Here is a 60,948-nt window from a genome sequence, read left to right on the forward strand (position 1 = left end):
CTTGAGGCGAGGGTGCGAAGGAGAGCCGTAAGAGAAAAAGGGAGGTCGCCCAGAAAATGCGAGAAATGAAGATTGTTACTGTATCCCAGATGCCAGAGCGAGACTCAGTAGAAGTGCCAGGCTCTTCGTCCTGACTTTCGAGACAGCCAACCCCAGAGATAGAGATCGCCTCTTTTCCTCCTCGATAAGATGAACCACCACCTCCTCCAGTTTCTTCAACTGCGGAAGGAGGGTCTTCCCAACCTGCCGTGAGGACCCTCTCTCGTGGTGCCCAAGTCCTCATCCACTCGCTAGAGAAGAATCGCTCAGTTCGGGGGAATCTTGGCCTGGCCAAGGTTTTGGGTGCCACCATCTGCTTCCAGGATGACCGGAATAGGCTGACTTTGAATAGCATTGACGACCTCCTGGCTCAAACGATGAGCTTGAGCATAGAAAGCCTTGTAAATCAACATATAATCAGAGAAAATGCTCATCTCTTAAGACAAGAAATTCTGAAGGCAGTCCAGGACACTGCTTCCACCAAAATCCAACTTTCGTCTGCTCAGGACTGCATCGCCGAGATTGAGGGTCGAGCGAAATCTTATGGGGATAGGATAGCTAAACTAGAGCGGGAACTCGAAGAAGCTCGGGCCTGCCGAACTACCGATTTCACTAGCCTTACCAAGGAGATCAAAGTGAAAGAAGAAGAGGCCGTGACGAGGAAAGTTGGTGCTTATGTGAATGCTCACGGTAATCTTCTGGCCGAGCTTGAATGGCGCTATCCTAAGGAAGACTTCTTCTAGATAGTGAATCTTATCCCTAGAGGTAAAGAGGAGAGCAAGGAGGAGCCTGAGAGAGAGAGAGAGGATGATAGAACTAATAATGTACCCGGAGAGCAGGCTGGGGGAGACCCTCCTGCCGAATGACTTGTACATTTTTTATTTTGAAATGAATTGGAGTCTTTTATGTTCAATTTCTTAATAAGATAGGAAAGCATTAAAACCAAATTGTTTGAGTACTAATTGATTGAATGCAGATGAACATTAAACCTAAGAGCGACTATTAATCAAAAGATATCAAATTACTCCAAGAGATTGGAAAAACATTATACACAGACATAAGATCGAACGGAGCCATGACCAAATACTGAATGGAACTTTAGAATATTAGAATTGCAAAGATTTGACACTGACTTGAACTTTTAAGATCAGAACTATTATTAGACCGGATAAAAACCTTAACTTTATTTTAAGGAATATCTGAGCAATTCAAGCGAGAAGCCTGATCACAACATTAGTCAAATGGAATTCTGTGATATTTGTACATAAAGAGATCGAAGAACAATAGCAGGCAAGATTGGATGGTCCAGAGATTCAATATTGACTCGAACTCATCTAATAAAGATCAAGAGATCAAAAAGCAATCTAACTTGAGCATGAGATCGATTTGTTCCAGGGACGAGCGATCGGTGAGTTCGAAAAGCTACCTGTGATTGAGACATCGGTCAAGAATGGATAATAAAGTTTCAATTTTAAAAGATCCTCGCCTTTGAAGGTCGGCCAAAATATGGTGTCTACAATTACCATTATTCTCTTTAACAATGCCAATATCTCTCAACATCTTGAAATAACACTTTACTAATCAAAACCTGTGACAACGTAAACCCAGTTAAATTAATAAAATAAGAAATAAAGAGATTTGCAATTGATTCCAGAATCTTTGGCATTTTTTTATTTGAGAAAGCTTCAAAATTTCTTTCTCATTTTATGTAGCACTCCTAAGTTTGGTAGTGCGTTCTACTGTTCCTGTGACCAGTGTTGTCCGGACAGCTAGGATGCCTAGAACTACACTTTGATATGAGGGAGGAGACATAAAATAATGAAATACAAGAAAAGAAAATACAAGAAAAACAAAGGAAAAATAATAGCAAAGAAATGTAACCAAGTTAAGCGAGCCGAGAATCCTTGCGATGGGTGACTGCACAGGGAAGTCACGGCGTGGACCGTTGACTAGCCCTGGACCGCGGGGAACCCTGGAAAATATTTTTAGGACTCCAATAAATATTTATTGAAGTATAAATATCATTAGAAATATCAAAGAAAAATTAAATAATTAGTACAAAGAAAAGTGAGAAATCGAAAAATGGACAAAACCCGGTGTTACAGAAAAATCGGAAATGCAACCCGAACAGGGGCATTGTGGTCATTTGACATCCCGAGTTGTCTTTTGACCTAAATGTCCATTAAAAATAAATAATATTACACTTGGAAAATATAATGAAAAATTAATTTAGGGGTACCTAATGTAAATAGCCAAAAGTGGAGAGTAAATGGAGTAATTAACACATTTAACATATAAAATGGTTTAATTAATTTGAGTGGACCACTAAGAATTATAAAATGTATTAAGTGGGCAGATTGCTCCACTAAAACATCATCTTCAACCTTTGAAGACCATCCATGCCGAAATGAGAAGCTTGAAATCCTCCATGGCCGTTTTGCTTTAAGCTTCATCTACCTCTTCATTTCACCTCCAAACACCTAGGTTGCTTCATTAAAATTTGTCCCCACATCACAAGGAAGAGTTTGATAACTATTTCAAGAAGTTTTGGTGAAGATTTAAGAAGTCTCATCCATAGGTAAGTTTGAGTTTTTGAATATTGCTTTGTTAAAGTTTGTAAGCATGTTATGGGTGTGTGAATTATGAAGAAATTTTTAAGGTTTGATATTGAATGGGAATGTGTAATTTTGGCAGCCATGGAAATACCTTGAAGGCAGGTTATTTGTGCTTGTAAATGGTGAATTAAATGATTGATTAAATGTATATTGTGTAGGAAATTGTTTAGGTGATGTATACTTAGTATATGTAAATGTAAAATGAAATTTAAAGCTTGGAAAGTAATGGAATGTAAGTGTACCATTGTGGCAGTTTGCTAACCCTTGAAGAATGCTGGAATTCATGCTTGGGTTATGGAATAATGATGTTAAAATGTGTTGGTTGTTATGGCAGTTTGAATGTATGTATAGTGGTGTGAAGGTTGGACATATGAATGAGCTTGGTTATGGAGTTAAATTGTTGTAAATTGAGTTGGGCAAATTCTGCACTTGTTGGTGCACATTGAATGTAATTGTAAGCTACCAAAATGACCTATAATGTGTTGTGAATTATGTTTAGGTCATGGTACAACCAGAATTGGCTTGAATGTTAAGTTGGTGAGTGTTAAAAGTGGTGCTTGATGTGTATGCAAGAATTTCAATAAGGCAGTCTGAGTTTTAGGCCTATAACTTTAAGTGTGTGGCTCCAATTGGTATGAGACCAATTGGAGGTGAAACTAGGCACAAAATGTGCCAACTTTCATGAAGGAAGCATACCAAAATTCTGCTTGCAAGGTAGCTTGAAAAATGACTAAATCTGGATTAAGTGCAATTGAGGCCTGAAAATTGACCATTTTGGCAGCAGTTAGTGTTTAGGCCATAACTCACTCAAAACAGGTCCAATTGACCTAAAATTTTAACCATGAGTAGTTAAGACCCATATCTACAAGTCTTATGAAGACACCAAAACCTAGAAATGACCATAAGCAAGTCAAACAGCTTGCACAAATTCGGGTCCAAAAACTGGCCGAACCAAAGTTGACCAAAATTGACCTAAAATGACCAAATTTGATGCCATTTGACCAGCAATAGTACAATAACCATGACTTGGTCTACATAACTCAGAATGACCTGAAATTTTGCCCCGCGTTCCATAAGACATAGATCTACAAGTTTGTAGTTTTGACCGAAACCCGAAAACCGAGGGAACTAGGTCGTCCGGCTAGGTCAAACTAGTATCCCAGAATCCAGCAAGTTGCAATAAAATGCACTAAACAAGGAAATGAAATTGGTAACATGTACCAACCCTAAAAGACTATCGAATGTGACATATTAGTAACACTAAAACCTAATTTACCTAGAACGCATCGAGGGTCGATATATTAGGTTGATTAAGCAAATAATAGCTTTCAGTGAATTACTTATCAAGCATTATCGATAGAGACAGTTTAATTTAGTACTGAAACACTTCAAATTGTGTTTCTCAGTTAGTAAAGAATGAGGGAAAGGGAAGGAAACACTGAGTCCAGACTAGGAGAAAATTATCAAAGGTTTGTGCACAACAACTATTTCTTTTGAATTTTTCAATTGAAATAAATTATGACTATTTGTACATTATTGTTTTAAATTGTGAAAATGTGTTTGAATGGATATTTATCACTTGAAAAGCACTGTAAATGGTTTGAAATTGTTTGAATGATATTGATGGATACTTATTGATTGAAAAGTATTGGAAATGGTTTGAAACCACGGCTATCATGTATATTGATTGTATTCCTCGCTAGCTTGTCTAGTGGGACGAATTGAATTCCCTCTCTGGCTGAAGTGTTGAGGTGTGTGCCTGTTGAGGATGAATTGGATGAGTACTCATATTTTTGCTAGCTAGCTATGTTATTCCTCATTAGTCATCGACTTTTGGGACGAATTGAACTTTGGAACATGATTAAGCTGTGTGTGTGATTTATTGATTTATATTATGAGATTGTGAAATAGAGTTAAATTCTTATTGACATTCACTGTCTTTTGAATTTAATTATGATTTGATTTATTGAAATTATTGTGATATTGAGAAATGGGGTTTAAATTCTTGTTGACATTATTGTCTTGAATTTAACTATTGTTTTAAGTATCCACTATTTATTTAACTTATGAATTGTGATTTAAAGTTGTATTTGGTTATTGTTGTGCACCACTGAGACATTGTCTCAGCGATAGCTTTTTATTGCTGTCGCAGGTAGACAGACAGACAGGCAGCAGACTAAGCTGCTAGTACCTCCAGCGAGAGATTTTCGGGTATAATGAGTTTACCATATTTTGCATTTTGTACTGTAATGTATGACCACTGTATGTATATATTGTTTTTGGTTTTGAGCAGTTGTAAATTAAAATTGTACATTGAAGTTGTAAAGTAAATTATGAGTTATTTTGACTTGTAAAAAAAAAAATTGTATTATATTTCTTGTATTTTAGTCTTTGAAAAATTTATGTGGATTTGAGTTGAGAAATATGTTGTGTTGAGAAATATGTTGGAGTTGAGATTTGGAAATATATTGAAGTGTTTTTTATAGGCTTTCTGAAGAACTGTTTTATCCAAAATATAGATGGCACTCTGCTAAAATTTTTACAGAAAATTTCTAATAGTCCAAATGAGTTAGCCGTTTCACTTCAGTTCACAAAAGTTTTTAACACCTGTAAATAGTGCTCACCATTGTAAAAGAAGCAAGAAAAGTTTTTAAAATCCCTTGTAGTGTATTTAATGGGTTATTAGTAGACGGAGTTGGTAATTCATTAGGTATACTATGGGATCATGTTATGCCTTACAGAGGGGTAGGGTGTGACATGTTTTAGTGGTATCAGAGCTAGGTTTTTAAATTCTATTTTCACATGTTATTTGAATATTCTTTCTTCATAGTACAACTGCTCAATATCATTGTTTGATACATACAGTACATTACATTATAAATATGCACTAACGAGAGGAAATCTCCTTGTGTTGTTTGTTCAGGAGATCTAAAATCCTCGCATTGACTATGGAAGAGGGTGATCGTTCAGTCGATCAATCTATTGAGGCTGAGGTACAAGGGGATGCCCCAGCCCTCCAAAATGTCAGTGGTTCGGACACCGGCTCTGCAGATCTGCGATTTCTGCTCGGTTGCTCGTGAGAGATGCGCAATGTTCCAACAAATGGCTAGTAATGTGCCTACTCAAGTCCCAATACAGACACCAGTGGTACAACCACAGTCTCTTACTAGGCAGTATGACAAATTGATGAAGTATGGGGCTACAGAGTTTAAGGGGACAGTAGATCCTCTAGAAGCTGAATAATGGTTAGAGAGGATGGATAGGGTTTTCAAGAAATTGCATTGCACGGAAGAGCTCAGATTTGAATACTCAGTATCTTTGCTACAGGGGGATACTTATGACTGGTGGAAAACCATTCCCCACAGTCTAGTAGAACCTGCAGTGCTAACATGGAATGACTTTCTCAGGGAATTCAGACAGAAATATGTCCCCGATGCTTATGTAGACCAGAAGCTACAAGAGTTCCTAAGTCTGAAACAGGGGAGCAGATCAGTGGCTGAGTATGAAAGGAAATTTTCCCGCCTAAGCCATTATGCAGTAAGTTTACTTTCTACTAGCAGGGAGAGATGCAAGAGGTTTGAAACCGGCTTGAAGCCCAGTATCAGACTACAAGTAGTCGGATTCAAACACACTAACTTCTCTGAACTTGTTTCTCAAGCCCTAAAGTTGGAAAGAATTGAGTTTGAAGCTGCTCCTGAGAAAAAGAAATCAGAGAAGACAGAGAAAGAGGGAAAATCTGTAGAACAGAGTTCTAGTGGTCCAACTGGAAAGAGGAAGAACTATGGAGGACATAGCAGAGGTGGCAAGAAGTCTGGTAGGGGAAGATATTCAAGACAGAAACCTCCCTTATCTGGTCAGCAGAGTACCAGAGGTTCCTACCCTCCCCGCTAATGTGAAACTTATGGAAGAAATCATGGTGAGATATGCTATAAGGCTATTGGAGCCTGTTATAACTGTGGAGGCACAGAACACTTTGCCAAGGACTGCACCAGTAGTCGCAGAGTTAGACCACCTCCTACTACTGCAGAGGGTCGATTCGAGCCACTGTCACGAAGTTCACAACCACCCAACAGAGGTAGAGGCAGGGGTAGAGGTAGCCCAGCAGGCAACCAAGGCACAGTGAAACATTCAGAGCAAGACAGTGCTCCGGTCAGAGTCTATGCAATGAAACAGAGGGAAGAGGCCGAGACATCTGATGTTGTGGCTGGTACCTTCTCAACTTTTAACCAAGATGTGTTTGTGTTATTTGATCCGGGTTTTACCCATTCTTATGTGAGTGCTAGCATCATTGATTGCATTGTTGTTCCATGTACAAAAATGGACTTTGATGTGCTAGTAACAAGTCCACTAGGACAGGAGATTAGGGTTAATAGAATATATAGAGATTGTCCTTTGGTGATCCAAGGATACACTTTTCTGTCTGATTTTATTGAAATGCCCTTCAGAGATTATGATATCATCTTGGGTATGGATTGGTTAGCTAGACATCACGCCATGATTGACTGTAGGCTGAAGACAGTCACTTTTGGTCTCCCTCAGTACAATGATGTGGTAATACATGGGGAGAGGCAGTTATTGCCATCAAATGTCATTTCGGCTGCACTAGCCAGAAAAATGATCAGAAAGGGGTGTGAAGCATACTTGGCACATGTGGTAGACACCCAAGTGGGGAGTCCAGCATTGAAAGACATCCCTACAGTATGTGACTTTCCAGATGTATTTCCTAATGAATTGCCAGGATTACCTCCGAAAAGAGAAGTGCAGTTTGAAATTAATGTTATGCCTGGTGTGGATCCAATCTCCATAACGCCATACAGAATGGCACCAGCAGAGTTGAAGGAGTTGAAGATACAATTGCAAGAATTACTTGAAAAGGGCTTCATCCGCCCTAGTGTGTCACCTTGGGGAGCACCAGTGTTCTTTGTTAAGAAGAATGATGGTACTCTCCGCTTATGCATTGACTACCAGCAGTTGAATAAGGTGACAATAAAGAACAGATATCCATTGCCTCGCATTGATGATCTGTTTGATCAGTTGAAGGGTGCAGTTGTATTCTCCAAAATTGATTTGCGATCTGGTTATTATTAGTTGAAGGTGCAAGAGCAAAGTATTCCAAAAACTGCTTTCAGAACTCGGTATGGCCACTACGAGTTTCTAGTAATGCCATTCGGGTTAACAAATGCTCCAGCTGCTTTTATGGATCTGATGAACACTATCTTCAGACCATATCTTGATCAATTTGTGGTGGTGCTTATTGATGACATTTTGATATATTCGAGGAATGCAGAGGAGCATGACAGACATCTGCGGATTGTACTGCAGACTTTAAGGGAGAAACAACTATACGCCAAATTATCGAAATGTGAATTTTGGCTGAAAGAAATCTCCTTTTTAGGACATGTTGTGTCAGCTGAAGGGATCAAGGTAGAAGCTATCCTTAATTGGAAGCCACCCAGGAATATCACAGAAGTTCGCAATTTTCTGGGTTTAGCTGGATATTACCGTCGGTTTGTGAAGGGGTTTTCTATGTTATCTTCTCCACTGACCAAACTGCTTCGGAAAGATGTAAAATTTCAGTGGACTGATAAATGCCAGCAAAGTTTTGATGAGTTGAAAAGGTGTTTGACTGAAGCTCCAGTCCTCACTTTACCTACTCCAGGTAAATAATATACAGTTTATAGTGATGCTTCTCACAATGGGTTAGGCTGTGTACTGATGCAAGATCAGAATGTCATTGCTTATGCATCACGCCAGCTGAAACCGCATGAGAGGAACTACCCAACACATGATCTGGAGCTAGCAGCTATTGTTTTTGCTCTGAATATCTGGAGACACTATTTGTATGGAGAGAAATGCTACATTTACACAGATCACAAGAGCTTGAAGTATTTGGGCACCCAGAAGGAATTGAATTTGAGGCAGAGGAGATGGTTAGAACTCATTAAAGACTATGATTGCTTAATAGACTATCAGCCAGGGAAAGCAAATGTGGTGGCTGACGCCTTAAGTCGCAAGACTATGGCAAGTCTTAGAGTTTCTCCTTTATCCATGGTATATGAATTGAAAACACAGCATGCCAGTTTAGAGATTGATGATGAGGGACAGACAGTAGTTGCATGGCATGTACAGCCAGTGTTGATTGATCAGATCAGAATGGCTGCTCAGAGTGATGAAAAATATCAGAAGCTACTGAAAGAAGTCCAGCAGGGCAAGAAACCTGAATTTTCTGTGAGAGAGGATGGTTTATTGCTACATCGAGCGTAATGTGCGTTCTAGTGATGTGGAATTGAGGCAGATCATTATGAAGGAAGCACATGAGTCTCCATTTGCTATGCACCTAGTGGAACTAAAATGTACAGAGGGTTGAAAGAGCATTCTTGGTGGATGGGTATGAAGAGAGATATAGTGAATTTGTTTCCAAATGCCTAACTTGTCGCAAGTAAAGGCGAACATCAAGTTCCAGTGGTTTGTTACATCCTTTATCGCATGCAGTGGAAATGGGAGCGGATAACTATGGATTTTGTTACAGGACTACCAAGGACACGAGTAGTCATGATGCGGTATGGGTTATAGTTGTGATTGACCAAGTCTGCTCACTTTTTGCCAGTTCGGATGGACTATAGCCTGGAAAGATTGGCCAAATTGTACATATATGAGATTGTAAAACTGCATGGAGTGCCAGTATCAATTGTGTCTGACAGAGATCTTAGGTTCACTTCTAGATTCTGGGGCAGTCTTCAGAGAGCCCTAGGAACTAGATTGAACTTCAAAGACAAAGATTCCACCCACGCATGATGGCGATCTTAGAGGGTTATTCAGATATTGGAGGATATGCTACGGGCTTGTGTGATTGAGTTTGAAGGTAGTTGGGATACACACTTGCCTTTGATTGAGTTTGCTTATAACAACAGCTACCAATCAAGCATTGGAATGCCTCCATATGAAGCTTTGTATGGCAGGAAGTGCAGAACTCCCTTATGTTGGGATGAAGTAGGTGAAAGGAAGATGATTGGGCCAGAAATTGTTCAGCAGATAGAGAAAAAGATCAGATTGATCAGAGATAGACTCAAGACTGCATCAGACCGTCAAAAGTCCTATGTTGATCTGAAGAGAAGAGATATTGAGTATGCAGTGGGTGATAAAGTGTTTCTCAAAGTTTCTCCTTGGAAGAGAATTGTGAGATTTGGCAGAAAGGGGAAACTGAGTCCTCGTTTCATCGGACCATATGAGGTTCTGGAAAGAGTGGGTCCTTTGGCATATCGGTTGGCATTACCTCCAGAGTTAGCAAGGATACACAATGTCTTCCATGTGTCCATGTTAAGGAGGTACAGATCTGACCCATCTCATGTACTATCAGTTGAAGAGATTGAGGTAAATCCAGACCTCTCATATGAGGAAGAACCCATAAAAATTCTAGCTTATGAGGTGAAGCAACTGAGGAATAAACAGATACACCTGGTTAAAGTGCTGTGGAACCATCATTCAGGCCAGGAAGCTACTTGGGAACGTGAAGAGGATATGAGGAGACAGCACCCACAGCTGTTCAGAGACTAATACCAGGTAAAATTTCAAGACGAAATTTATTTAAGGGGGGGAGAATTGTAACACCCCTAAGTTCAGTAGTGCGTTCTACTGTTCGTGTGACCAGTGTTGTCCGGACAGCTAGGATGCCTAGAACTACACTTTGATATGAGGGAGGAGACATAAAATAATGAAATACAAGAAAAGAAAATACAAGAAAAACAAAGAAAAAATAATAGCAAAGAAATGTAACCAAGTTAAGCGAGCCGAGAATCCTTGCGATGGGTGACCGCACCGGGAAGTCATGGCGTGGACCGTTGACTAGCCCTGGACCGCGGGGAACCCTGGAAAATATTTTTAGGACTCCAATAAATATTTATTGAAGTATAAATATCATTAGAAATATCAAAGAAAAATTAAATAATTAGTACAAAGAAAAGTGAGAAATCGAAAAACGGACAAAACCCGGTGTTACAGAAAAATTGAGAATGCAACTCGAACAAGGGCATTGTGGTCATTTGACACCCCGAGTTGTCTTTTGACCTAAATGTCCATTAAAAATAAATAATATTACACTTGGAAAATATAATGAAAAATTAATTTAGGGGGTACCTAATGTAAATAGCCAAAAGTGGAGAGTAAATGGAGTAATTAACACATTTAACATATAAAATGGTTTAATTAATGTGAGTGGACCACTAAGAATTATAAAATGTATTAAGTGGGCAGATTGCTCCACTAAAACATCATCTTCAACCTTTGAAGACCATCCATGCCGAAATGAGAAGCTTGAAATCCTCCATGGCCGTTTTGCTTTAAGCTTCATCTACCTCTTCATTTCACCTCCAAACGCCTAGGTTGCTTCATTAAAATTTGTCCCCACATCACAAGGAAGAGTTTGATAACAATTTCAAGAAGTTTTGGTAAAGATTTAAGAAGTCTCATCCATAGGTAAGTTTGAGTTTTTGAATATTGCTTTGTTAAAGTTTGTAAGCATGTTATGGGTGTGTGAATTATGAAGAAATTTTTAAGGTTTGATGTTGAATGGGAATGTGTAATTTTGGCAGCCATGGAAATACCTTGAAGGCAGGTTATTTGTGCTTGTAAATGGTGAATTAAATGATTGATTAAATGTATATTGTGTAGGAAATTGTTTAGGTGATGTATACTTAGTATATGTAAATGTAAAATGAAATTTAAAGCTTGGAAAGTAATGGAATGTAAGTGTACTATTGTGGCAGTTTGCTAACCCTTGAAGAATGCTGGAATTCATGCTTGGGTTATGGAATAATGATGTTAAAATGTGTTGGTTGTTATGGCAGTTTGAATGTATGTATAGTGGTGTGAAGGTTGGACATGTGAATGAGCTTGGTTATGGAGTTAAATTGTTGTAAATTGAGTTGGGCAAATTCTGCACTTGTTGGTGCACATTGAATGTAATTGTAAGCTGCCAAAATGACCTATAATGTGTTGTGAATTATGTTTAGGTCATGGTACAACCAGAATTGGCTTGAATGTTAAGTTGGTGAGTGTTAAAAGTGGTGCTTGATGTGTATGCAAGAATTTCAATAAGGCAGTCTGAGTTTTAGGCCTATAACTTTAAGTGTGTGGCTCCAATTGGTATGAGACCAATTGGAGGTGAAACTAGGCACAAAATGTGCTAACTTTCATGAAGGAAGCATACCAAAATTCTGCTTGCAAGGTAGCTTGAAAAATGACCAAATCCGGATTAAGTGCAATTAAGGCCTGAAAATTGACCATTTGGGCAGCAGTTAGTGTTTAGGTCATAACTCACTCAAAACAGGTCCAATTGACCTGAAATTTTAACCAAGAGTAGTTAAGACCCATATCTACAAGTCTTATGAAGACACCAAAGCCTAGAAATGACCATAAGCAAGTCAAACAGCTTGCACAATTTTGGGTCCAAAAATTGGCCGAACCAAAGTTGACCAAAATTGAGCTAAAATGACCAAATTTAATGCCATTTGACCAGCAATAGTAAAATGACCATGACTTGGTCTACATAACTCAGAATGACCTAAAATTTTTCCCCGCGTTCCATAAGATATAGATCTACAAATTTTTAGTTTTGACCGAAACACGAAAATCGAGGGAACTAGGCCGTCCGTCTAGGTCAAACTAGTATCCCGGAATCCAGCAAGTTGCAATAAAATGCACTAAACAAGGAAATGAAATTGGTAACATGTACCAACCCTAAAAGACTATCGAATGTGACATATTAGTAACACTAAAACCTAATTTACCTAGAACGCATCGAGGGTCGATATATTAGGTTGATTAAGCAAATAATAGCTTTTAGTGAATTACTTATCAAGCATTATCGATAGAGACAGTTTAATTTAGTACTGAAACACTTCAAATTGTGTTTCTCAGTTAGTAAAGACTGAGGGAAAGGGAAGGAAACACTGAGTCCAGACTAGGAGACAATTATCAGAGGTTTGTGCATAACAACTATTTCTTTTGAATTTTTCAATTGAAATAAATTATGACTACTTGTACATTATTATTTTAAATTGTGGAAATGTGTTTGAATGGATATTTATCGCTTGAAAAGCACTGTAAATGGTTTGAAATTATTTGAATGATATTGATGGATACTTATTGATTGAAAAGCATTGGAAATGGTTTGAAACCACAGCTATCATATATATTGATTGTATTCCTCGCTAGCTTGTCTAGTGGGACGAATTAAATTCCCTCTTTGGCTGAAGTGTTGAGGTGTGTGCCTGTTGAGGACGAATTGAATGAGTACTCATATTTTTGCTAGCTAGCTATGTTATTCCTCATTAGTCATCGACTTTTGAGACGAATTGAACTTTGGAACATGATTAAGCTGTGTGTGTGATTTATTGATTTGTATTATGAGATTGTGAAATGGAGTTAAATTCTTATTGACATTCACTGTCTTTTGAATTTAATCATGATTTGATTTATTAAAATTATTGTGATATTGAGAAATGGGGTTTAAATTCTTGTTGATATTATTGTCTTGAATTTAACTATTGTTTTAAGTATCCACTATTTATTTAACTTATGAATTGTGATTTAAAGTTGTATTTGGTTATTGTTGTGCACCACTGAGACATTGTCTCAGCTATAGCTTTTTATTGCTGTCGCAGGTAGACAGACAGACAGGGGAGCAGACTAGGCTGCTAGTACCTCCAGCGAGAGATTTTCGGGTACAATGAGTATACCACATTTTGCATTTTGTACCGTAATGTATGACCACTGTATGTATATATTGTTTTTGGTTTTGAGCAGTTGTAAATTAAAATTGTACATTGAAGTTGTAAAGTAAATTATGAGTTATTTTGACTTGTAAAAAAAAAAAAATTGTATTATATTTCTTGTATCTCAGTCTTTGAAAAATTTCTGTGGATTTGAGTTGAGAAATATGTTGTGTTGAGAAATATGTTGGAGTTGAGATTTGGAAATATATTGAAGTGCTTTTTACAGGTTTTCTGAAGAACTGTTTTATCCAAAATACAGATGGTACTCTGCCAAAATTTTTACAGAAAATTTCTAATAGTCCAAATGAGTTAGTCGTTTCACTTCAGTTCACAAAAGTTTTTAACACCTGTAAATAGTGCTCACCACTGTAAAAGAAGCAGGAAAAGTTTTTAAAATCCCTTGTAGTGTATTTAATGGGTTATCAGTAGACGGAGTTGGTAATTCCTTAGGTATACTACGGGATCATGTTATGCCTTATAGAGGGGTAGGGTGTGACATTTTCAGTCTTAAACATGACAGTCAATTGTGTAACAGATGTCTCTTTTCATTAAATTATCAAAGAAGGATCATGTTCAATTATACAGAAATTCAGATGGTTTTCGGAAGTTACATTAGTTTAGCAGTAACTTTAAATAGAAAAAAAAAACATTCTTTTTATCCAAGATTATTCGAACATGGTTAAGGGATCATTTTTCCCATTTTATCATATATTAAGATCTAAATATCATATAATTCTCATATATTATTCTGTTTAACATGAGTCGTAGTGTAGTCCTTGCATAATTTATTCCACAAATAAATCTAATGGACACTTGAAAAGTCTTAATTCTTATCTTAATGAAATCGAGTCTTTAATCAATATCATTTATCCTCTTGTTTAAACTAAGATGCCCAAAATATATAATTTAAAGTACTCAGTAGTAGCAAAGCTACTAGAGTTATTAGAGTTGGGGTTGAGCCATTAGTGTTATGGTATAGCCACCAGAGTTATCAAATGTAATAGCCCAGTCTGAGTCTGCTATCGACACTAAGGGAAAGTGTAAGTGAGAAGCCATTAAAACCGATAGCAAGCCTCAACATTACCTCTATAAATATTGGTGGAGCCCATTTCCATTATAAAATGCATTTAAATAAATAAAACAATTTATTTATATCATAAAACTCTTAGGTAGAAGCATAGTAAACCTTTATATATTTACTTATTATCAAGAGCTCCATAACCTTTACATATACCTTTACCACAATATGAGGCAATAGCCTTTGGAACTCGCAACCCAAATATGTTGAATGTATCTTCAACTCATATCCCTAAAAGGGCAAGACAGAGAAAAGGAGTGAGCTTGGGGGTTCAGTAAGTAAAAGCCTACTTTAGGGAAAGAAACATATATTAAAGCATTTTCATACATACATATGCAACACAATAGCTTCATGATATGTTCACAACATAGACAATTCACACCAAGGTAATTCATATCACTAGTGGATACCCCAGCCATCATATAAATCAAATGTGTCCAGCCCATTAAAAGAGTTCCTTAGGATTTTCTCTTAGTCATAATACATAATGGATGCCAATAGTGCAGAAGTCATGATTTATCTAAGGTGGATCCTATTGGAGAAAAAGAGGAGAGAGGGAATGGCTGGCTAAAATGGGTTGAAGAAGATGTGTTAATTTTTTTTTTTTTTAGTTTTTATGTATTTATCTTCATTTTTTACTTAGTCAAAAATTAAAAAATTAGAATAATTAAATTTTCTTTTTGACATCATGGGTGATGTCACAAGGGTGAGGTAATAATTCAATTTTCATTTACTTTTCTTTTTCCTTTATTTTTCCATAATTCTTTAATTTAATTTTTTTATTCTGAAATTTTTATCTCTCCAATTTTATTGCACAGTTAGGTCAGGAGTCACCTCTAGGTGTGAATTGACCAATTTGCCCCTCGCCGAATTGATCCGGTTTGCAAATAATCCAGTATTTCTTTCAGAGTTCTGACATAATTATTTGACCTACTTATTAACTCTTTGCTGTGATTTTCTCTTTTCCACTAGATTCGCAATAGTCCTTAGGACTATTGCGGTGTCATAATTTTCTATTCAAAATTTGAGTTGGGACTGACCTCGCTTTCACTTCTCGGTAAGGTCACCCATCGCTGTGACCCCCGGCTCATTTAATCTTTTATACTTTGTTTTTCTTATTTATACTTTACCATCTGGTAATTACTATTTATTTTCATTCAGGGCTTTTCTAGGTGACTTAATTGTGATTCTAATCCTCTTAATTGTCTAGACCAACACCGATTACCGAAACAGTAAATTACACATAGCTATGCATATGGAGGCGTTACAATTCTCCCCCCTTAAAAGAAATTTCGTTCATGAAATTTTACTCAATATCCGTCCTAAAATAGTTATACATTTGTTTTCTCATGTCTTTCATATATTTTCATGTAGCTTCATAATCTGAATAATTGTCCATAATACCTTAACCAAATGTATACATTTATTTCTCAGCTGTTTCACCTCATGTGCTAAGATCTTTATAAGTTCCCTCATCATACATTGAATTTAAATTCATTTCACCTTTTTAGAGGTAAGCAATTTTGTGTGCTAACGAATCCACTCTTTCTAGGACCTTGTGTGGTCCTATGGAGTGAGAACTTAGTTTTTCTCCTTTCTATATAATCGTATAATCTTCTTTCCTTTAAGTTTATGTAAGACTTTTAACAATCTAATACAATGTTTAATTTATTCGTATACACTAATCTTCTCTTAATATCGTTCTGTCTAATATTTCGATTCATGTTTCCCTATTGAATGACCATTGTGGTCCTGTTAGAATTATTTATCTAATCATTGGTCCTCTGACCATTCTAGTCAATAATCTCATATTCGTAACATTTCTTTGTTACATCTGAACCAACTGTTCAAATTTTTTACTTCCACAACTCTTCTATCTATCGATATATAATAATTTATCATATTCTAGGAGACATCTCTCATTAGTAAATTCTTCCAAAATTAATTCTAAAAAGACTAGTCATTAATATATCAAAATTTATTTTTATACAAGGGACAGCAGGAAGGCAAGCAATGATGGTACTAACATAAAAGTGTGCAGACCCCAGGTCATACAATACATATATATATATATGTATATATATATACATATATATATATATATATATATATATATATATATATATATATCTTAGTTAAAAACTGAGAAAGTACCAGCAACAATGTTAAAAGTCTCATCCTCTTTCCTCTGCCGCATAGTGTATACTCTAGCTGGAACATCACCTTGTTCTAGTTGATTCACAATACTTTGACTTCCAGGTGTACTACTCCTTCCTCTGCCTCTGCCTCTACTAACTGATGGTGAACTCTTTGAGGTAAAAACTTGGGCTGATCCTTCTGACATAGTAAATGATCCAGAACGGCATGGACTTATACAATCCTTAGCAAAATGACCAGTCCCTCCACAATTAAAACATGCTCCTATGGCTTTATAACATACCCCACTACGTGGTTTACCATAAGTTTCACAAAGTCGATCCAACAGCGTATTTTTGGGTGTCTGCTGAGTTTGCTGACTAGATTGGGGTGGTTTCTATCCAGAAGATCTACCTCTACCCAATTCGCGTGAGCTAGATCCTCCAGAATGTTTTCTCTTCCTCGAACTACTTTCTGTAGCTTGACCAGTAGCTTTTTCTGTTTTCTCTTTCTTTGTGTGCTCTTTTTAACTGACCCTTCCAATTCAATCCTTTCAAGTTCCAAAGCTTGTGAAATCAATTCAGAAAAATTCTGGTGTTGGAACCCCACCACTTGCATTCTCAAGGTAGGCCTCAACTCGGCCTCAAACCTCTTGCACCGATCTCTAGGGGTGGTAACCAAGCTTCTGGCATAGTGGCTTAGTCAAGAGAAATCCCGCTCATACTCTACTATAGTTCTGTTCCCTTGTTTCAGACTCAAAAACTCTTGCAGCTTTATATCTACATAGGTGTCGGGGACCCATTTCTGCCTGAACTCTCTCAGGAAGTTTGCCCAAGTGAGGATTGGTGGCTCAACCAGGCTATGGGGAATGGTTTTCCACCATTCATAAGCATCCCTTTGTAGAAGTAAAACTAAATATTCAAATTTTAATTCTTCAGCACATTGCAATTTTCTGAAAACCCGTTCTATTCTCCCTAACCACTGCTCTGCTTCTAGTGGATCTACTGTGCCCTTAATATCAGTAGCCCCAAATTTCATTAATTTTTCATATTGCCAAGCTGGGGGTTGTGGTTGTGCTATTGGGGCTTGCATCTGAGCTTGTGTTGGCAAGTTTCTCGCCATTTGTTGAAACAGCGAAGCCATCTACTGTGCAAACTGAGTAAGAAACTGCGATGCTTGAGGAGGAGCTAGAGTGGCTGACCCACTCACATTATGGGGTGCTGGGGCTTCTCCTTGTACCTCAGCCTCAACAGACTGTTCTAAGGAATGATCTCCTTCTTCCATTCCGTTTTCAGAAATTTTCTACTCTCTGATAACAAACACAAGGAGGTTAACCTCCGTTAGTGCATATTCATGATGTAAATATGTCATATGTATCAAATATTTGAGCAGTTGTATTTACCAACAAAATATTTAAAATTCACAGTTCAAAATTTATTTTAAAACTATTGTTCTGATACTACTAAACATGTCACACCTTACTCCTCTGTAAGGCATAATATGATCCCGTAATATACTTAATGAATTACAGAACTTCGCCTACCGATAACCCATTAAATATACTATAAGGGATTTTAAAATAATTTTCTTACTTTTTGAAGGTGGTAAGCATTTTTAGTAGGAATTAAAATATTTTAATTAACGTTTAAAGGCTAGGTAAAATTTTGATAAATTCTATTGTTACACAAATTTTGTAAAAATTTCGGCAGAGTGCAGGTTGTAATTAAGAAAAACAAAAAATTTAACCTGAAAAAAAAAAACACATCCAAAATAATGCACTTCACTAATTTCGACCTCCAATTACTCAAATCATTACGATTTACACAATTTCCATAATTAAATTCAAATTTTCACAATTCACAATTTTTAACTCAAATATTTTCAAAATAATACTAAATAATTTCATACACATTTCATTAAAGGAAAAATTATTTACATTCATTGGTCTTAATTTACAAATAGAAAATTCAAAATAATATTATTATAAATTACTATACAATTACTCAATTTTACATGCATACATATATCAATACCATATTTACATCAACCAAATCACAATGGGTACAAATAATATACCCGTATAAAAATCTTCAAGTTGTGCTCCCCTATTACTGTAGCAGCTCACTCTGCTGCCATGTCTTTTTCCTATCTGCGATAGCAAAATAAAGCCATCGCTGAGTAAATTTTACTTAGGGTGCACAATAAAATTTAAAATGTGGTGTATAAAATATTTATTGACAAATTATAATTCAAATAATTCACAATTTCTTTTTATAATTTTCAAAGCTCATACAACACAAATTTGATCAAATAATTTAATAAACACAATGTTGCCAATCAATAATACCACTTAGGTCATGACATAAAATTTCTGAACATGCCGTGTTGTACACCACGATAAGGCAAACTCACCCCACTAATCGAAATGAATGAGGGAGGTAGCTAGCTAGCTAATGAGTACTCATCCAAACTCACCTCGGACTGGCTAGCCAGAGAGGGAGAAAAATGATCAAATATCAAACTCAACCCCACAAGTGAAGGAAGAATATAGTAAGGGACTGTCATGCCAAGTGTGAATAAAAAAAATTTTCAAATCACAATATTTAAATATTTTATGTAAACCACAAATCACATTTTATCTCAAAATTTCCATTTACAAAGTAGGCAACACAATAATTTTCAAATAAAATTTTCAAAGCCAAAATAATTAAAAACTATTCATATTACATACTAAATCAAATTTCAATAAGAAATAATTAAATAAGTTAATTGTGCACAAACCTCGTAATTAGTCTTTCCTTATTTCACTATTGTCGATTCCTTTCCTCAGAAGGCCCTTTTTCCACTGAAGCACACAATTAAGATATTTCAATATTTATTCAAATTATGTTATTTATTCAAATTATGTTTAATCATAATTTTAACAATTGAAATTTGCATTTAAACTTTACTTATATACTCCCATAAATTGAGTTCTTTGTGTTCTTGATTATGGTGGTTACTATTTATTTGACCATTGGATCAAAATGTTGAGTTTTTCACACTAAATAGGTATACAAATTCTCATTACACCCACATACCATATTTTGAGGGCCTAATTTGTTAGCCTTGGTTACCATTTCAATTTCTAAGTCTCCTAAGAAAATTTCTAATTTTTCAATTTTGATCCCTTGTTTTGCACTGTTCCATTGGTCTAGTTACTGTGAGAATTTGGCTAAGTGTCCCTCATAAAAGTTGTTCATTATTGTCTTATATTTAATTCCCTTTTTGAATCACTCCATTTGGAGTTTTGTAGCCCAATATATGGTTATTTGAATAGGGCTGGCCGGATTGATATTACCCAAAATTTCAGGGCACTTTATTGGTTCTGGTAGTTTTAGACAACTAACTTTGGGTGGCAATTTCACTTGGTTATGGCAGAATTTGGATTGGTGTTCTTCATAAAAGTTGTAGTGCTATGTCATACTTTTCCAATGCCACAAAAATAAGGTCATTTGGACCTGTTTACCCCAAGTTATGACCAAATGAACAAGTACTGCTCATATGGTTAGTTTTGTACAGGGCAGTGTACCTAAATTCGGATTTGACCTAACTTTTTACCAATTTGTGTTTGGTTTTAGGTAAGGTTTCTTCACCAAAATTGTAGTTTTGGATCTTAATTTTCATCTCCAATTGGCTTCACACCAATTGAAGCAACAAAGTTTTAGTTATGGCCATTTGAGCTGACTAAGGTCAAACTGCTCAATTGAGGCAGCATCACATTCACTATTTCAATCTCATTCCAACCATCAAACACATTCCAAATGACTCAAAATGACCATTTCAGACCTCAATTAGGTTCCATTACATCAATTACCAATTTTCTCTAAATTTTTTCCTAAATCCTAAGTGCTAAGAATTTTAATTTTGTAATTCATTCGCTTAGTGCAATTAAAGTGCACAATAATCTTCTCTACACTTAATTCAACTCATTTAACCTTTTTATTTCCTCAAATTCACTCAAATCCTACTCCCACTAAAGTTGGCCGAATTCCCCAATTAGTCCTCACACTTGATTTTGTTTAAATTTCACCTTAATTCTAAGTTTATTTCCCTACATAAACATAAATTTAACTAAAATTTACAAGTTTAAATCACTAACCTTATTTGAAGTCCCAATCTTTCAATTCTCTATCTTTTTCCCTTTCTTTTCTCCTTCAATCTTCTTGTCTACTTGCCCGAGTAAGGTAAATTGAGGAATTTGTAGGGAATATGTGCGAAATTTAGGACTAATGAAGCTTAAAATTGGTGCTTCAATGGAGTTTTTTTGGAGAAAGAGAGGAGAGAGGGAATGGCCGGCCAAAATGGGTTGAAGAAGATGGGTTTAATTCTTTTTTTTTTATGTATTTATCTTCATTTTTGACTTAGTCAAAAATTAGAATAATTAAATTTTATTTTTGACATCATGGGTGATGTCACAAGGGTGAGGTAATAATTCAATTTTCATTTACTTTTCTTTTTCCTTTATTTTTTCATAATTCTTTAATTTAATTTTTTATTCTGAAATTTTTATTTCTCCGATTTATTAGGCAGTTAGGTCAAGAGTCACCTCTAGGGGTGAATTGACTAATTTGCCCCTCGCCCGATAGATCCAGTTTGCAAATAATCCAATATTTCTTCTGGAGTCTTGACCTAATTATTTGACCTATTTATCAAATCTTTTCTATGATTTTCTCTTTTCCACTAGATTTGCAATAGTGCTTAGGATCGCGGTGTCATAATTTTCTATTCAAATTTTGAGTTGGGACTGACCTCGTAGTCACTTCCCGGTAAGGTCACCCATCGCTGTGACCCTCGACTCATTTTAACCTTTTATGCTTTGTTTTTCTTATTTATACTTTACCATCTAGTAATTACTATTTATCTTCATTCAGGGCTTTTCTAGGTGACTTAATTGTGATTCTAATCCCCCTAATTATCCGAACCGACACCGATCACCAGAACAGTAAATTACACATAACTATGCATATAGGGGTGTTACATCATTGGTTGGGCCTTTTCCCATAGCACCACATTGACTATTTTATAGTTGCACCTAAGAAAACCTAGTTGAACCTAGAAAGTTCCAAAACTTACACTTCCCACGTCTTACATGTCTCGATAATTACTATCCATTATCTGTAACTGTTGTTAACCTCCCCTGTAGTAGATAAATTCCCACTAGTTGACAGCATAATAACTACCCATTAATTAGTAACTTCCACCCAAAAATAATTAGTACATAATTTGTAGCTACCCAGCAGGGGACTGTTACCAGTGCTAGTAATCGGGTTAGTTTAAGGCTGCTGAAACCCATAGCAAGCCTAAAAATCTATTTAGCATGAAACTCTTTTCATATTAACTAAAATTTAAGCAACTCATATCAATCACACTTTAACCTTTATATTGAAATATAATACGTTTCCCTTTAAAACGGTTCAGAATTCGAACCTTTTCATATCATTATTCATGCATAGAATACAAAGAGTATGCTTAAAATCAAGGTAACATCCATATATACTTAACTTAGACAAAACTTATTACAATTCCTTATAACCATGCACAATATCTATTCATTAAAAATTTTAGATGTCTAATCTAAAAAATCCATCATACATAATAAATTCTATAACTGCTCCTGTTGCTAGCTCCCCTAGAAGACACCTTTATTCCTGCAACTTTGCATCTGGAGTTAAGGGAATGAGGTAAGCTTCAAAAAGTTCAGTAAGTAAACTAGCCAACATATATTAATCACGTTATTCATTTCATACATATGTAATGCATCAATCACATGAGTTTTTCACATCACAAAACATTTCACATAATATGGACTTGTCACTAGTGATTTCTCATATCCAATATGCTTGGCTTATATAAAGGCCCCTTAGGATTTTTGCTTAAATGCATAGCACATCCAATATGCTCCGCTCATTCAGAGACTCCTCAGGACTTCTGCTTAATTAATTAGTGAGCCAGGGGCTTATTAGGCCTCACCTGGTCTTACCACATCATATCATGTATGATCATAACATAGAACATACCACATCCATAACATGGAGGAAACCAGTATGTCATCCAAGATCCATCGTGCATAATAATGATTATGCAAAAATGATGCATATTTATGTTCTAAATACATACATCCTAACAAGTAATGAAATGATGCATGTGCATGTTTATGCTTTCAAGTAAATAAGTTTTCATTCATTAAGGTTAGTGTTACTCACCTATTGAAGCCTATCAACCACCTAACACAAACAGTAGCTATCCTTGATCCATAGCTTTCCAAGTTTCTCAAGTTTGATCCTATAAATATCGAACCCTAAAGAGTTATTCGAAGCTCTAAAACTCTATATACATAATAAACAACTTTTTTCTAGGTCCTTTTGGGTCATAAAACAAGTTTTGGAGTCTTAAAACAAAAAGGAAAATAAGGTTGGCAAAATCAACTTCGGCTACATAAGTCCTGAACCTTAAATGCCCTTTTTGTGTAGTAGCGACTATAGCAACTGAAGTAAGAAACTTTGGTTGCCAAAGTCCTGAACTAAAGAAAACTCTCAAGAAGCTTCAGTTGCTCCGACTGCCAAAACTATGGTTTTCAGCAATCGAACTTGGGAATTTCTAGAATTCTCAATTCGAATTCTGCAGAATTCCCTTTGCCCAAAACTCACACCAAAAGCATTTCCTTTGCTCCTAAAACCTTATTTGACCCAACCATGCATCACAAATACAAGTAAACACTTAGATACTTCCAAGGATGTTACTTGCATCCATCACACAATCATCAAACCAAGTTTTCTTATTTCAAAAACACCATAAAGAGGAAACTTTAAAAATCTAACTCATTCATCTTTAACACAGTTTAAAACCAAATTCCATCATATATATACACATCTTAAACTTATACTAGAACCCCAAACCCCACATGCATTTAAAAGATTCTTAAAATCACCAACATGTAAAATCCTTCAAAATATCAAAATAGATACAAAAAGCTAAAATCATTCTTTTCTTTCATGTAATCCATGTTTCTTAAATTCACTTATGAAAACATTCTTAAGAATCATTTTGATTATTTAAAAGAAATTGAAAAAGTAAGAAATTCCTTTCTTTCTTGAAAACGAAGTTGGTAGAGAAAACTTGTAACAAGCTCTTAAACCTTGAGTTTCCCAATGAAATTCAAGCATATAAACTCTAAAAAAACTCAAATCCACTCTTTTGCATGTAAAAGTACTAAGAGAGAGAGAAAATTTAATTTTCTTTGAATTTTGAATTAAAATAGGCTATTTATACCCCTACTATCGAGGGTACTTTGGGCTACCAGAGTCCATTTTGTTTAAAAGGATATCTCAACAATTAAAAAGGGGACTTCAGTTGCCAAAGTTCCTTCTACCCAAGAACATCACTTAAACTATTTACTTGGCCAAACAAACAAACATATACTCATATAGACTCTATAGCACATAATTGCACTCATAAAGAAACTACCACTATTTTTCATTATCTGTGAAACCCTAAATTTCACTAGACTTTCCCATCAATGGTAAGAATTTCGACATCAAGAAATGATGGGTGTTACCTAATTAATTAGATCTCATAATTAAATTAATGAAATAAAATTAATTAAATTAATATTTACATAAATAACAATAATAATCTCTTAGGCCTCTTAATTAAACTAATGGAACAAAATTAATTAAACTAATTTTGCAAAAAAAAATTAATTAAATTAATATTTACATAAATAACAATAATAATCTCTTAGGCCTCTTAATTAAACTAATGGAACAAAATTAATTAAACTAATTTTGCAAAAAAAAATTAATTCAATTAATTTTGTAAACAATTAATTTTAATTAATTATAGGCCGAAAATAATTAATGACCCAATATAATTATTATTGGTGTAAATAGATCTGAGTTCAGAAACCACTATTAATATTTTCTCTAATGTGTATGCATGTGTGAGAAAGAGGCCTTATAACAATAGTAGCCGCAGCAAGACTTGCTCACTCCTTAGGTTCTTTTCGGTAATAATTTCTAAAAGTAAAATATATTAGCATTGTACCATATCAACTGGAGACAAATCCTAAACGATTCCTATTGAAGAAGATTTGGCTTTAGGATTCTGTTTTTTAGGTTCTTTGATGTCCACCTTTCATGATATTATGGCCATTACCTTGTCAGTGATGTTATCTCTCGCCTTACTGTAGGGATTTGCGCCTTACTTGGAAGTCGGGATAGATGATGTTTCAATCTACTAATGCTACATTTTAAAACTCTAAGGAGAAATCTACATTTTATCTTGTTTCCATATGATTTATTCTCGTTGTTCTGCCCACTAAGAGACTCCTATTGAAGACAATAACTCAACAAATATTAAATCATATGTAAGGGAGAGTAAGTTATTAATTCAAAACTTAATTGATCAACTCAGCTATGCTCAATTGAAGCGCTTGTTGACCTATAAACTGATTCCTAAATAACAATACACAGACATAATAGGGGAAGATTTCTTACCATGTTAAAAGGGTGAATATCAATACTTGACTTGGAATATTTCCCCAAAACCTATATCATAAAAGCTATAATTATAGTAGATTTTAATTATGAAGTCAACAAAGAGAAAATGGTTATCACAAATCACCTCCAAAATATCACATCATGTGTTATAGTTCCATTTATAATCACGAAAGGTATATGGCACCCATACTTGGAATTGAGACACTGCCGACAACTAGAATAAAAGAATAGGTGAAATAAAATTTTTCATAAAAATATATTAGTTAATAGAATATAAATTGGATTCAAATAGGAAACCAATTTACCCCATCAAATTAAAAATTTTTTAAAAATAACAAAATCTTATATCATTTAAATTTAAATATATGGAATTTGTTAGCAAATAAAATTCTACTTAATTTAAAATTATATGTATAATTAAATTAGGATAAAAATTATAAAAAAAAATACTATATACGATTTCTTTTTACAATTCCATTAGAATTATATTTCGTTAATATTTATATTACTTAATATCTTTTATAAATAATATAAATTAAACAAAAGTTAAGTATAAATAAAATTAAAAATTTTAAATTTATATAAAATTAAAATTAATTTAAATAATTAAAAATAAAATAATTAAGGGCATTTTGAGCAATACCAATGTTCACCCCACTTCACACATTTATATATATTAGTATACTCACCTTGTATAATTCTATCTCTAATCAATAAGTACCGAAGTTAATATGAAAATTATAATTAAAATAAAATAATTTACAATTATTGATATTTTTGTAAACATATAAAATTAATAGTGTCGTTTAATATTTTTAAATTAATTAAAATAAATAATTATATTAATATATAATGATATTTTAATCAGTTTACAAGTTCGCTCCAACATTCATGTGTGTATAAAATAGATTTTCTATTATTAAAAGTAATTTATTTAATAAATTACTTTATCTTTATAACTTTTTTATTTATATAAACTAAATTTTTTTTAGCACATGCATTGTATGTGGTCTTATCACTTTTAATATGTTTTTAAATTATAATATATTTTTAAATTATAATTTTTTAATTAAAAAATTATTTTTATTTCTAATTTAAATTTATAATTTAATTATAAAATTAAAAAATAATAATAAAATTTAAATAATTAATTACTGACCAACTTAGAATAAGAAATATTACACCAAAAACTAGATATTAATAAATCATATTTAATATAAAAATATATAGAGTTTATAAAAATATAGTGTAAAAATAATATTTAATACTTCTTTTGAAACAAATAAAATATACTACTTAAAAAAACTTTATTGAATTAAAAATCTCAACAAATAGAATAAGACAAAACTCTCTATATAAATGTGATTATATAAATAAAAATAATGTATAGAGAATTTACAAAATGTGTGATTTATCACTTCATCATTTAAGAAAGAAAGTTTTCACTTTTATTACATTAATATCATGAATTTTATATTGTCATATTATTTTTTATCAATTAACATAATGTTAACATGACAATTTTTTTTTTTATTTCAATTAGTGTTATTGTAATGTTATTACTCTATTAAAGAATGTATGGATAATATGATGGTATAAAATTTTATGATATTAATTTGATGAAATAAATGTTTTGTCAAATTAGTGATAACACACTAAATATCATATGATATATATTTAAAATTATGTTTACCTCTCTCTCTATATATATATATATAAAAGTTAATAAACGTGAGAGAAAATTATAAATTAGAGTTAATAGTAGAAAAAGTGAAATTTATATATAATAATTAATTAAATTATAAGAGTGTTTTATTAAATTTCCATATATTATAGATTATAAAAAAAATTATATCAAATGCACGATTTGAGAGAAAATGGAAAATATATGAAAAAACACGTAATAAAATACAAAGTTATAAAATTATGACCTACAACCATTTTTCTTATAAAAGTAAAGATTTTTTTTAATATAATTTTTTTAATATAAAAAGTAAGGAAATTTAACGAAAGATAACAGAGATTTAATAAAAAATTTTAATATAATAATAATTAAAATATTTTTTTTAAATTAAAGGATATAAAATAATAGTAACAAAAGAAAAATAAAATTATACACGGAAAGTTGATGGAGACACCATGGCTATGCCCATTTTTTGGATTGAAATTGAACTGAAATTGAATCGAATTGAAATTAAATTATAAATATATTAAATCACTTTATAGTAATTAATTATTTGATAAAATCATCTTTTAATCATATAGTATATTTTCTTATTAAAAAATATAGTATATTTTCTTATTAAAAAATATAGTATATTTTCTTATTAAAAATTATGTAATTGAAAAATATATATAAGATAATAAAAATATACTTATTAAAATATACATAATGAAGTGACTTAAATTGTGTATGTATTGTTTTATGAAATTAAATTATGACCCATTTAAAATATTAGTGGCACAATTTGAATAAAATATTTTGTGAGATTTATAGTGATAATGAAGAGTATGAGCCAAAATAATATTTAAAAGTGGGTATTAATAATTGAATTCACTAAATTTAAGATTACATTAAATATCTTATTTTTAATTTGAAAATTTTATTATAATCTACAAAATTTTTATAAACAATATCTAATATATTAAAATTAAATTTATTTTTAATACATATTATTGTGAATCAAAATTTAAATTAGTAAAAATTATATATTGTTATACAAAATTTTAACTTTAAAGAGTTAAATAAAACTATAATAAAAAAATTTCTTTAAAACAAAAAAATTACGTAGTTTTATGCTTTTAGCTTATATTACATTAATTTTAACTCATATTAAACTCGTTGATTTGTTATAATTTTTATAATTTGAATAGAAATATTACATGATTTATTATGAATATTCGGTGTTATCTTATATTTTTATGTGTGAATTGGTAGTGTGATTTTAGTATTTCTCTTGAGTGAGTTATTATATTTATGTTACTTTATTAATATTTTATTTTAGTATTAGCATTTTTATTTTAGTATTGGTATTGTTATTTTTATTGATATTTTGATATTAATTATTTTTGTTTTCTTGACCGCGCAAATTTAATAGTAAGAATTACTGATTGGACCAAATTGAAGTAAAAGTTAGAATTAAAATCAAAATTGAAATGAAATTAAAAGTACTTAAAATCAAATTAAATTTTGATTAGATAAAAAAAGAGAGAACTGAAGTTCGGCTGTAGTTTTGATTTTTTAACTCTTAAAATTTTTATAATTAACTTTAAATATGTAAATCAAAAAATAATAAAATATATTAATTGAATGAAATAATTACAATCTTTAAAATGAAAATATATAATTTTTTGTTTTATTTTAGTTATCATTTATTATTTTTTTATAATTATTTGAAATATTTATATAACATTTATATTTTTTAATTATAATTGATTAATAATATATATATATTAATAATTTAGATATTAAAAATTAAAAATTAGTAAATTTATGTACAAAGTACAGGTATATAAAATAGGTAGATATTCCCGTGGTGTTACTTCGTGACATTATAAAAATAGAGTTTACAATGTGATATTCCCATAATTAATTTAATTTTATTAAATTTTCTCTATTTTTATATTAATTAATTATTTAATTATTTTAAATTATAATTTAGTAATTATCTAATTATGTATATATAAGTTACGAATTATTAAATGATTATCCTCTTAAAGCTATAGTAAGTAGCTATTATTATTAGATAATTCATTAACATATATTTATTGCATATACCTATAATTTTATATAGCACATATATACACTTTTGTTTTCATTTTCTTTTTTACCACCTTTATACTTTGACTATCATTAATATTATTTTATAAAGTAATAGGGCTAAACACTATTTGATTCAAATTGAATTAATCGAATCGAATCGCTCTATTTTGATAATTCGATTCAATTTTTTTTTGAAATTTAAATTATTTCGATTTAGTTTGATTTTAGTGTCCAAAAAATTCGATTAAACTAAATGGAACCAAAATTTATCAAAACTCTGTGTTTTGGCCTTGAGAGTTAGGGTTAACTAACATTCTCTTGTTCAAACTTCAGTCCCTTCCTCTAGTCTCCGTACCAGCAGTGCCACACCATTCTCCTCCACACTCACTCATTTGGTCATCGATTATCATTCTCAATCCTCTCTTCAGCCTTCACGCTCTTCACAGCCAAGATCAGTACTTGTCACCAGCGTTCATCAACCTGCAGTGCGGCTCACTCACTCAGTCCTCTCCTCTCTTCTCTTTTGAATCATTCTTCTTGCTGCTGACGGCTTAGATTGCTTTGTCTCTCGCTCTCCTTCTCCTTCTTCAATCCACGGTAGCTTCAACTCTTCTATCTGATTTTGGTGAAACATAGTGTCTTTGTGATGATAGTAAACTGTGTACTTCTAATTCGTGCCATTTAGCATAGCATAAAGTAAACTTGAGTTCCAACTTTTTGGGATAGTGAACTGTGTACTTCTAACTCGTGACATTTAGCACAGCATAAAGTAAAACTGGAGTTCCAACTCATGACATTTAGCCATTTGCTTGATCTCTTAGTGTGCAGGGAGCAAGAAATGGGCACTAAAAATAAAGAATGTGGGAAAGTAGATGCAATGAGATGGTTTAATAAAGGGAATGTATTGTTGAGTATCAGTTTGTGTTATTACATTATCAAATGTAGGCAACTTGACTATTCTGTTAAAACAGTCCTAATTTGTTAGTTTGGACAACTAAGGAAAACTTCCTTTTTTTTTTTTTTTAATAAATGTGATTAGTTCAAGAGTCAAATTAATTAATTGTCTCTTTATATAAATAAAACAAGTAATTGCTAAAATTAAAACAATCCCAATCTGTTAGTTTGGAAAGTTAAACTTTCATTTTATGTATTTGGATTGTTAAGGACTTTTATATTTGCTTTATGATAAATTTTCTTTTTCAAATTATTTTATTTTTACAGGGATTTTGTGTATTATATGTTTAATTTTATTAATTAATGTGAAATTAAGTCTAAATAGTGTAAAAATTATATAAAAAAAAGTAAAAATCAAGTTCAAATAAGGTGAAATCAGGTCCAAAACAGAAGCCCATTTAAAACCCAAACCGATTGAACATTCGGTTCGGTTTATTATATATTTCGATTCGATTCGGTTTATAATATCATGTAATTTAGTCTATTCAGTTTTCTTAGTTTGGTTGGATTCGGTTTGAACCGAATATTTAGCCTATAGAGTAATATTAATATTAAATAAAGAATATAAGAATATATTATATTTCTTTAATATATTAAGATGATGTAAAAAAAGTGATATTTTAAAATGATAAAAATGACTATATAATTTCATCAATCTTAAATTATATCTTATTTTTAATAAATATTTTTATTATATAACTATAAATGGTATTTAGTTTTTAAAATTTATTAAATTAATAGAAAATGATGATATTTCAATATATATATATATATATAATATTTATTTAGAAATTTAACTTTTATGAAATTTATGTATTTTGTGCCATAAATTTATGTAAAATGAATTTTTGTGAAAAAATAAATTTTCAAAAAATATCAAATTAAAAAAATAGTTACAAGATATAGCATCTTAAAAATATAAAAGATATAACATTTTAAAATATATATAATAAAATATTATACATTTTAAAAATATATATAATAAAATATTATCTTTTAACAATGTTATATATTTTTATTATTATTAAAATTAAACAATTTAATTCATTATTATTAATTTAATATAATTTTTTCATTATATTAATTACAAAAAATGTTTTACTTATATATTTTTTGATATAACATTATTTTTTATTAATTTAATATATATTTTTTAAAATAATTAGTAAAAAATAAATAAAACTTCACATAAATTTATAAGATAAAATATCAAAATTTTATAAATTTTGAATAAGGTGTGCATATTATTTTACTAAGTTATTATTATTATTTACTCCGATTCTAGTCTGATATTCGTTGCCAAATGCTTATTCATCCAGGTACTTATGATTTGCTTCTTCCTTCTGATAAAGAGATGATCTACTGTCCTTTTCGATGTTTAAAGTATTTGACTTGATTTTTATTGGTTGATAGCTGTAGTTTTCTTATTTTGGGTTTTGTCGGTTTCCATTCATCTCTTCGACTCTATTTTCAGAAAAGAGGTAGAGGGTGTTATTTCTTATTTTTTTGTTTGCAATCAATTTTATAAACCCTTGTTGGATCAGCTGACGATGCGAGAAATGATAAGAAATTTATTGGAATTTCATAATAGCATGCAAGATAAATTTTGGGGTTTTCTCATTAGGAGATTTTAGTTGCTATGCCTATGGGTTCATTATCCAAATGCTCTGCTATGTCTTGAAATTTTAATGGAAGAGTTGTAATCGTGTAAGATTATAGTTTTTTTTTTTTTTTTTTTTTTAATTGATAGCTTTTATGGAATGCAAATGTTTGTTCTTAGTCTGGGAGTGGACAAATGCTGATCTGAGATTTTTTTTTTTCTCTTGTAAGATTCAATGCAAGTATTACTTCCTAAATATGCCGTGATAACTGTAGTAAAGAAAAAGTGTTTTGAGGGTTTGTAGAAATTATTTTGTGATTTTAGGTTTCCTTTTTCAGATCAAGATAGGTTTTGGGAATAGAAATGGGGATTCAAACAATGGGATCTCAAAGTAATGGCCAACAATCTCATCTACAGCCATGTCAGTTGACGAGGCAAAATTCCTGGTATAGCTTAACTCTTAATGAAGTGGAAAACCAATTAGGAAATTTAGGAAAACCTTTGGGCAGCATGAACCTGGATGAGCTTCTTAAAAATGTATGGAGCAATGAGGAAAATCAATCAATGGGGATGGGCATTGAAAATACCTCCGCATCTTCCCTTCAGCGGCAGGCCAGCCTAACATTGGCTAGGGCTTTGAGCGGCAAGACAGTGGATCAGGTTTGGAAGGAGATTCTGCAAGGGCAGAAGAAGAGGTTTGGTCATGACATGAAAGCTCAGGAAAGAGAATCTATACTTGGTGAAATAACTTTGGAGGACTTCTTGGTACAGGCAGGGCTTTTTACTGAAGCATCATTAAGTCCCTCTATGGAAGTGGTCTCTGTTGATGTGGTGGGCTCTCAGTGTTTCCCACAGAAAATGGTCTTGTCCCCATCATCATCAAGAGGCAATTTATCAGATACAACAGCATCAGGAAGGAAAAGGGATGCCCCAGATGCTCTTGAGAAAAGTATAGAGAGGAGGTTGAGGAGAAAGATAAAGAACAGGGAATCTGCTGCCCGTTCACGGGCTAGAAAACAGGTATGCTTTTGGATGTCTTCTTGCCCTTGAAGGAGTTTAATATGTTTGTGTTGTCGTTGATTTTATTTAGTTATTGTCATAAAACCATTTCTGGAAATACACAGGCTTATCATAATGAGCTGGTGAGCAAAGTATCACGTTTGGAGGAGGAGAATATAAAGCTGAAGAAGGAGAAGGTAGGAAGTTTTTTTACATCTTTTGTTTTTTTTTAAAGGTAGCTGTTGCTGTTGTTTCTTTGTTATAATATATCAATATTTTTTAAAAGGTAGGAAACTTGTTATCTTCCTTGGAATGAAGATGTCGATAATCTGCCACGATTTGGAGAACAATTCCCGTAAAGCTTTAGAAGTCCAGTTGGGTGGCAAATTTTCAAAATACAGTGGGGTTATTTAGGGACTAAACTGTTAACAGAATCAAATGCCGCTAACTAGCTTGATTGTCGAGTACCTATTAGTGATTATGACCTAACCTCAAGAGGCAAATAGTTATTCATCCTATTTCTAATGTGATTATATGACAAACAATGCTCAGCTTAAATTAACTGCCACTCGCATAAAAGATACTGGAAAGTTATTTTTTAATTAGAAACATAAACATTTACTGTATGAAATGAGTGATTCCTTAAGACTAGAACAATTTGTGCTAGACTTTTTTCCCCAGAGGTTTCGATTAGTTTCTGAGGTAGGGAGGGAATTCACTAGAAATTTCATTTCTTTCTTGCTTTAGAAAAAAAGTCCAGCAACAAGTTCATATAATACCTTCTGAGAATCAGACCTCTTTGTTGAAATGCAACTTTGTTTGTTTTAGACTTGACAACCTTAAGTCGCCAATTTGTGAAACCCTAGACCATTAAAAGCTCCTTTGTCAAATTTTCATAATTCTGGATAATGTCAGGATCATTATCAGACATGCTGATGTCAATTCCAGAAGCTTGTTTTCATGGCTTTCCCCTGACTAGTTATTTATCATATCTTTAAAGAAAATTCCATGCTAATGATTTGTATGTTGACAACTTGATGTTAGTGTATCCATTTGACATCCCTCATCACTGGAAAAGTGATATATCAGCGTGGATATTGTTATCGCCCAATGTTTAAACGTGTTCTTATGTGTTAAAGGCGCATGTTCCACAAATCAGTTAATAGATTTATTTGGAAATATATTATAGGTGAGGGTCATAGCTGCCTCTAAGCTGAGGCATACTTTGATAATTTTTGAAGGCTCCATAAGTTGCTACATTGCTTTGGAAGTTGTGCTATTTTTTATATCAAATGTAAATTACCTCAGGTTTGGACATCTAGAATTAATTTATTCAGGATCAAAGCATTTTTGTGAGTAGAAATTGTAATAATTTTCTGTCTCATCCCCCCTTTTCCTAACCACACCAAGAGGCATAGTGGTTGGGACTTAGGGGTGCTTAGGTTCCAGACCGCGCCCAGGCCATAATGCCTGCAACTAGAATAGCATGAGGTGAGCCAATGGTGCTAAAGTGCAGGTCTAGGCACCTAAGCGCACGCCTTGCTGGGCTTAGTACTAGTTGGATATATTTATAGTGATGGAAATATATTTATTTATTTCGTTTTATGATTTTGTAATTTGATTTGCAAAGTCAGATGGAACTTGTCTATGACTTAATGTTGAATGTTGATAAAACAACTCTTAAAAAGGAGAATAGTATCAGAACATGATTTACTGCCCTTATCCAAAATTTAATCTGCTCTCTCTCTCTCTCGTCCAAGTCAACCTGACTTCTTGATGTGGCACAAAAAGGGTCAATTCTTTTTTTTTTTTTTTTTTTTTTTTGGGGGGGGTGGGGGGGTGCATTTTTATTTCCCCTTCTGCTTATATCTTCGTCTCCATCTATCCTTCTTTATTGTCCTGTTTCACTCTTTTAGCCTTTTTGCACTGTATGGTTTGAATAATTTGATTTTCCCATGTTTATTTTGCCTGCAGTAGGAGAAGGCTTTCCTGTCCTATTTTTGTTCTTATCAGACTCTCTCTCTCTCTCTCTCTCTCTTGTGATATAGATGTTGAATTATGAATTTGCAACTAAAACTTATCCACAAAGATAAATTTGCTTCCATTGCATTTAGGCAATGAAATCACTTGGAATATTAGACATTTTGTTAAACACATAAATTAAGCAATATCAGCGTTCAGAATTGACTATAAATTTAAATTATAAATTTGTACAGTAATTGAAAATTAGTTCAAAAATATTTTTGTAGAAAGACCTTGTTTTATATAAATGGACTGGCAGTTGTTTTGCGCGTAACCCTTGTTTGCATATGATTGGGCTGTAACTCAAATGAAAAGCATATAAAAGAATACACACCCATTTGTGTGGGAAAAAAAAAGGGGTAGCATCAAGGGATTTTGACATTTCATTTCTGTGTCTAGCTTCTCTTTTCTGCCTTTCTCATGCGACAGCCTGAAGGTATACCCTCTCTCTCTCTCTCTCTCTCTCTCTGAATTCCCTTGTTCTTTTTCTTCTAGCTGATAAGACAACCTTACATAGAAAAGAGTGTTCTAGCATGGCACCAATTATATAACAGCCATCTCATTGCGTGTCAATTCTTATAAGCTGTGTTGGCTTATACATACTGTTTTGCTTGTAAATAACAATAGTCTGTAATTGGTTGTACTATCTTTGCAGTCCAAAATTCTATTATGAAGTGGTTGATATTTATGTATCAATGGTTATTACTCACACAAATAGGACTAGACAGTGAGAGTAAACAAATGTTTTGGGAAGATATGGATGATTTAATGCAAAGCATACCGAATGAAGAGAATGTTTTCATTGGTAGAGATTTGAATGGACATGTAGGAAGTGATAGACAAGGGTATGAGAATATTCATGGAGGTTTTGGTTTTAGCAGTCGAAATGAGGAGGGAAAAAGAATCCTGGATTTTGCTATGGTATACGACCTAATACTAGCAAATACCTACCCTATAAAAAGAGAGTCACATTTAATGACTTTCAAAAGTGGGCAACATAGAAGCCAAATCGACTTCCTCTTAACCAGGAAGACAAATAGAGCTCTATGCAAGGATTGCAAGGTCATTTCAGGAGAGGCTTTAACAAGTCAACATCAGTTGGTAGTCTTGGATGTTAAGTTTAGGAACAATTCAAGTAAGGTCAGAAGAAATAGTGTAGCTCGAACAAAGTGGTGGGAGTTCAAAGGAGTAAAGCAAGTGAAGTTCAAAAATGAGCTTCTCGAGTCTGAAGTATGGAAGCTGGATATGGAGGCCAATGATATGTGGATACAGATGGCATCAAAGATTAGAGAAGTAGCTAGAAAAGTATTTGGAGAGTCTAAAGGACATGGACCACCCTCAAAAGAGAGATGGTGGTGGAATGAGGAAGTACAAAAGGCAGTGAAGAGAAAAAGGGAATGGTATAAGAAATTACCTAAATGTGATAATAATAAGACATATGAACAGTACAAGATAGCAAAGAAAGAGGCAAAAAAGACAGTTAGTCAAGCAAGAGCACAGGCCTTTGAAAAATTATATGAGAAATTTGGAACTAAAGAAGGGGAGAAAGATATTTATAGATTAGCAAGGATGAGAGAAAGGAAATGTCAAGATCTCAATCAAGTTAGGTGCATTAAGGATAAAGAAGGAAAAGTATTGGTGAAAGATGAGGACATTAAAGAAAGATGGAGAAATTATTTTAATGATCTCTTTAATAATAGTCTAAATGGTAATAGCGTGAATATAGATTATAGAACAATAGAAAAGAATGTGAATTATATTAGAAGAATTAGATCTTTAGAAGTAAAGGAAGCACTTAAGAGAATGAAAGTGGATAAAGCCTGTGGATCCGATGAAATACGAATTGAAGTGTGGAAGTGTTTGGGAGATATGGGAGTGGCATGATTAACTAAATTATTTAATAAGATTCTAAACTCAAAGAAAATGCCTGATGAATGGAGGAAGAGTATTTTAGTACCTATTTTTAAAAATAAGGGAGACATAAAGAGTTGCTCAAACTATAGGGGAATTAAACTCATGAGCCATACTATGAAGTTGTGGGAGAGAGTTGTGGAGCATCGACTACGTCATGATACTTCTATCTCTCTCAATCAATTTGGTTTCATGCTCGGTCGTTCAACTATGGAAGCGATCTTTCTCATTAGAAGCTTAATGGAGAAATATAGAGATGTAAAGAAAGATCTACACATGGTTTTCATTGATTTGGAAAAGGCTAATGATAGTGTTCCAAGAGATGTCTTATGGAATGTGTTAGAATAAAAGAAGGTATCTATTAGGTACATACAAGTGTTGAAAGATATGTATGAAGGAGCAACTACTATTGTGCGCACAGTGGGAGGGGACACAAAAGATTTTCCGATCTCAATTGGATTACACTAAGGATCAGCCATAAGCCCTTACCTTTTTACATTAGTTTTAGATGAATTGACGAAACGTATACAAGAGAGTATTCCTTGGTGCATGATGTTTGCGGATGATATTGTTCTGATAGATGAGACACGAGAAGGAGTCAATAGAAAGCTAGAACTTTGGAGAAGTACTCTAGAGTCAAAGGGTTTTAAGTTAAGTAGAACGAAGACAGAGTACATGCATTGTAAGTTCAGTGAAGGCCAAACTGGTGATAGGGAAGGAGTTAGTTTGAATGGAGTGGTACTGTCCCAAAGTAATCACTTTAAATATCTAGGCTCAGTCCTTCAAGTAGATGGGGGATGTGAGGAGGATATTAGTCATAGGATTAAAGCCGGGTAGTTGAAGTGGAGATGTGCCACGGGAGTTTTATGTGATCGTAAGATTCTCAATAAGTTGAAAGGAAAATTTTACCGTACAGCTATACGACCGGCTATGTTATATGGTAGTGAGTGTTGGGCACTGAAAGAGTCGTATGCGTCTAAGATAAGAGTTGCAGAGATGAGAATGTTAAGGTGGATGAGTAGCCATACTAGATTAGATAAAGTCCGTAATGAGAGTATTAGAGAAAAGGTAGGAGTGGTGCCAATTGAAGATGAGTTGAGAGAAGGAAGATTGAGGTGGTTTGGTCATGTGAAGCGTAGACATACGGAGGCTCCAGTTAGACAAGTAGAGCACATTAGGTTAGAGGATAGAAAGAAAAAAGGGGTAGACTTAAATTCACTTGGAGAAGAGTAGTACAATATGACCTAGAAGCATTACACATTTCTGAGTATTTAACCCAAAATCATTTAGAGTGGAGAAAGCGAATCCATATAGCCGATCCCAAATTTTTGGGATAAAAGTTTAGTTTAGTTGAGTTGAGTTGGTTATTACTCACACTTTTAAGGTGGTCACAATTGAATTATTACTGACACACCCTTAACATGCTTGTAAACAACAATTGTTTGTTTTAGTTGACTTGTAAAATTTCTTGTCTTTATAAAAAACTTTGGCTATTAGACTTTGACTTTTGGATTTACACCGTATTGGCCTACAAGCATTTTGACCCTTTTGTGATTTCCCCTTGACTATTCTGTTGCGACATGTGGCTTATTGGATATTAGTTTTAATTTTAGTAGTTAATACAAATCCTAATTGAGGTACATGCCTTATTGCCTAGGCACATGGTTTTTTCTAGGTTCAAGGTGCATAGTGCAATAGTTTGCGTTATTATATTTTAATTGCCACCATGTATTTCTTTTTTCTATTTGCTTCATGTTATTTAATCTAATAATATTGCTTAAATGTTGGATAGTTCTATATTGTGTTGTAATACTTCTAGTTAACTTGAAAGAATGGAAAAAAAAACGAGGACTAGATTTGTATGAGTGTTATTGTTGACAAAATTAAGCAAAAAACCATGTGCAAGTTAAATGTTTTGGATTTTAGGAAAACAATAGAAAAAAGGTAAGGAAAAAGAAAAACAAGAGTGGAGACAAGAGAGAGAAACAAGGTCAACAATATGAGGAAGCAATATGACTCTTGGTTCATTCTTCAACATGTACACTGTTATGGAAAGTCAATCACTATGTTATGGAAAGTCAATCACTATATTATTTCTCTGTATATTCTGTATTCTGTATTCCTATTTAGGATTTCTTATTTAGGATTTCTTTCTAATTAGTAGAACACAATTATAGGAATCAATTGTATATATATATCTATGTACAGATTAATTGAAATCAATGGGCATCATCTCTTTCTACATGGTATCAGAGCAGGTCTTCTATCTAGGGTGACTATTTGTTCTCACTACCCAGCTCAGGAGAGACCTTGGCCGCCGACCGGCCGTTTCAACCCCGATCAACATCGCCGGCGTCGCCTCAACCTCCTCATTCTACCACTGTGTGCTGTTGCCTGATCCAGTATACCTTTAAAGGACTTCTGAGGTTTGGCTCTCAGATCATATTTCGGTATTTGCTTGATTTGTGATTTTGGGTTATTTTGCTGCTATAAGCACTTTGGATTAGTGTTTCGGTTAGTTTTCTTTGTCTCAACAAATGGCAGACAATAAGAATGTTATTTCTGATGTGATTCCGGTGATGACTAAGATCACGGAACACAAACTTAATAGTTCGAATTACCTGGAGTGGAGTAAGACTGTTAGGGTCTATTTGCGTAGCATTGATAAGGATGATCACCTTACTAAAGATTCACCCATTGATGATACACGACAAACTTGGCTAAGGGAGGATGCTCGGTTGTTTTTGCAGCTTCGGAACTCGATTCATAGTGAGGTATTTAGTTTAATTAATCAATGTGAATTTGTTAAGGAATTGATAGATTACTTAGATTTTCTGTATTCTGGTAAAGGGAATATCTCCCGTATTTATGATGTTTGTAAGGCATTCTGCCGTGCGAAGAAAGAGGATAAGTCTCTCACGGCTTATTTTATGGATTTTAAACGGGTATATGAGGAACTTAATATATTGTTGCCTTTTAGTCCTGATGTGAAAGTTCAGCAGGCCAAACGGGAGCAACCGGCTGTTGTGAGTTTTCTTGCAGGCCTTTGTTCAGAGTATGAGATTGCTAAATCTCAGATTTTCTCCAGTTCTGAGATTTCCTCTTTGCATGAAACGCTCACACGGGTCCTTCGTACAGAGAGTACTCAATCTTCATAGCCTGCTAGTAGTGCTCTTATTAGCCGTAATCCAAATGGACAACAGGGTAATAGAAGAGGAAGTAGAGGAGGAATTACAGGCAACAGAAGTAATCAGCGTAATGGAGAGGCTTGTTCTAATCAGGACTCAAGAAGAGTCATTTGTTATTATTGCCATGAGCCTGGCCATACAAAATATAATTGTTTGCAACTTCAGAGGAAAAATCAGCGATCACGGATGGCAAATATGGCAGTAGAGAATTCTACAGTATCTTCCTCTGAGAAAACTATTTTGGTATCTGCAGAGGATTTTGCACAATTTTCCCAGTATCAGGCATCTCTAAAGCCTACCAGTTCCCCTGTCATTGCGATCGCTGAGTCAGGTAAATCCACTACATGCCTTGTGTCTTCTTCATCCAAATGGGTTATTGATTCTGGTGTGACAGATCACATGACAGGTAATTCTAGTATTCTATCTGCTTTTCAGTCTAATCTCATTTCCTCTACTGTTACTTTAGCTGATGGTTCTACTTTTTGTGTCATGGGTTTTAGAACTGCGAACCCGACTTCATCAATTTCTTTTTCTTTTGTTTTGTGTCTACCAAAATTCTCTTTTAATCTACTTTCTGTTAGTAAACTTACTCGTACCTTAAATTGTTCTGTTTTCTTTTTTCCTGACCAGTGTTTGTTTCAGGATCTTATGACGAAGCAGATTATTGGTAGAGGACGCGAGTCAGGTGGTCTCTACATTCTGGAAAATCATGTACCGCGGTCGTTTGTTTGCTCCAGTACCTTAACACCTCTTGAAGCTTATTGTAGATTGGGTCATCCTTCTTTGTCTACCATGAAGAAGCTGTGTCCTCAATTTCAGTCTTTATCAGTACTAGAATGTGAGTCGTGTCAGTTTGCAAAACATCATCGTTTGCCTTCTGTGTCTAGAGTCAATAAACGGGCTTCATCCCTTTTTGAGTTAGTTCATTATGATGTTTGGGGTCCTTGTTCTGTTACATCTAAAACTGGATTTTGTTATTTTGTTACTTTGGTTGATGATTACTCTCGTGTTACCTGGTTATATTTAATGAAGAATTGTTCTGAGTTGTTTTCTATCTTTTGTGCCTTTTGTAATGAAATCAAAACTCAATTTAATATTTCTGTGCGCATATTAAGAAGTGACAATGCCAAAGAATACTTTTCAGCACAATTTCAGCTTTATATGACACAAAATGGCATTCTTCATCAGTCTTCCTGTGTGGATACCCCATCCCAAAATGGCGTGGCCGAAAGAAAAAATCGTCATCTTCTTGAGGTAACTCGTGCTCTTCTTTTTCAGATGAAAGTACCTAAACACTTTTGGGCGGATGCAGTTTCTACGGCATGTTTTTTGATCAATCGTATGCCGTCTTCTGTCCTTAATGGGGATATTCCTTATACTAATTTGTTTCCTACAAAATTTTTATTCCCTATTGATCCCCGTATTTTTGGTTGTACCTGTTTTGTGCGTGATGTTCGTCCACAGGTTACTAAATTGGATCCAAAATCTCTCAAATGTGTCTTCCTTGGGTACTCCCGGCTCCAAAAAGGGTACCGTTGTTTCTCTCCTACTCTTAATCGTTTTCTTGTTTCTGCAAATGTCACATTTTTTGAGTCCACTCTATTTTTTCCTCCATCATCTGTGTATGAGAGTCAGGGGGAGGAGGATGATCTCTTAATATATACTGTCCAACCAATGTCTAGTCCTCTCCCACAGTCTGTTCCTTCCGTCTCTAGACCTACTCGACCTCCCGTTGTTCATGTTTATTCCAGGAGATTGGAGATTTCTGACTTAGATTCTCCACCAGCTATTTCGTTGGGAGATCCTGTACCTCATACTGACCATGATTCTAATCTAGACTTACCCATTGCTCTTCGTAAAGGTAAACGTTCATGTACTTACCCTATCTCTTCTTTTGTTTCTTATAATCATTTGTCTTCTTGTTCTCGGTGTTTTGTTACTTCTTTAGACTCTGTTCCTATCCCTAATACTGTTGATGAGGCACTGTCTCATCCTGGCTGGTGTGATGCTATGAAAGAGGAAATGGAGGCTTTAGATGCTAATGGTACATGGGAACTATTGCCTTTGCCCACTGGTAAGAAAGCTATTGGTTGCAAATGGGTATTTACAGTAAAGGTAAATCCTGATGATTCTGTAGCTAGGTTAAAAGCACGCCTTGTAGCAAAAGGATATGCTCAGACATATGGGGTTGATTACTTTGATACTTTTTCTCCTGTAGCTAAACTTACTTCTATTTGCTTGTTTATCTCTTTAGCAGCTACATATGATTGGCCCCTGCATCAATTGGATATTAAGAATGCTTTCCTTCATGGTGATCTTCAGGAGGAGGTGTATATGGAGTAACCACCTGGGTAAAGTTTGTAGGCTTCGAAAGTCTCTTTATGGCTTGAAACAAAGTCTTAGGACATGGTTTGAGAGATTCAGTGAAACAGTACAGGAATTTGGTATGCAAAAGAGTAAGTGTGATCACTCAGTATTTTATAGGCCATCTGAGGCTCGTCTAATTCTTTTGGTAGTCTATGTGGATGACATTGTCATCACTGGGAGTGACTCTGCAGGTATTTCATCTCTTAAAACCTTCCTCCAAACTCAGTTTCAGACTAAAGACTTGGGATTGTTAAAGTATTTCTTGGGTATCGAAGTTATGAGAAGGGTATTTTATTGTCTCAAAGAAAATATGTCCTCGATCTATTGACAGACACAGGAAAATTAGGTGCTAAGCCTTGTAGCGCACCAATGACTCCAACTTTACAACTGTTAGCAGGTGATAGTGAGTTGTTTGAAGATCCAGAGAGATACAGGAGATTGGTAGGAAAATTGAACTACCTTACAGTCACTCGTCCTGACATTGCTTATGCTGTTAGTGTGGTAAGTCAGTTTATGTCTTCCCCAATTGTTGCTCATTGGGAAGCCTTGGAACAAATCTTGTGTTATCTGAAGGGCGCTCCAGGAAGAGCCATGGCACAATCAGTATGTGAGGTAATGTGGATACTTCAATTACTAGATGAGACAGGTTTTAAGACCTCCCTGCCTGTGAAATTGTGATGTGATAATCAAGCTGCTCTTCATATTGCTTCTAATCCGGTGTTTCATGAGCGGACCAAACATATTGAGATTGATTGTCACTTTATTCGTGAAAAGATTAAACAACAGATCATCTCAACAGGACACATCAAAACTGGAGAGTAGTTAGGAGATATTTTCACAAAAGCTCTGAATGGAGCTAGGATTGACTACATTTGTAACAAGCAGTGTTATCAAAGGCGAGCGAGGCGCCCAGGCGAGGCGCCAGGCGAGGCGAGGCGTCCTCTCGCCGCCGACCGAACGCCTGCTCGGCTTAGAGGAGGCGCCGCCCCCGGCCGGAGAGGCGTGTGGCGACGCCGGCGAGAGGCGACGCCTCTTCACAAAGAAAGTGTTTTTTTTTTAAAAATTAAAAATCGATAAATTTATCTGCATCGTCACCATTCCACCACCAGCAGAGACCCTTTTCTTCTCAACCTCACGAAGACGACGAACAGTGTACGCTCTCTCTCTCTCTCTTCTTCTTCTTCTTCTTCTTCTTCTTCTTCTTCTTCCGCTTCAATCTCTCTCTGCATTACGTCCCTTTCTTTTTTTTTTTTCTCCTCTCCGGTCTCCACCTCTGCTCGATCTCTCTCAGATCCTTTTTTTTTCTTTCCCGCTACGCTTGATCTCTCTCACGTCCCTTTTTTTTTTTTCTCTCTCCCTCTCCACTGCCGATCTCACGCTGCTCTCTGCTCTCTCTCTGTTGATCTCACTTTGCACTCCTCTGTTGATCTCACGTCCCTTCCGCTCTGTTTTTATTTTTCTTTTTTTTTTCTTTTAGTTCTGTCCTCTCCTTATTTCTTTCCTACTGCTCCTTCCGATCTCACGTTCTCGCTCTGTTTTTATTTTTTATTTTTTCTTTTTTTTTTTTCTGTCCTCTCCTTATTTCTTTCTGCTCTGCTCCTTCTGATCTCACGTCCCTTTTTATTTTTTATTTTTCCTTCTCCTCCTTTTAATTAATTAGTTATTATTAATTATTTATTTATTTATTAATTTAATTATTTTATTTTTATTAATTAATTATTTAAATTTTATGAGTATTGGTGAATTTATTATTTTAATTTGTATTCTTATTTAATTAGTTGATTAATTAATATGGGTATTGTTGATTTGTTGGTATTTAGTTTAATTTTTATTTATTATTCTTGTTAATTTGATTAATTTTACTTTTTAATTAGACATTATTTATTAATTAATTAATTATTTTATATAGGTATTATTAATTTATTGTTAATTTAATTTTTTATCTTCTTATTATTGTTAATTAATTATTTAATTTATATGGGTATTGTTAATTTATTATTAATTAGTTTACCTTTTACTTGTTATTATTATTAATTAGTTTTAATTTGATTAATTTTACTTTTTTCTTTTTAATTAGATATTAGATGTTTATTTTATATGGATATTATTAATTTATTGTTAATTTGATTATTTTTCTTTTTGTTCTTAGTAAGTAATTGTGTAATTTATATGGACATTATTACTTTGTTGTTAATTAGTTTACTTTTTACTTCTTATTATTGTTAATTAGTTGTTAGATTAATTAGTTTTACTTTTGTCTTGTTAATTAGACATTAGTTGTTTATTTTATATGGTATTATTAATTTATTATTAATTTGATGATTTTACTTTTTGTTCTTATTAATTAATTGTTTAATTTAAGTATATATATATATATATAATTTAAACAATTAAGGTTATGGCGCCTCGCTTCAAAAAGGCCCTCGCCTCGCCTCTCGCCTCTCGCCTAAGGCAATAGAATGCTCTATCGCCTTAGTGTCGCCTTTCGCCTTGATAACACTGGTAACAAGTTGGGCATGATTAACATCTATGCTCCAACTTGAGGGGGAGTGTTATGGAAAGTCAATCACTATATTATGGAAAGTCAATCACTATATTATTTCTCTGTATATTCTGTATTCCTATTTAGGATTTCTTATTTAGGATTTCTTCCTAATTAGTAGAACACAATTATAGGAATCAATTGTATATATATATATATATATATATATATATATATATATATATATATCCATGTACAGATTAATTGAAATCAATGAGAATCATCTCTTTCTACATACACAAAATGGCAGCTTACTGCAAGTCCCTTGGGTCTCTCTTTAGCTCTGGTGGGCATGGTTCTGTTGTTCTTCTAGCCTTCCCTTCATGTCATAGCCTTAGCTTATCAATGAGTCTTGCATTAGATATGTTGAAATTTAGAATTATATAAAAGATGGAAAAAATATCAAGAAAGGATTTATGTGGTTTGAACTGCTAAGGGCCTATGTCTGCGGATGCAACCTTAAAGGGCTATGTTTGATTCACTTGTATTTAATATAATACATAAGAGTCCATATTTATGTTGGAAAATATAAGACATATATGGCATCCTATCAATAAACCATATATCATTTCTTTATACAAGCATTAATCAAGCCATTGATTTTGCTAATCAAGCCATTGATGAATTGCACAACTTGCAAATGGTGAAAATGGAGAATTGAATAGAATTAGATTGCCCATTGGTGCTGAAATTGGACAAAAATGAAGAAATAGATGAAAGGAGAAGAAAAAAGAGAAGATTGGGTTGAAGCCATGAAGAAATGGATAAGAGAAGAAGAAATAAAAAGAAGATTTGAGGTAAAAGAAGCTTTAAATAGGGAGTAAAGAGCAACAAATAAAAATTTGTAATAGAAATTGAAGAAAGTCAAACTTTCTAACAAATAATAGAACCATCAAGCAAAAGCCAAGCAAAGATCAAACAACAATGCATAAGTAGTAGAAACTAAATTCTAGAGACTAGTTAAAACAATAGCAAGAGAGGTGAGCAAGCGATAGACAACCACCAAGTCAAAGCAAGCAAGATGAGGCAAACAGTAGACCCTGTGTAGATTGAACATGGTTATTGTGATGCTGAATTGATTGAATGATTTAAGGGACCCAAATGAAGAATAGGAGCGCGTAGGAGGCGCTTTACCAAGGTGAGGTGGCTAGAGTTGATTCAATTGGAAAAGGATAGTTGATGGCTTCTCATGTGTTGGTGCATATACTGGGAAGCAAAAGTTTGTGGCGGCGCATGGCGGACTGTGAAGGACTTTTTGGTGATTGGTTTGGGAGTGAAGGCCGATTTGCGATTGGCAAGGCTATTGAATAGAGAGGTGAGGTCAATTGCTTTCCAGAAGACCTTAAATTGGGAATGGTAGTACCGTTTCTTAGAAACAAGTAAGGGAAAAAATTTTTACGAAGGAAATTAGACCTTTCATGACCCAATTCCTGTGTCAAACCAACATTATGACTTGGGTAGGGTTAAGGTCACCAAAGCCCATAGTGAGCTTTTATTATTTTAAGTTAACTCTATATCATGAATAGTACCTAAAGTATCATTAATAATAATGATAAATACAATGAAAAGAACTAAATATTTTCTAGCTTTAAAACCACACAACTCTAGCCCTAACTTTCATCATTTTGGCATTTACATAGGCTACTTATTTCACTTGATACAGGCACATTTCCAGTCTTTATATATGATCCATATTCTTTTCGATTACAACATATGCATATAATAGTTGGAATATATTTAGCTCACACCATAAAGAGTATTTATTTATACAGTGTTTATTTTAAATCATCTTCATGAAAATTTGAAATTCATATATAGGAGAGAAAAAGAACAAAATATAGATTGTGTTTCTAGCGGGCAGACATTAAATGACAACCTATATAGAAGTACTCTTACCAACCTTAACACAATTCCATCTTCCTCAACTACATGAAATGCATTTAAATCCAACTAAATAATAATTCATAGTTAATCATAATATTTCATGGATTGATTTATATTTTTCTTGCATATTTTAGAGGAATCTATTTTTCATACCGCAAACAATCCATTCCACAACCTAGACAAGGCACAACACAATCATCTAACCGACGACACAACACAAGTCAAATTTAAGGGCGACATTGCGCAAGCTTAGTATTAAAAAATGACATAACTAGTCTATTAAATAAAGAAAATAACACAAACAATTTATGTAGTAATAAATATGCGTAATAATTCAATTTGAATTTCCTAAAATAATATGGCTAATTCACGTGGAGCGGATGACATATTAATAGTATACTATTAATGTCATGAAATGCCATTTGATATATATTCGTAGTGTTTGTAGATCAGTTGTCCCACTTCTTTGGCAAAATACAGCAAATTATCTAATAGTTTAGAAAATAATTATAAGTATTTTATAAATATAGATTCAGTAAAAGTAGCAAAATAAATGAAAAATAAATTTAACAATTATTTTTTTGTGTAGAAAAATTCTAAAATATCTATAGTTAGCCATAATTTCTTAAGTAGTGCAATATACCTTTTAAGTAGTACCATAGCCACCAATTAATTTAACCCTTTTAAGTCAATTAATTTTACCCATTATGGTATCTTACTCAATTTGCCCAACCTAATCATACTTTGATTAATCTATACTTGTTATCAAAATTTGTAACCTTACTTAAGAAATTCACTATATATTATTAAATACTCCAATCAACTCCTAATTAAATTACGGGCTTGCCAACATATCTAATATGTAGTATTTTAATTTTTAGATCAAATTGAAATTTTTGAAACAAAAAATAATCTTGTTATAGTGGGTGATCAAGTTTCATGCTTAAGTTTTCAATCTGATAGTAGGTATAACTAATCTTTTATCTAAACTTTCAACCATATGATCTTTCCCAAATTTTAAACACATCTTCTAGAAATACAAATTGCATCATATGTCAAAATTGAGTAATAGAACAATTCCAAATTATGAGATGCCAAAAGCTTATTCATGCTTGTTGATTTTTACTCAGGCAATAGGTACATATATGATCATATCTCGATTCACTAGTTTAAAATGTATCAAATTTTGACATAATATTTCTAACATTTCAATGATTATCTCTACCAAAAACCACAAATTGGATCATTGTAGACATGTTTTTACTCAAAACATAGATCTTAATCTAACATCATTTATTCAAATACTTATTTCTTCCAATCAAATCTTTTAGTCATTCTCAAATTTTAGTCATATATACTAGAATTATATATGTTAATAATAACCAAACATCAACGACAAATTTTTCATAAATGCATCAAGTTGGCTAAACATTAGCCCTTCTGCTTCCTCCCCTTTTTTTTTTTTCCCTCATTTCTTTCTTTTCCTTTTTATTCCTTCTTACAATATAAGGAGTTTGCAGACAAGCAAACTATTATATTTTCCTTCTTAAATCTCTTCTTTGACTTCTTTGCATTTTTACTTGAAAACTACTTAAATTTTTTGAATTTTCTTCCTCCTTCTATGCTTAGGAGATTTCAATTCTTATTTTCTTCTTTTTTCACCTACCATATATGAATTCTTCTCTCTAGAAAATTGCATTTTCAGCTAATTATTTTTTGATTTTATTCTTTTGAAAAGTTACCATTTAGTCTTTCAGCGTTTGGAAATCTTGTTTTTCATCCCAAAACTTTATAAACATTACTTTTAGGTTCAAAACAATTTTCATATTCCTCAAATTATTATTTCCTTCCTGAGAGATTACCAATTTTTCTCTTTATTTATAGTAAAAATACCCATAACTCCAATCGGGTAGTAAAATGACTTCATATATTAATTGATCTCTAATGAATTTCTTGCAACATCAGCTCCCACCTACCTTGATCCAGTGATTTATGTTGAGTCACATGCTTTATATACCTTCATCACAAGTCTTGAATTGTAAAAAAAAAACTATATTATCATTTTTAGAATGGTCGACGCAAAAATGTAATTTTTATGGTGGTCATCTATCTGAATAGTAGCGAACATATAATCACATAATGCATACGTTTATAATGCAACGGTTATATTCCCAAAACTTCAAGATATTACATTTACCATCCTTCTGAGGGAATAACTAAAATTTTGGCCCATCTCCTTTCATCGAGAATGATACAACAATCTTGGATAAGAGAATTTAAAACCTTTGTTTTTAGGATTGAAAGATAGGTTGGCATAAAATTCCCATGCCAATGTAAGGAAATGAGCATCTGTAAATGTCAATATATTTTTCCACTGTAGGAATTCAAAGGCGTCTATCATTCCAAGCCTTTCCAAACGAGGGATATCCCTCACTGCTAGAGGGGAAAGTATGGATCAAGGAATGTCTCAAACTTTTCTTCAAACCTCTGATCAACAGACGTGTATCCCTAGATGTTTTTAATAATAGTTTGAGAAGAGGTTGAAGTCATTTTTTGTGAGGGTATTAGGGAGATGAAGAATACTAGAAGTATATAAGAGACTTGAGGGGCATATGAAAAGGAGTATCACAGTTTAAATAAGATTAGACGAATCTCATGTACTTAGTAATAGGTAGTATGATTAGGGACATGTTCTTAAAAACGATTTGACGTGAAGAGGAAAAAGTCAAAAAGTTTGAGACAAGTTGAAGCTACATGCTTAAGAGTAGTTGAATATGCAAACTAGGTGGAATAGAGTAGCACCGGGAAGTAAATAAAACTCTGGAGCAAATAGTGCTTATTGCGATTGATAGTGGGATTTAGGTGTACTTCTAAATCTTAAAAATGATATTGATTTAAGAAAATTGGTGAAGATTATTATTGAGGAATTGACAACTCCATAGATCATAAGTGTTGGATGTGATCTAGGGATTTTCGAGGAAGATGAGATTGTATGTAGGTCAACAATGAGAGGAATTGGGAAGTAGTTGACATAAACATGATTTCTTGGAAGATTGATGCTTATGATACAAAGGAGTAAAACAAATCGAATTAAATTGTTCAAAGGACGATGAAAAGAAAACAAGTAGTTGTAAAATTAACAAAGAGTTCATGTATCTATACAATTTGAAGAATAAGGGAGTAATAATTTGAAGTTGTTTGAAAGGACTGGAAATCACTGATAAGCAATGGTAATAGAGATGGTATTGATGAGAATTTTTGTTTTAAGGAATATTTAAGGATATGATAATGCGGAGAGTGGTGGATAGGCCAAACTTCAAAAATCTCATGGGCGAAAATTCTTTAAAGGAAGAGAAGAGTGTAAAATTTGGATTAAGTTGAAACTCCTATTAATCAGAATTTTGAGAATTCAATAATGAATTCTTTTTGAAGGGGAGAAGAATGTAATACTTGAATTTTTGGAGAATATAACCTCTGCACCATCAATGTATGCAATATATAATTATATGCACGGTACTATTTAGGTATACGACCATTACAAATATTACATTTTTGCACTTGCTATGCTAAGAATGATAATATAGTTATTTTACATTTTAAGACTTGATGGAGGTAGGTGAAACATGTAATTTAATATGAACCATTGGATCAAGATATATGGAATATGGTGTTGCAAGAAATTTGTTGAGTTCAAATAATATATGAAGTTGATTTTACAACCAAGTTAGAGTTATGAGAAAGATTGATAATCTCTCAAGAAGAAAATAATTTATAGGGAGGAATGTGAAAATTGCATTGGACTTAAAAGTAATGTTTATAGAGTCTTGGAGTGAAAAATTAAATATTTCAAAGGTTGAAGGACTAAATGGTAATTTTTTCAGAGTAACAAAATCAGTAGAGCATCCGCTGGGAACTCAAATATGGTAGGTAAAAAAAAAAAAAGAAAATAAGGGTTGAAATTTGCTAAGTTAAAAAGGAGGAAGTGAATTCAAATTTGATAAGTAGCTTTTGAATGGAAATGCAAAGAAGTCAAAGAAGAAGTTTGAAAAGAAAAATATAACAATTGGCTTATCTATCAATTACCTATTTAGTACGAAGGAAAAAAAAGTAAAAGAAAGAAGAGGAGGAGAGAAAGTAGAAGATAGAAGGCAGAAGTATGTCTACTGTTCGGCCAAATCTGTGAGTTTATGAAATATTTTACAATTGATGTTTGGTTGTGATTAACATATGTAAGTCTAGTATATGTGGTTAAAATTTGAAAATTATTGAATGGTTAGATTGGTTGATTAAGATGGTTTGGTTATGTCTAACGTAGAGCATCAAATGTCCTAGTACGGAAGTGTCATAAGTTAGTAGGGAAGGAAGGAGAAGGGGAGACTTAAAATGATGTGGAGGAAAGTGGTATAAAAGGATTTACATGTTATGGATATTGATGCGGATTTGATGTCTAATAGAGGTGAATGACGAAAAAGGATTCATACAGTTAACCCTAACGAGTTTGGGATTAAGGCTGGCTTCTTGTTGTTGTGATGTTGGTCGGATTGGGACAAATAAGTATTTGAAAACATGCTGTTAGATTAAGAAACTAAGAATTTTTTGCTTATGTATTATATGTTTAGTATAAAACATGTCTATAGTGATTGAATTTGCGTGATTTTTGATAGAGATGATCACTGAGATGTTAGGAATATTGTCTCAAACAACAACCACAACAATTAAGTTTTAATCCCAAACTAATTGGTGTTAGCTATGTGGATCATTTTTGGTTATTTAATTCTGTTTGAGACCAAAATTTGAAAAATTTTGGATTTGTGAATTGTGACATATGATTAAATTTCTACCTATTGCCTGAGTAAAAATTGGTTTTAGAAAAACCGAAAATTGTAAGGGTATAAATAAGCTTTTGACATCTCATAATTTGGAATTATTTTGGTACTCAATTTTGATCTGAGATGCAATTTTAACGTTTAGAAGATTGTTTGAAATTTGGGAAAGATAGGATGCCTAGAAGTTTAGATATAAGATTGGTTATATCTACTATTAGTTTGAAAACTAGTGTAGGAAAGTTGGTCAACCATTTTTGTGTCTATAAATTTCGGTTTGATCTAAAAAATAATACATTAAATATATTGGAAGCCTATTATTTAATTTGGAGATAATAGGAGTGTTTAATAATTTATAGTAAATTTATCATATATATGATTGTCAATTTTTGTATTAAGTATAGAAGTATGGTTAAAAAATAATACATTAAATATGTTGGAAGCCTATTATTTAATTTGGAGATAATAGGAGTGTTTAATAATTTATAGTAAATTTATCATATATATGATCGCAAATTTTTGTATTAAGTATAGAAGTATGGTTAAGTTGGATGAATTGAGTAAATTACTATTCAATTCAACTCAACTCAACTCAACTCAACTAAGCCTTTATCTCAAAAATTTGGGGTCGAGTAAATTACTATGATGGGTAGAATTAATTGAATTAAAAAGTTTGATTTAATTGATAGCTATGGTACTACTTGAAGGTTTATGGCACAGTTGAGGAATTATGATTGACTAGGGATATTTTGGGGGTGGTCCACGCAAAGGAAAATATTTAAAATTTATTTTTTTTATGTGTTTTGCTATTTTTATTGAATCTATATTTATAAATATTCTATAATTATTTTTTTAGACTATTGGATATATATATTTTGTATTTCACAAACAGAAAAGCTACAAATGGCATACAACCAATGTGAGTGTATATTAAATGAGCTTCTATGGCATTAATAGTATAGTATTAATATATCATCCGCACCATGTTAATTAACCGTATTATTTTAGGAAATTGAAATTGTTAATACAAAAACTTTGTATTCTTTCCTTTATTTAATGGGCTAGTTTAGTTGTCAATTTTTTTTTTTATAGGGGTAGGATTAAATGGGATAATGGTTTGGAGTGAAAATTAAAAGTTGGGAAGTGACTTGTCATGTGTTGTTGCTACAAATTGAAAAGAGATGAGAAGGCCTTTTTCTATGCCGTTAGTACCTGAAATGATCGTGTTTTGCCCTATCCAGTAGGCAAGAATAAATATAAATTAATTCATGAAATATTATGATTAATTCTAAATTGTTGTTTAGTTGTATTTAACTGCAATTTATGTAGTTGAGGAAGATATAATTGTGTGCCATTTAATTTCTACTCACTGGATACTCATTCCATTTGTATTTTGTTCTCCCTTCTATTTATATGATTTTCTTGGTTTTCATGAAGATGATTTTGAATATATGTTGCATAACTAGATACTTTGCAATGTGTATCCCAACTATTGTATGCATATGTTGTAATGTAACAAAAGAATATAGATCGTATATAAGGACCGGAAATGTTTGTATGGAATAAAATAAGTGGCATAAAATGAAATTTAAGTTTCATGCTTTGCCATCCTAAATGTGTGATGGTAAGGCTGGGGAATATTATCATTCTCATTGTATTGAACATATTATTATTATTATTATTATTATTATTATTATACATGATATGGAGGAGAGTAAAAAAATAGTTGTCAAATCGAGAATCGAAATCTTCATTTTTTGAATCGAAAATTGAATGAAATAAAATTGTAAGACTCAATAAACTTCTCAAAATTAATTAAAAATGAAGACTCAATAAACTTCTCAAAGAAAATGCATGATGAATGGAGGAAGAGTATTTTAGTACCTATTTTTAAAAATAAGGGAGACATACAGAGTTGCTCAAACTATAGGGGAATTAAACTCATGAGCCATACTATGAAGTTGTGGGAGAGAGTTGTGGAGCATCGACTACGTCATGATACTTCTATCTCTCTCAATCAATTTGGTTTCATGCCTGGTCGTTCAACTATGGAAGCGATCTTTCTCATTAGAAGCTTGATGGAGAAATATAGAGATGGGAAGAAAGATCTACACATGGTTTTTATTGATTTGGAGAAGGCTTATGATAGTGTTCCAAGAGAGGTCTTATGGAATGCGTTAGAACAAAAGAGGGTATCTATTAGGTATATACAAGTATTGAAAGATATGTATGAAGGAGCAACTACTATTGTGCGCACAGTGGGAGGGGACACGAGATTTTCCGATCTCAATTGGATTACACCAAGGATCATCCATAAGCCCTTATCTTTTTACATTAGTTTTAGATGAACTGACGAAACATATACAAGAGAGTATTCCTTGGTGCATGATGTTTGCGGATGATATTGTTCTGATAGATGAGACACGAGAAGGAGTCAATAGGAAGCTAGAACTTTGGAGAAGTACTCTAGAGTCAAAGGGTTTTAAGTTAAGTAGAACGAAGACAGAATACATGCATTGCAAGTTCAGTGAAGGCCAAACTGGTGATAGGGAAGGAGTTAGTTTGAATGGAGTGGCACTGTCCCAAAGTAATCACTTTAAATATCTAGGCTCAGTCCTTCAAGTAGATGGGGGATGTGAGGAGGATGTTAGTCATAGGATTAAAGCCGGATGGTTGAAGTGGAGACGTGCCACGGGAGTTTTATGTGATCGTAAGATTCCCAATAAATTAAAAGGAAAATTTTACCGTACAGCCATACGACCGGCTATGCTATATGGTAGTGAGTGTTGGGCACTGAAAGAGTCCTACGCATCTAAGATAAGAGTTGCAGAGATGAGAATGTTAAGGTGGATGAGTGGCCATACTAGACTAGATAAAGTCCGTAATGAAAGTATTAGAGAAAAGGTAGGAGTGGTGCCAATTGAAGATAAGTTGAGAGAAGGGAGATTGAGGTGGTTTGGTCATGTGAAGCGTAGACATACGGAGGCTCCAGTTAGACAAGTAGAGCACATTAGGCTAGAGGATAGAAAGAAAAAAAGGGGTAGACCTAAATTGACTTGGAGGAGAGTAGTACAGCATGACTTAGAAGCATTACACATTTCTGAGGATTTAACCCAAAATCGTTTAGAATGGAAAAAGCGAATCCATATAGCCGACCCCAAATTTTTGGGATAAAGGCTTAGTTGAGTTGAGTTGAGTTGTATATGTTTTAAAAAATAAGTAAAAAAATATATCACAATGACATATTTATCAAAATATAAAATTATCATTTAGTTAATTAGAAGTATGCTTTACAATCGAAGACTATATTCTTATCATGTTGTATAATTTTATGCCATAAATTATGAACTCTTTTATTGTAGACACTTATTATCATTATGCATGTTTTGAAACCCCATTTAAAGTTGATTAAATAATTAAATAATAAAAAAGGATAGCAAGCTACATTAAAAAGTCTGAATATATTAATATAAAATGTCATAATTTGACAACTATAATTAGAGAAGTAAATTAACCAAAAAAAAAAAAAAAAAGAACAAACAAGAGGGAGAGGGAAAAGAATGGCTGGGGAAGAAAAATAGTTAAGGGAAGATTTTATGTGCACTTTTTATAGCAAAAATAAAGTGAATCTTAAATTTTGAAGCTATAGGTCTAACAACCCTTTAGAAAAAGAATTGAGCGAATTAGGTGAAGAGTAGTTCGACGTAAATTCATATCGATTCATTTGATTCACTATTAATTATTTCAATTTACTCGCGATTTAGGTATATTTGTGATTTACCCTATAGATTTGAATCACTAGGATGGGGATTCGAAAAGAGAATCGTACGATTCAGGTATATTTGAGATTCAGCCCATAGATTTGAGTTGCTAGGGTAGGGAATTGATTCTAATCGTAAGATTCACATGATTTTCTCATTTTCAAGACTTCAATAAGATACATACAGCAATTTCTTTGACTTGTTGCTTGGAGAAAAATGTTCTCTGTTTGAGTTTGAAACCATTATCTTTCAGTAGCTGCCTGGGCAGGAGCTATTTCCATATGTGGTATGTTGAATCACTTGTGAAGTTGACTTGACTTGACCGTGCCTGCTTCAACTTCACCCTAGAACTCGTGCTGTGTAGTGTAGTGCAACTCGACTAACAGGCGGTTGAGTGAATTTATGAACAAGCAACTGGCAATACCTTTCTATTTTGTGATTCTTCCTCCACTCACCTTCAGGTGTGAATTCTGTCTATGCTCTTTCTTGGCTAGTGTAGTAGATGGAATTCTAGGTCATTCAGATTTCGGAAGGGCTCCGAATAGTTCTATTTTAGGGCATAATGTTGTGGTTCTTCCCTTGACTGACCAAGAAAAACATGTTCCAGAGGCATCTTCCATTCATATTGAATTGGGCTTTTTCTGTGCCTTATTTGTCTGCCTCTTCTTCGATCTGGAATTCCCAGCAAATCCTTGACTCCTCCAATACAATGGGATTTCGTACCTGGCAATCTTTTTACTCTACCTCCTCTTATTAACCCCGCAGAATTTTCCTGCAAATTACGATGTTTGCCTATAATGTGAGCAAATATATCATGGCTTCTCATTTTGAAGTTTATTATCTATGTATAAAAGAAGTTTGGAAATTTTGAATTCACATGGTCCACACCATTGGGTAATCTCATTGTTAATGTTGGAACTCACTTGGTAATTTAAAGTAATCAAGCATCCTTGCATGTTATAACCTGTTGTACATGGTAATATTCTAACTGGGTGGTTTTAGATGTTTGTGAATTTGGATTGATGTGCTGCATTTTATGGACTCTAGTGTTAATGTTCTTTTACTTGGTTAATGTCATTTTGGTGTTCCTTATCTGACGTTTACAAAGCCAATATGGCAATCAACACTGTGGTGTGCCTTTTTTTTCCCCCCATCTTCTTGATAATGGGCATCAAATGAACTTTTAGTCATTCTATTGAATTTTTGTTTGATTACATTCAATAATTACATCCTACCAAATATGCATTTATTGTTCTGTTGTGATAATGGCTTATTGCCTATTAGGAGTCTAGTTTGCTACTCCTATCTATAAATAATTGGTCTCTATCCGTTATCTTCCTTAAAATATGATTTATATGTTTTACATTAGTTACTTGAATTGCAGGTAGCATAATTGTTGAGGGCCTTGAGATATCGTTTATGGCCTGATGAAATAATGGTGCTAATGCTATTAGGACTAAACTTCATTTGTTTGTATAATTAGGAAAAAGTAAACCAACTCATATATGCTTAAACCAACTCATATATGCTTATTTTTATGTGAAATATTTAGTGCATCTAAGCAGTCTATGCACAATGTCTAGTGGAATTGAACTTCTTGTTGTCAGAAGTCTTAATATTCTTGTCATTCACCTCAACCACTTGTAATAAACTTGCTGCTTAAAATCCACTTGTATTGGAGATTGACTTGTTTTATAGATCTCCCTGCTGGTGTCTTTGTTATGGGCCTATGGAAGAAAGAAGCTGTTTGGTGAGCCAGTCTCTGCTGAATGAGGCGCTTTTTTTTTTTTTGGGTGAAGGCGTTCAATTAGCAGAATGATTGGATTAGACTGAAATGCATAGCATCCTGAACACTTTTTGGAGGCTTGATCTTCTTTTGAATACTTAATGGACTGCTGTGCTCATAGCGTGGAAGGTGCTATGACACAGGTTTGAGTTTTGGGAGCCAATATTAAACTCACTCCACTATTCTAATATATAACAACGTGCTACTGCCTTTTTTTGTCAACTTTTTGACTAAACATTCCCATGATGAAGCATAAATAAATATCATTGGTTTGTGGATTACACATGATATTTGAGAAATCTGGAAGTCAATTATTTCAAACAGATCATGTTCTGCTCAAATTATAAGGACTGTTACCCCTTGTCTATCTCAGTTTAAATGCAGTCACTGTTGCCTGTCATTTGTTTCAGTCTCATTGCTTTCTTGCTGTTGCCTTCCTGACAGATTCAGTTTGATTGTAGGAATTTGAGAAGATGTTTCCATGCGAACCTTCACCAGATATGAAATATCAGCTTAGAAGAACGAGTTCAGCCTCCTTCTGATACTTGTTTCTTAAATGAGAGTTTTGTAGTTCTTACACCACAGCTGCTCCTGGGTTAAGAGGGGAAACTATATATGGGGATTTTATCAGCAAGTTCCTTTACTCCAACTGCTGATGTGACTCCACCCTGCCCTCCATTAGGCTTTGGTTCCATGTAAATCCAAGGTTAGCTTGACATTTTATACAGCACAAAACGTGCTATGTTCATATGACTATATTTTGCCTTGATTAACTTGAAATTGAAATTGGAAGTGAAGAAACATTTGGCTTTATTTGTGCGTTACAGTTTTGAAAGGTTTGTACAAGCAACATGCATTATGAAATTGTTTAACCTTGAGATGACGATTTTTAAGTTTGATTGGAACTCAAATTTGAAATTTGGATGAATATATTTTATTTTTTAACTAATTTTTTGACAAAAGAAGTTCACATTTTAATTTAAAATTACTCTTAAATTTAATTTATTTATATTTTTTTCTGTATAGCGATCTAATAGGAAACTTGCCTCAGTTCATAATTAACCTGAATCAATTTACAATTAAAAATAATTCTATTTGACATCGAAAAAAAAAAAATACAGATTAATTTGATTAGAAGTAGGGTGAGCAAACTTCGGCTATAATCGAAAAATTGATTTGAATCATAAAATCCATTATTCGATTTGATCGTACGGAAGGAAAAAAAATCGAAATAACTGGGTTGAAGGAACTCATTTCTCTCTATATATAGCCCTGTCGTTTTTAAGGCGACAACCTTGTATGCAGCCAAATGAAGGAACACTGCCAGCCATGATCCAAGAGTCCAACTAGTATTACAAATGGTTACGTTGATGCAAACTGTGGAAATTGTGTGGCCATGGGCAAAATTGCAAGTCACTTATCTAATTGAGAGTTATTTATTCAACATTTTTGAATTGTACAACAGTCCAAATATATAAATTGAGGCCTAATTTTGATCTTTTCACTTTATATATATATATATATATAGAGAGAGAGAGAGAGAGAGAGAGAGAGAGAGAGAGAGAGAGACTTAACAAATTTGGTCCAATATTCAAACCATCAAACAAAATTTGATTTGATTCTACCTTTTTGTTTTCAAAAGAAAATAATTTGATTTCTATTTTTCTTAAATTTAAATTTCGGTTATTATAGTTGGATTTGGTTCAAATGCACAACCTTAGGCAAACGGGACATTTGTTGTGTGCGTGTGGGGGGAAGGCGGCGCTTAAACCATAATGCATATTAATCTCTTTAAAAAAAATAATTATTTTAATTCATTAATTATTTTTAGATTCATAATTAATAAAATTAATTAGATTAATTTTATTATATTAACTTAATTATGAGATTTAAAATAAATATTTAAATATTATTTTGAATGGTTAATTAAGGTGGATATTAATTGAGAAGTGAAAGTTAAATGCAACTACAGTTAATGGCAATAACCATCGAGGAAGTGCAGGATGTGGGGAATATGCTATTCCAAAGACTTTCAGGTTCTCTCTCAAATAAAACTTTAAAATATTAGTGATATGCTCTAGAGTATTAATTTTAGTGTTGTTTGTGTAAACCTAATTCTCAATATATGACTTTGTAATTATTGGGATGTTTTAATTTTTATATTTTTATATTATTAGTTAAAATAAAAATATAAAAAAATAATATTTTTATATTTCAAATAATAAATCAAAAATAAAAATATAATAATTATAATAATGAAAATAATTGTAATTATAATTAAAATAATTATAGTAGCTAAAATAATTATAATTATAATTATAATAATTGAAATAAAAATTAAAAAAATTATAATAATAATTAAAATATAAAACTATTATTTTTATATTTTCATATATATAATTATATTTAAGATTATAATTAATTCAAATTGAAAAATATAGATAAAATTATATATGCAATGCAAACTTAATTTTATATTCTTATACAACTCAACTCAACTCAACTCAACTAAGCTTTTATACAAAAAATTTGGGGTCAACTATATGGATTCGCTTTTTCCACTCTGAACGATTTTGGGTTAAATCCTCAGAAATGTGTAATGCTTCTAAGTCATGTTGTACTGCTCTCCTCCAAGTCAATTTAGATCTACCCCTTTTTTTCTTTCTATCCTCTAACCTAATATGCTCTACTTGTCTAACTGGAGCCTCTGGAGCCTCTGTATGTCTACGCTTCACATGACCAAACCACCTTAATCTCCCTTCTCTCAACTTATCTTCAATTGGCACCACTCCTACCTTTTCTCTAATACTTTCATTACGGACTTTATCTAGTCTAGTATGGCCACTCATCCACCTTAACATTCTCATCTCTGCAACTCTTATCTTAGATGCATACGACTCTTTCAGTGCCCAACACTCACTACCATATAACATAGCCGGTCGTATGGCTGTACGGTAAAATTTTCCTTTTAATTTATTGGGAATCTTACGATCACATAAAACTCCCGTGGCACGTCTCCACTTCAACCATCCGGCTTTAATCCTATGACTAACATCCTCCTCACATCCCCTATCTACTTGAAGGACTGAGCCTAGATATTTAAAGTGATTACTTTGGAACAGTACCACTCCATTCAAACTAACTCCTTCCCTATCACCAGTTTGGCCTTCACTGAACTTGCAATGCATATATTCTGTCTTCGTTCTACTTAACTTAAAACCCTTTGACTCTAGAGTACTTCTCCAAAGTTCTAGCTTCCTATTGACTCCTTCTCGTGTCTCATCTATCAGAACAATATCATCCGCAAACATCATGCACCAAGGAATACTATCTTGTATATGTTTCGTCAGTTCATCTAAAACTAATGTAAAAAGGTAAGGGCTTATGGCTGATCCTTGGTGTAATCTAATTGAGATCGAAAAATCTCTTGTATCCCCTCCACTGTGCGCATAATAGTAGTTGCTCCTTCATACATATCTTTCAATACTTGTATGTACCTAATAGATACCCTCTTTTGTTTTAACACATTCCATAAGACTTCTCTTGGAACACTATCATAAGCCTTTTCCAAATCAATAAAAATCATGTGTAGATCTTTCTTCACATCTCTATATTTCTCCATCAAGCTTCTAATGAGAAAGATCGCTTCCATAGTTGAACGACCGGGCATGAAACCAAATTGATTGAGAGAGATAGAAGTATCATGACGTAGTCGATGCTCCACAACTCTCTCCCACAACTTCATAGTATGGCTCATGAGTTTAATTCCCCTATAGTTTGAGCAACTCTGTATGTCTCCCTTATTTTTAAAAATAGGTACTAAAATACTCTTCCTCCATTCATCAGGCATTTTCTTTGAGTTTAGAATCTTATTAAATAATTTAGTTAACCATGCCACTCCCATATCTCCCAAATACTTCCACACTTCAATTGGTATTTCATCGGATCCACAGGCTTTACCCACTTTCATTCTCTTAAGTACTTCTTTTACTTCTAAATATCTAATCCTTCTAGTATAATTTACATTCTTTTCTATTGTTCTATAATCTATATTCACGCTATTTCCATTTTGACTATTATTAAAGAGATCATTAAAATAATTTCTCCATCTTTCTTTAATGTCCTCATCTTTCACCAACACTTTTCCTTCTTTATCCTTAATGCACCT

At 33.2% G+C, this 60,948-nt stretch overlaps 1 protein-coding gene across 7 annotated transcripts; it reads left to right on the forward strand.

Moving 5' to 3' along the window:
* The first annotated feature begins 31,125 nt into the window (after positions 1–31,125).
* Positions 31,126–57,593, forward strand: LOC110636881 (ABSCISIC ACID-INSENSITIVE 5-like protein 2). Of its 7 annotated transcripts, none has more exons than XM_021786752.2 (4): positions 31,126–31,216; positions 31,836–32,517; positions 32,622–32,693; positions 57,242–57,593. In XM_021786752.2, exons 2-4 carry the CDS (start codon positions 31,861–31,863, stop codon positions 57,320–57,322), a joined length of 810 nt encoding a protein of 269 aa, XP_021642444.2. In that variant the 5' UTR covers positions 31,126–31,216; positions 31,836–31,860; the 3' UTR covers positions 57,323–57,593. The 7 variants fall into 7 exon arrangements, with proteins under 7 accessions (XP_021642444.2, XP_021642445.2, XP_057991007.1 ...); XM_021786753.2 differs by lacking the exon at positions 31,126–31,216 and adding an exon at positions 31,239–31,378; XM_058135024.1 differs by lacking the exon at positions 31,126–31,216 and adding an exon at positions 31,385–31,604.
* Positions 57,594–60,948: the final 3,355 nt, after the last annotated feature.

The sequence above is a fragment of the Hevea brasiliensis genome, chromosome 2, assembly GCF_030052815.1.
Source record: "Hevea brasiliensis isolate MT/VB/25A 57/8 chromosome 2, ASM3005281v1, whole genome shotgun sequence".
NCBI lineage: Eukaryota > Viridiplantae > Streptophyta > Magnoliopsida > Malpighiales > Euphorbiaceae > Hevea > Hevea brasiliensis.

Excerpts from the sequence above, each read along its gene's own strand:
- LOC110636881 (XM_021786752.2), top strand. The coding sequence starts at position 31,861 with ATGGGGATTCAAACAATGGGATCTCAAAGTAATGGCCAACAATCTCAT. Across the intron at positions 32,518-32,621 it reads GTTCACGGGCTAGAAAACAG|GCTTATCATAATGAGCTGGT; the intron begins GTATGCTTTTGG and ends GGAAATACACAG. Across the intron at positions 32,694-57,241 it reads TAAAGCTGAAGAAGGAGAAG|GAATTTGAGAAGATGTTTCC; the intron begins GTAGGAAGTTTT and ends GTTTGATTGTAG.